This window comes from Lolium perenne, chromosome 4 (assembly GCF_019359855.2).
Source record: "Lolium perenne isolate Kyuss_39 chromosome 4, Kyuss_2.0, whole genome shotgun sequence".
In the NCBI taxonomy this organism is placed as follows: Eukaryota; Viridiplantae; Streptophyta; class Magnoliopsida; order Poales; family Poaceae; genus Lolium; species Lolium perenne.
In genome coordinates this window covers 148,936,945-149,009,033 of record NC_067247.2, presented here as the reverse complement: position 1 = coordinate 149,009,033, position 72,089 = coordinate 148,936,945, and the positions used below count along the sequence as shown (strand labels likewise).

The following is a 72,089-nucleotide window of genomic DNA, read 5'->3' as shown; positions in this document are numbered from 1 at the left end:
GAAGAGCCGATTTTGCTGAAATCGGCTGGGTCCGCATCCTGACTTGGGAACCGATAGCGACACATTTGGTTAGTCCACTAATATGCTCGCCTTGATAGAGGCTCGGGGGGCAACTGATGACGCAAAACCTCCGTTCTTAAGAAGCCGATTGAAATTTCATCGGGCTGAAAACCCAGTGGTATCGACTTCAGGAGCAAGTCGTGTCGGCAGTGGTTCTGGGGCTCTCGTGAGAACGTCGTCTGCCTAGTTGTCCGCCAGAGCTCAAAGGGATGGGACATTGAGATACCGGTGCGTTGTCATCGGCTCGTTGGGCATTGGCTAAGTAACGATCGGCGGGGTCAGCAGAAGAGGGAATCGGCTCAATTAAACTCCGAAGAAATCGGCGAAATCAAATTGGGGAAAAGTTCTTCATTGATAAACCAGATTTCTTACATAGAAGAGCTGATTGCTCTCAAAAGGGAGTACTAAGGGGATACATTGCCCCGTCTACTGTTGCTGATCCTATTCTAGAGGTCCTATTCTACGGGCCGTCACTGCCCTCGTCGTCACCGTCGTCAGCGCTGTCGGCACTGCTCCCGGCGGGCTCGTCATCGCTGCTGTAGCGGCCGCCGGCAGGACCTTCGTTGTCCTCGTCCTCCACGTCGTCGTCGTCGTCGCTATCATAATCACTGAGATTCCCTGGCCAGGGGCAATGGCGCTTGGCCGGCGGCTCGTCGGAGGGGCTGTCGTCGTCATCCTCCTCCTCCTCTTCCTCCTCCTTTACCTCGGAGGAGGTAAAGTCATCCCAGGAGAAGCGATCGTCATCGCTCTCCTCTTCCGATTCCCCGTTGGCAAGGAGGCGGAGGTCGCTCTCCCCGTCCGTCGAGGACTGATCGTCCTCGGACCAGATGGAGAAGTCATGGTCTGACTCCTCCCCGGCCTCAATGGCGCGGCGGATGTTGGCCGCATGGACCTCTTGTGGGCTCGGTGCTGGCATCGGCTCGGGAGAAGAGGACTCGAAGGAAAGTCCCGACGAGGCAGAGGAAGAAGAAGACATGGTGCGCAGAAGGGTTTTTTGGGGGTGCCGATGGCTGGAACAGAGGAAGGGGATAAAGATAACTAACCAGTCGGCACGGTTGAATAATGAGAAACCTGGTGGGAATTACTGCCATTACAGTTTCCGAAGGGGTAATGTCAGAGCTGTCAAATTTTGCAGAGAAGCTGAGAGGACAGGGCATAATAATGACGGATGCCGCAAATGGCTCGATCTGCCACGACATGACCCTTCGAAAGGAAAGCACAATGATTTTGGAAATGTTATTTCCAAAACCAGGGGGGCATGTGTTATCACCAGAATTTGACCGAGTCAGAGGTGGGCCACGATTGAGATTGACTTGAAGATATACATGGAAGGAAGAACAAGAATTGGCCCTATACACGAAGTTGGGCTGAATTGCCCATGTATCTGTAATATAGTAGATCGCATCTTAGATTGAAAGTTAGAGTTTTACTCGTGCACGGTTAGGTGCACGTCCGAATTAGAAAGTCCCCTGGACTATAAATATGTATCTAGGGTTTATGGAATAAACAACAACTCACGTTCAACCCAAAACAAACCAATCTCGGCGCATCGCCAACTCCTTCATCTCGAGGGTTTCAATCAGGTAAGCGACATGCTGCCTAGATCGCATCTTGCGATCTAGGCAGCACAAGCTCCACGTTGTTCATGCGTTGCTCGTACTGAAGCGTCTTTGATGGCGAGCAACGTAGTTATCATAGATGTGTTAGGGTTAGCATAGCTCTTCGTATAACATGCGTACGTAGTGCAGCCCTTGCATGTCTAGCCGCCCTCACGCCTATCTCAGGTGTGGGGGCGGCACCCTGCTTGTTCATCATCTAGTAGATCTGATCCGTTACGATTGCTCCTTGTTCTGCAAGGATTAGTTTAATATCTGCAATAGTTAGGCCTTACAAAGGGGGGGAGGATCCAGCGGCACGTAGGGTGGCGTTCGCAAGTCCTAAACAGGATGTTCCGAGGATCAACGCCATGTTGGTTTTTAGGCCTTGTTTAGGATCGGCTTATGAGCACCGTGCGTGGCCGCGAGGCCCAACCTGGAGTAGGATGATCCGATTATGCGGTGAAAACCCTAAATCGTCGTAGATCTCATTAGCTATATCTTGATCAAGCAGGATCACCAAGTATTCGTGCACCCCGTACGAATCATGGGTGGATCGGCTCTTTGAGCCGATCCACAGGATAACCTGAGAGCCGATCGAGGCTCGTATTTAATGTTTACGTGTATGCCATGCAGGAACTAAGCGAGGCATCCCCATCACCTTCCTGACCAGGTATAGGTCAGGTGGCACGCCCTTGCACTTCGCATCGCCGCGTGTGACCAGAAGAGCATTCCGGGCCGTCGCTCGGAGGGGTCTCAGCCAGCCGCAGCTCTAGGCTCTTCCCGGCTCTACACTGTGTTGACAGGCCGCTGCCCGCCGGTGGGTTTTGGCGGGTTTTGGCAGTCAACAGTTATAAGATCAGAGGCGATGACCCTGGTGACGATGTTGAGGGCCAGAAACCCAGGAAGAGAGTTCCCGCCAAGGTGATGTGTTATGCTCCTATAATACCACGGTTGAAACGTCTGTTCAGGAACAAAGAGCATGCCAAGTTGTTGCGATGGCACAAAGAGGACCGTAAGTCGGACGGGGAGTTGAGACACCCCGCAGATGGAACGCAATGGAGAAAGATCGACAGAGAGTTCAAAGATTTTGCAGCTGACGCAAGGAACATAAGATTTGGTCTAAGTACGGATGGCATGAATCCTTTTGGCGAGCAGAGCTCCAGCCATAGCACCTGGCCCGTGACTCTATGCATCTACAACCTTCCTCCTTGGTTGTGCATGAAGCGGAAGTTCATTATGATACCAGTGCTCATCCAAGGTCCGAAGCAACCCGGCAACGACATCGATGTGTACCTAAGGCCATTAGTTGATGAACTTTTATAGCTGTGGGGCAGACCTGGTGTCCGTGTGTGGGATGAGCACAAAGAAAAGGAATTTGACCTACGAGCGTTGCTTTTCGTAACCATCAACGATTGGCCTGCTCTTAGTAACCTTTCGGGACTGTCAAATAAGGGATACAATGCATGCACGCACTGTTTACATGAGACTGAAAGTGTACATTTGCCAAATTGTAAGAAGAACGTGTACCTTGGGCATCGTCGATTTCTTCCGAAAGGTCATCCAGTAAGAAAGAAAGGCAAGCATTACAACGGCAAGGCAGATCACCGGCCGAAGCCTGCGGAACACACTGGTGCTGAGGTATTTGATATGGTCAAGGATTTGAAAGTCATCTTTGGAAAGGGTCCTGGCGGACAATCAGTTCCGAAGGGAGCTGACGGGCACGCAGCCATGTGGAAGAAGAAATCTATATTCTGGGAGCTAGAATATTGGAAAGTCCTAGAAGTCCGCTCTGCAATCGACGTGATGCACGTTACGAAGAATATTTGCGTGAACCTCCTAAGCTTCTTGGGCGTGTATGGGAAGTTAAATGATACAAAGGAAGCACGGCAGGACCAACAAAGTTTGAAAGACCCTGATGACCGGCATCCGGAACGGTTTCAAGGTCGTGCCAGCTACGCTCTGACCAAAGAAGAGAAGGTCATCTTTTTTGAATGCCTGAGCAGTATGAAGGTCCCGTCTGGATTCTCGTCCAATATAAAGGGAATAATAAACATGGCGGAGAAAAAGTTCCAAAACCTGAAGTCTCACGACTGCCACGTGATTATGACGCAATTGCTTCCGATTGCTTTGAGGGGGCTCCTGCCGGAAAATGTTCGAGTAGCCATTGTGAAGCTATGTGCATTCCTCAATGCAATCTCTCAGAAGGTAATCAATCCAGAAGTTCTACCACGGTTACAGAACGATGTGATCCAATGTCTTGTCAGTTTCGAGTTGGTGTTCCCACCATCCTTCTTCAATATTATGACGCACCTCCTTGTTCACCTAGTCGATGAGATTTCCATTCTCGGTCCTGTATTTCTACACAATATGTTCCCCTTCGAGAGGTTCATGGGAATATTAAAGAAATATGTTCGTAACCGTGCTAGGCCAGAAGGAAGCATCGCCAAGGGCTATGGAAATGAGGAGGTAATTGAGTTTTGTGTTGACTTTGTTCCCGACCTTAAGCCGATTGGTCTTCCTCGATCGCGGCACGAGGGGAGACTAAGTGGAAAAGGCACGATCGGAAGGAAATCAACGATATGTATGGACGGCCATTCTTTGATCGAAGCACACCACACGCTTCTGACCAATTCCAGCTTGGTGGCTCCGTACTTTGAGAAACACAAGAATATTTTACGCTCGGACAACCCCCGGGAAGCCCGAATCCTGGATTAGGAAGGCCCACATGGAGACTTTCGGCTGGTGGTTGAGAAATCATTTACTGAATGACGATCATGTTGTAGATCAGCTGTACATGTTGGCCAAGACACCATCTTCGACTATAACGACTTTCCAAGGGTACGAGATAAATGGGAATACATTTTACACGATCGCCCAAGATAAAAAGAGCACCAACCAAAACAGTGGTGTCCGCTTTGATGCAGCAACCGAGAATGGGCAAAAGGTCACATATTATGGTTACATAGAGGAGATATGGGAACTTGACTATGGACCCTCCTTTAGGGTCCCTTTGTTCCGGTGCAAATGGTTCAAGCTAACAGGAGGTGGGGTAAAGGTGGACCAGCAATACGGAATGACAATGGTGGATTTCAACAATCTTGGTTACCTTGACGAACCATTCGTCCTAGCGAAAGATGTCGCTCAGGTTTTCTATGTGAAGGACATGAGTAGCAAACCAAGGAAACGGAAAGATAAGAAAACGATCAGTACATCATGCGATGATCCAAAGCGCCACATTGTTCTTTCAGGGAAAAGAAACATCGTGGGAGTGGAGGACAAGACAGACATGTCAGAAGATTATAATATGTTTGGTGAAATTCCGCCCTTCAAAGTGAACACCGACCCAAGCATTAAGTTAAATGATGAGGATGCTCCATGGATACGGCACAATCGTAAGCAAGCAGGGACACAAGGAAAGAAATGATGTGTAATAATTTATTGTACCAAACTTTGTTGAATGGATCATGTGAATTATATTACCCGTGATGTGTTTGGTGTCCATTTTCGAATGATTCAATTGACTCGAGATAGCACTGATGATACATGAAATTTGGAATGATTCAGTCATACTCCTGCCTAGGCGTATAATATGCATACTCGTAGTCTTCATAGCCGCCGCCGTTGTACTGGTAGTCGTCGCCTTCTAAGTTGCCACCGTCGTCGTCGCTGTCGTCCGCTGCTGTCGGGCGGCGCTCGTGGCTCGAACTGAGGGTAGCGCAGGCGGGGGATATCGCCGGCCGTGATGTAGTCCATGACGCTCTGCAGAGTCCGGCCGTACCACCATAGCCGACGGCCGGCCTCGTGGAAGTTTCCAGGAGGCAGACCGTCCTCCTCATACCTGGCGAGCGCCCTCTCACGCCGATTGATGAAGAAGGCGTCCCAAGTATGCTGGTTATCGGGATGCCAGCGGGGATTCATCCGCTGCTCCGGCGTGAGGTCGAGGTAGTAGTGGTTCGTGATGGCCGCCCGGCGCGCAAGCACGAGGGACGGGAGGGACCGGCACGCCGCCGGCGCTTAGGCTCCAGCCGGCGGGGACGCGGTAGCCCGGTGGGCAAGGGTAGTTCGAGGCGCAAAGCTCCTCTACCTGCTGGTAGGTTAGAGTGGGTGCGGTGGAAGCCATGAGAGAGTGATGAGAGATTGTAGAGATGTGATAATGCTGGCCAAGCCGGGCTACATATATGTAGTGACAAATGGCGGGAAAAATGGGAGCGGGAATACAGGAGGCGGGAAGAAAGTGGCGGGAAGAAAGAGGCGGGAAGAAATTGGCGGGAAGAAATTGGCGGGAAGAAAGAGGCGGGAAGACAGGGAAGAAATGGCGGGAAGACGAGGCGGGAAGAGGGGGTCGGCGGAAAGACAGAGGCGGGAAGAGGGGGCCAACGAGAAGACACAGGCGGCCGGGAAGAACTGGTGGGAAGAACTGGTGGGAAGAGGGAGGCGGAAAGATTTCTATTTTTAAGATTTTTAATTGAATTTATGTATTTTTTGATGTATTATTTGTATTTTTAAAATTTTGAATTGAATTAGTTTTATTTTTCTGAATTTATTGATGTATTATTTGTATTTTCAACATTTTGAATTGAATTAGTTTTATTTTCTGAATTTTTTAATATATTATTTGTATTTTTAAAATTTTGAATTGAATTAGTTTTATTTTTCTGAATTTTTTAATATATTATTTGTATTTTTAAAATTTTGAACTGAATTATTTTTATTTTTCTGAATTTTTTGATATATTATTTGTATTTTTAAAATTTTGAATTGAATTAGTTTTATTTTTCTGAATTTTTTGATATATTATTTGTATTTTTAAAATTTTGAATTGAATTAGTTTTATTTTTCTGAATTTATTGATGTATTATTTGTATTTTCAACATTTTGAATTGAATTAGTTTTATTTTTCTGAATTTTTTGATATATTATTTGTATTTTTAACATATTGAAATGAATTAGTTTTATTTTGCTGAATTTTTTGATATATTATTTGTATTTTTCACATTTAGAAATGAATTAGTTTTATTTTCACATTTAGAAATGAATTAGTTTTATTTTCACATTTAGAAAATGAAATAATCTCCACTACTTATAAAGGCAAGAAGTCTGTGGGAAAATTAGATCTGGATCGTTCACATGGCTTGATCAAACGGACTAGGACGCCCTGTTCTCCCCCACCCCTCCGCCCTGTTTTCACGGATCGTGGCCGCTCTGCAGTTGGAAGCAAATTTTCGCAGCCCCTTGCATCCCCAAAATCATGCAAATTTTCGGATTGCACACCATATTTCCTCATACCTCAGCACGAACGCCCTCCCTGCCGCCTGGTGCTTCATCGCCACGCAACCCTGCGCTGCCCACCGCGTTGGACCGCTCAGCATCGGCACAACAGTGCTCCCTGCATGGCTGCACCAACGCATGATCCAATGCTGACCCCTGTCCTCGCTCGCCGCCGCCGCTACCGGAGGCGGAGGTGCGGCTTCCTCGACGTGATACGACGCTGAGGCGCCCGGAGGACCTCCGCAACAATCCTCACGCTTGCCGGTGGTCAAGTCGCACTCCCTCCTCGCCTACTGCTGCTGCCGGTACCGCTACTTGCGTACTTTCCTCTTGATCCGGCGCTTACCTCCTCACCGCCGCTAATGGGACACGCCGGATTCAGCACCGCCAAGCAGTCTGAGTTTTCTGCATCATCACTTCCATCAAGGTATTCATTTCCTCCGCTTTGACTCAATTTCGTATCATGAACAATGTTATACTCCTCTGTCTTCATCAATCTCTGGGCACTGCAGTCTAGGTGTTTGCGTTAATGCCTCAAAGAACTTATCTTTTTAAGACTGGACAATAATCTCAACAGATGGAGTGTGTATTCATGATTTGGAGACATTGGTCTTGTCTTCCAAAGGTATAGAATTCTATGGTATTCAAATAAATCATTCTTGCAAAAATACCACCATGATCCAACACTACGGCTAAATTTTATATTTCACGTAAAGTATGTGTCTCTATTCTGCTAGCGTTGTGAAAATGAGCAAGTACCTGGTTTTTAACAAATTTCAGAAAATGCTTATCTGTGGTTCAGGTATGTCACAACTCCAATAATCAATGACAGTACTGATAACTACATTTTAGCTTCTTTCAAATGCTTATCTGTTTTGTTTTTTTATTTGTCCATCCTAAGGCGCAGCACTTCTGCACCATCGGCTGTGCTACTGGTGGTGTTTTGTTGGCTATATATTCTTTGTCATGGTGTAAATCTTACTTTACATATAGTTTTTGTCCTCAAGATGTACTATCTCTTTTGGAAAGTGATACTGTCATATTACTCCTGTTACTTCTATTTTTGTTAGAATTCCTGTTGATTATACAGGCAACTGAACATCTACATGTTAATTTGATACAGGCAACGGAATCTCTACATGTTAATTTGCTAAAGCTAATTCTGCAGATCCAAAGACTTCGGGTATACCATATGTCCTCAGAGAAATCATCAAGCAGAAGCTAAATCCGTATACTGTGCTGGACCATAGTTCGTTTTTGACAATCCAAAATGTTGGTCAGACTCATCTCTATCCACTCATGAAGGTAGCAATCACATCTCACTTGTTCTCTTGAATCGTTTAGCATATTGATACCTCTCCTCCAACAGAAGTTCAGTTTATGTTGTAGCTAGCTAATATCGCCTAGGGCATAAAATTTGCATTTAGATGAAGATGAACAGTTCGCGAATACAATTTTTTTATCCGTTTCCCTCATCAATAGTTACTGTTATAATGAGTACTGCTGCACAAGCAAAAGAAGGGAATCATGTATGCAAACACTATTTTCCCCTTGACTTACACCCTTCATTGCCGTAAGTGAGATAAACAGAAGTAAAATGCCCTGCAAAGTTAGTGTTTGCATACAAGATTTTTTCATGCATCATATTCCAGTCAAATAGACACATGGTTCAGAATTACTCCAAGTAAAGCCCTGATGGAGGTAATTACACTACAGTTTGCTGAACAGTGGTAACATTTAACTCTGTTTTTGATGGATTAAATTGTTCACTCTCATTGTGACATGATATGATATCTGAAGTTGTATTGTGCTAACATGCTACTACCTTTATTCGAAGTTTTCAGATGTTTTGATAGGATAAAATAGCCTATCAAAACATCTTACAATTTGGAACAAAGGTAGTACCTAACATATTTGGGAGCATGTTATTGTTTTAGTTTCTTCAACTTGTGCTAAGCATCCTGCCGAATTTTCTGATGATAATTAAGAGATAACATGCCCCCAGATATGTTACTAGAGAATTAAACTCCGGTTTGAAGCAGCAATGCAAGAATTACTAGAGAACTGAAGAAGTATAGCAGGGTGGATGAGGTAGAAGATGACGGAGAGGCAAGCGTACCAGGTGCTGCTAGCAATTGAGTAAACCTCGGAGATTGATCGTAATTGTATGCTCAGTCGATTGCTGGACAAAAGTCGACTCTCTGTTTACTATAGAATTGAAGGAGTATAGCAGGGTGTTCTTATTATGTTTTCAGCTTTGCTATGTTAGACAAGCTGTTTTTATTGCACATGTATGTGCAGAAGAAGTTTTCCTGGCGGACATGAAAGAAGGTATCATACATATTGGCATGACATGCATAACTCTTATTTTTCTTTCTGTGTCGCGCCTGCTTCAAACTAGCGATGAATTATAGTATGTTGCAACCATATAGATGAAGAATAGGAATCGTGCGTTGCACGTGCAATTTTACTAGTAATTTTGAAAAAGGCCATTAGTCGCGGTTGGCCTGGCCAACCGCGACTAAAGGTCGTTTTCCGCGGGAAACCGCAAATGGGGCGAAAAATGCTTTAGTCGCGGTTGGGGTCACCAACCGCGACTAAAGGGTACCCTTTAGTCGCGGTTGGTGACCCCAACCGCGACTAAAGCGCCGACGGTATAAATACCGCGCGGGCGGCGCGCAGGATCGCACTTCTCCTTCCTCAGTCGAACCGCCAGGCTGCCTCTTCGTCAACCTCGCCTCCGCCGCGCGCCCTCGTCGCTGCCGTCGCCGCCCTCGTCGCCGCCGCCGCCTTCTTCTTCCTGCGCCCTCGTCGCCCGTACGTCGAACCCCTGCACGCGCGCCTTCTTCTAATTCCTGCGCCGTCGCCGCCGCCTCCTTGCCCGTTCGCCGGCCGGCGCCCCCCCGCCAGCGCGCCCCCTGAACCCCACAGTGCACGCCGCGGCCGCCGCCGCGCCGCCAGCCGGACCGCGCGCGCGCCGGCGCCCGCGTCACGCGTGCCGCGCCGCCGCCGTGGTGAGAGGTGGGAGGCGCCGCCGTGTGTGGGCGCGCGCGCGGGTACAGAGAGTGCGTGGGGAGAGGCGGCCGGGTGCGCCCGGCCGGCGGTTTTTTTTTCTTCTTTTTTTCCTAATTTTTTGATATGCAAATTATGAACTTTTACTTAAAAAGATTGTGTAAAAAAAATGAACTACAATTTGACTTAAAAAGATTGTGTAAAAAAAAATTCACTTAAAATTAAGTTTGTCTAAAAAATGAACTAATTAAAATTTCACTTAAAAAAGAACTCAAATTTGACTTACAAAATTTGACTTAACCACCGCGCGCGCGTATACGGAGGGGGGAGCGAGCCCCTCGTCGCCCCCTCCGTATACGCGCGGGGTTTTTTTTTGTTTTTTTACGAGAGAGAGGATCGGCACCGCCACCGCCACTGCCACCGCCTTTTCGCCACCGCCACCGGTCTCTCGGTCACGCGGTCACTGCGAGGCGAGGTCGATCGTCCGCATATACACATCTAATACGCGTCACCGCCACCGCCCTTTCGCCACCGCCACCGGTCTCTCGGTCACGCGGTCACTGCGTCCCCCCTCTCGCCTCCCTCGTCGCCCTCTCTCTTTATATGTAGAAGAGATGTGATAATGCATATACACAATTAATTTGTTTTTACTACATGTTTTCAGGACTGACATATGGCGGACGATAGAGCTGACCCGATTATGGACAACTATGATCCGGACGCTGAAGACCATATGTTCGGCATCATAAAAGGCGATATTCTATATGTGCCGACCGGACAAGAAGAAGATGATATCTCTTCTTATCTGAACCTTGACGGTGAAGATGAAGGGCGCCGTCAGCAAGATGATGCCGAAGAAACATCGATAAACGACGATCTTCAATTGGAAGTACCAACCACCTCCAGCGCCGAGGTATATATATACATTGAGCCTCTGGTGATACAAACTAACTGATTTGAATAAATATGTGTGTACTAACGCGCGCGACTCTCTTTCTTATTTTAGCCCTCGGCCGGATCATCGAAACAATCGAGTACGTCGTCAAAGCGTGGCGCAACCAAGACGCTGAAACAAGGAGAAATATATACCATCGAGGTTGTCGACAGTGCAACCGGCAAGCCGCTGGAGCCCGAGAAGAACGCCACCAAGTTTATCAACCAATGCGGAGCCGTTGTTAGAGACAACGTCGCGATCACCGTCCAGGAGTGGAATGAGCCAAAGAAGGCACGTCTTGGTTTCACTTTTGTCAAGAAGAGAACAAAAAAAGATTGCTTGCAAAAGCTTATGGAACATGTCGTCCTACCTCCGGAATACCACAAATTCGATGAGGAGGGTAACAAGATTGAGGAAACAAGAAGAGGAGGAAGCTACTCAAACAGTTCGCTCTTCAAAAGATGGCCAATGCATTCCGGAAATTCAAGCAAAATCTAGCCCGTGACTATGTCAACCAGAACAAGACTCCGGATTTCAAAGGACAATATGAGAAACTGAAACATGATTGGCCAGAATTTGTGAAGCAAAAGAAATCGGAGCAGTTCCTTGAACTATCGAAAAAAAATAAGAAAAATGCGGCTAAGAAGGAGTACAATCATATTATGGGGCCAGGAGGGTATCGCCTTTGGGAGCCTAGGTGGGAGAAGATGGAGAACGAGCTGAGGGCGCGAGGAATCCCTCCAGGTACGGAGGGATGGGACCCAAGGGCCAAAAGCTGGTGGTACGGGCATGGGGAATCGCTGAACCCGGAGACAGGGGAGTGTGTTTACCGGGGCAAAATAATTAAACCCACCGAAAAGCTTATTGAGGCAATGAGGGATGCTCAAGAGGGGAAGATCAAGTTCAACAGAGAGAACGACGCGCTGACAAAAGCCCTCGGGAATCCTGAACACGGAGGACGTGTACGAGGCATGGGGCCCATTTCGTGGAAAATAGGGTTCCCCCAGAACGATGACCCGTACGGCTACAGAAGCCGTAAGAGAAAGATGGATCGGGATGCAGATGTTGTGGCGCAGTTGGTATCGGAAATGGATGTGATGAAGAAAACCGTGAGTGTACTAGTAGCCGAAAGAGATGCAGCTCGGGCGCAGCATGAAGATCATCCAATGGATCTCGGAAGCCAGCAAAAGAGAAGAAGCAGCGTGGCTTCCACGGAGGCCCCACCGGCTGGTGCACCGATGATCGAAATTACTGCACCGGAGCCTCTGGTGGTCGAAATTACTGCACCAGTGCCTCCTCGCTACCCCGTGGATGATATAAAGGAGATGAAAGAATGTTATCTGTATTATCCTATTGGGAACATGTCCATGAAGGTAGCCATCGGCAGTGCTTTACCATGTTTACCTGGAGCACTCCACCACAACAACCCCATTCAAGATGGCTATGCTCGTGTCACAGTGGAGGACATAGTCCAAGGGTTTGAGGACCTGGACATTGACATTGCTACACCTGATGGGGCGAGAAGACTTGGAGATGTCAAGCGCCACTTCATTCTATGGCAAAAGAAGTTTATCAAGTTTCCAGGCGAGGCGCCAACAAGTCCACCCCCCTACGGTGGTGGTGGTGGCGGTGGCGGTGGCGGTGGTGGTGGTGGTGCTTCACCTACACCTCCTTCACGTCAGCCGATGCCGCCCCCCAATTCACCTCCGGCGGGTAAGCAGACGCCGCCCCCCAGTCCTCGTCCGGCGGGTGATCAGACGCCGCCCCCCAATCCACCTCCGGCGAAGAAGCAGAAGCAGTCCTGGGTTATTAACCCGGACCCTTATGTACCTAGAACCACAAAGATACCAGAGCCATCACTGAAGCCTCTCCCCACAAGGCCTTGGGAACGTAGTGCCGAGGAAGTCGACGCACACGCGGCTGCTGATTATGAGAAATGGAAGGTGGACTGCAAGAAGAAAAGAGAGCTCGAGCCCAAGCAAGTATTTTCTGACAAGGAAAAGAGCTGGACTAAGTCATTTTTGAACACACCGTCCCAAGCCGCGAAGAATCTGCCTGACGACTATGCACGTGAACTTCGTAGGCAAGCACTCGCGTTCAAGAGGAACCAAGAGTTGGCGGAGAAGCAGGAGAAGAAAGCCTTGGAGGAGGCCGAGAAAAAATTAGAAAGGGGGAAAGAAGTTGCCCAGCTCGGGGAACAAAGTAAACAATCGATCGCCCCGCTCATAGTGCAAGCCGCCGGTCCGGATGCCCCCGATATCATAGCAGCTGCGGCAGCACATGGATTGACTGTAACGAGTGCCAGAGAACAAGCGGCCGACTTAGGTATCACTCTTCGTGCACTGTTAGGCCTTGATGAGGCGCCAATGAAGGACGTAGTATTTACATATGTGAAGAATGGCCCTCTCGTCGAGCCTGCGCAGGAAGAGGATCTACCTCGACAAATGAAAGGTCTGCTAAATTGGTACAAGGGTTACATAAAACTTAAAAACGCCAAAGACTATATTTATGCGGAAGTTAGATATGAGCATCACTTCAAACATTACTATATAACAATTCATCGGAGTGAATTGTTCCAGCTGTTCAATCTGTGCGAGCTCGACAAATCTATCATCAGTTGCTACGTTCTGTAAGTGATTTATTAATTTCTACCCCATCTCGTTCATTGCCTGCACTATATATATATATATATATATATATATATATATATATTGTCCTAACTATCTTGTTGTGTACGCTATTATGCAGAATGAAGAAGCGGGAAATGCGAATAAGGAACATCCATGATGTTGGGTTCATTGACCCACAAATCGTTAATTCATATGTGTTAGAACACCACCCCGCCGACGTGGAGGATGACCTGTGGCGGTTTCTTAGAAAACAGGAACTCAAAAGTGATATTCTATTTCCTTACCATTTTTGGTGAGTGTTTCTGTCTTGAGCACATTCTCTTTTGTTTACTCCATGCATGGTATGTGGCTAATCGATGAGTTATGCATGACTGTGCATGTATCGTGCCCGCAGGTTCCACTGGATTCTGCTAGTAATTCAATTTCACACCTCCACAGTTCTCATCCACGACTCTCTGAATATGGATCCGGCGCTTTGGGCCGACATGAGAAAAATGATGCAAAAGTAATTATTTTCATTCATTTGCGCTCTATATCGATCGGCCTATTTCGTTCATCATTTCCTAATATCAAGTAACTAATTAATAACTCTCTTGTTCATTTAATTTTCTTTGCCTCGTAGGGTTTGGAGACGGTTCGTAGATCAAAAGGTCGGTGAATTCAAAAAAGAGCTACAATTTAAAAGGGCAGTGCGGACGACTGGGGATATTCAGCCACCGGGGACCAATCTATGTGGATACTATGTTTGTGAGAGGATCCAGAGATACACCAATGAGCGGGACCAGCAGTGTGAGAACAACATCAAGAGGAATAACCTCCGGAAGACGCTTAGTCCAGAAGCTCGCTTCCGACCACTTCAAGAGGAACTAGCTGGATGGTTCGCGAGGGAAGTCATCGATCCTAGAGGAGAACACTATGTAGAGGACGTAGAACTTCATATGCACCAAATTATGGATGGAAACTTGTTCAAAATTGTATATGGTCATCCGATATTGAATATATATTGTATATTCCTCTTGAATTCTTTTTGGTTCTAATTTCAAATTTGTTTGAAATTGTACATTCATATGCATGTATGTAGTACCGTAGAATATGTGAAACTCCTTCAAAATTAAAACCCAAAAGAAATAAAACAATACAAATTAAAAAGAAACCAGATTTAGGGGGAGGGGGGCTAAACCCTAAACCCTGCGGAGGCCTTTAGTCGCGGTTGGCCAGAAGAACCGCGACTAAAGGTCCTCCGCCCTGGCGCTCGCCTGCCGCCCATGTGGACGGGCCTTTAGTCGCGGTTCGTAAGGAACCGCGACTAAAGGGGGGGGCCTTTAGTCGCGCCCAATTGGTCGCGGTTGCGCAACCGCGACTAATGGCAGTTGCGAACCGCGACTAAAGGCCATTTTCTACCAGTGTAACATACACATATTACTACTCTATGTTACTACCTTCATAGTGGTTAGTAACATCAAAGTAGTATCACATATATTTTCATTAATTAGCTTATAAACTCATTGTATCTTGAGAAGTGTGATGTTACAGTAACTAGCTATGTTACTCCATCCCCCTCTCTCCTCATTAACTCACTGCCACATAAGCACATTTGATGAGTTGGACACTTAGTTACTAGTGAAGTTACTCCCACTATGAGTAGTCTTAGAGCATCTCCAGTCGCGTCCCCTAAATCGTCCCCCAAAACAATTTGGGGCGCGCCGGACCAAAAAACGGTTCCAGCCGCGTCCCTCAAAGTCCAATTTTGTCCGGCGCGTCCCGATACGGTGTCCGGCGCCCCGACCCCGTCCCAGCCCCACAGGGGACGCACCGGGGACGCCGGACACACCGAAAAGCGAGGCGGGGAGTGGCGGGGCTGGCCCGTCGGCGACACAATTAATTTTAACCTAACCGTCGCCCACCTCGCGACGGAAGTAATTGGCGCGCAGCGACGGTGCAGTTCCCGCAGAGGCGCAGCGACGCGTCTCATCGCGCCTAGCTCTGCGTGCCGGCGTTAATGAGCGCCACCGCTCCCCCGCCTCCCTCCGGCCTATAAAAAGGGTCGCCTCTCATCGTCCCTCTCACACACAAACCCTAGCGCCTCTCTCCCAAACCCTAGCCGCCACCATCTCAACAAGAGTCGACGCCATGTCTGGTAGAGGCGGAGGCAGAGCTCGCGGCCGTGGTCGTGGTCGTGGCCGCAGCAGAGCGGCACGCTCGCCGTCGCCTGCCACGCTGTCGTCTTCATCGTCGAAGATGGACGTGGAGCCGGGCGTGCTGTTCGAGTTCGTCCTCGTCCTCAAGGGTGACCCACGCGGCATCCAGAGGCTGCCGGACTCCTTCGCCGAGTACGTCGCCGGCGACGACCGCCCGCGCACGATGCATCTGCGGGAGGCTTCGTGCGGCTACTACCGGTGGATCGTCGACGTGATCTACGACGCGCGCGACAAGATGTACCTCAACATCGGCTGGGAGAAGTTCGCGCGCCACCACAGCCTCGAAGCTGGCTTCATCCTGCTGTTCTCCTACTTCGGCGACAGGGACATGAGCGTCAAGATCTTCGACGAGATGCGCTGCCGCCGGGACTACCACGACGACAGCACCGACGAGGAGGACGACTAGTGTTGTTTCATCGCAACGAATACGTGCACTGAGGTCTATGTCTGTTCTTCTTCCTCGGTAGAACCAACAAGGGCACCATCTCCCGCTGGATTTTCCAGTTTGGGTGACTGGGTGTGCCCTCGAGTGCTCTTTCTTGGCAGCGAACACACAAAACCTTCGATCCACGGCCTAGTTAGGTTTAGTTTTTTTTGCAATATTTTATATTTGTGTCCACCATGGTTCAAACTATGTATTAGTTTGTGGAAAACCATATTCCAAACTATGTCTTTGTGTAAACCACGGTTCCCAATTATGTATTAGTTTGTGGAAATTGAAATAAAAATGCCAAAAAAAAATTAATGTTTGGGGGCGGCCTTTGGGGGACGCGGCTGGGGAGCACGAACGAAACACGTCCCCCAAACGCTCAATCCGGCGCGGTTTGGGGGACGCTATAGGGGACGGCGACTGGAGATGCTCAAAAGGGTTCATTTGTGGGACGCCGATGGAGGTGCTCTTAGTTATGAGATTGTAAATGTTGTTGAGAAAACGTCGGAAATTTGCTTGTTGAGCATGTTGAAGAGTAGGATGCCGCTCTGGTCAACATGAATGATGGTCAGTAGTATAAAAAAATGATGCTCATGCTCCAACGTAGTAGTACGGAAACAAATCGCTGCTGCATAGGCCGTACGTATTTGGCGTCTCGTCAATCGTAGGATGGCATGCCAAGCAAATAGTTCACCAGCGCCCTGCTCAGCTCCTCAGAGACCGGCTCTACTCCGAATAGGTCGCGACACCGCTGCACCGTGTCCTCCGAGATCTTGCCCTCCCTGCGAAGCGCTGCGAGCCGCCGCATCAGACCCTTCAGATCCTCCTGCGGGTTACGCCAACCATTCGCCAGCCGCCGCTGCCGCTCCCGCTGCCGCCGAACCTCCCATGGATCCAACCATTTGTTGGACAGCCCCATAAATCCCAGCATAAACAGCATGACGCTGCCATAGACACGAAGGAAGACGCCGTTGTCGCCGTAGCTGAACACGTACCCGGTCACGGCGTCCACCAGCACCGCCAAACACACCCAGACGACGCACGCGTTCCACACAGCCCTGAACGCCCCCTGGACGCGGACGCATGTGCGGTTGCTGGCGTCGGTGGCGTCGGCGAGGCGGATGGCATCGGCGAGGTAGGTGTGGTTGCCGGCGGCGACGACGACGGCACCGGCCTCGCCCTCGGCGCACGAGGAGCCGGCGTACACGGCGTCGCCGGGTCCCTTGGCAGCGGGGAGGGCGTTGCCCGTGAGCACGGACTCGTCGACCTTGATGGTCACCGGCGGCGACTCCAGCAGCCTGACGTCCACCGGGACCACGTCGCCGGACCTGATGTGGATGATGTCCCCCAGCACGAGCGCCTCCGCGTCCTGCCCCGACCACATACCGTCCCTCAGTACCCAGAAGGCTCGCCGGGAGGGCGCCAGGCGGGCCACGAGTGCGGCCGTGGTGGATTCTTCGGCGCTCTTCCTCTCGGCGTAGCCGACGGCGAAGTCCACGGCGAGCAGCGCGAGGAGGGCATAGCCGAAGGCCACCTGCCCGCCTCCTCTAGCGAGGCCGACGACCATGGCCACCACCCCGGCCTCCACCGACAGCGGCAGGAACGCGAGGATCTTGCTCTGTTTCTTCGACTCCAGCTCGTTGCCGCCGCAGACTACGAGGAGGCCGGCGGAGGCCAGCCCCCGCGGCGAGGTCTGGAGCGCGGAGAAGAGTTCCTCCATCGGGTACTTCCTCCACTCCAAGCCGAACCCGTCGTCGTTGTCGTCGAAAGCGGCTGCTTCTCTCGCTTGCGACGCGGCGTGAGCGGAGGGATGGCTCGGCAGCGGCTGCGTCCTGAGGTTGGCCATGGCGGCGGCTGCGATCGACCGCGAGTTGGCGGCGGCCGATGACCTTGGTCGGTTCCCTTCTGGTGGATCGGATATATACTGCCGAAACAGAGATCGACGCGGCAAAACCCTTTCCAAAATTACAACGAAGTACTCTCGTGCGTGATCGATCGTGTTTGAAATTTTCGAGCGATTTTGGTCTCCTACCTTGTAAAATTCTAGAGATTTTGGAAAGTTCAGGATTTCTATTTGAGAATTTTGGAATGTATTTTCAGAGGTTCGATGGCGGTGACAAGCCTTTGCGGCGTGTGCGTGAGGTGCTCGCTAAGAATCTCTTAATTCAGATGTATGTTCATAAGGGTTTCTATAGCTGGTGCCGGTGGAGTGATTTCGTTGTTTTTTTTTTGGCACAAAGAGATCATGTTGAGGTGATTTTTGTATATTTCCACACCCTACAAAAAAAATCTATAATATCAGTTGCAACCCTATTTACACCTAAGAAAAATCTCAATTGCAATTATACTTTAACAATAAAAATATTGCTTGCAATCTCAATTAACTGGAAAAAAACTTTGGGAATGAATCTCAGTTGCGAAACCAGTTGTTGTTTCTCTATTTAACTTCCAACTTCTCTAGAAAAATTACAAACCATTTATTCTTCTATTTTATAGGAATAAGAAAATGTAAAAAATACATGTACTTCTAACTTGCCTGTAAAATAAAATAAAATAAATATTTGGCTTGATAACAAAACAGTCCACCTACATTTTTCTCCAAATGCGCTAGCCAAACCATCTAAGATCGTTTTTAATGTAAATTTGACTCGTAACTCGTGGAAAAATCCAAATGCATCTATAGCTCTCTCCGTTCCTAAAAAACCTTCTCAATTTTATCTACATACGAAGATATATAGACATGTTTTAATGGAGGGAGAACTAAGTTGCCTGCCAACACATACATGCTAAGATAGTAACTTGAAGAAAAAGAAGAATGCATCACAAGAAAATACTATCAAAGCCTCACAACAAAAGACCACCAATATACAAATCACATATACTCTCGTAGGTCAATAACATGACTTAAACTAGGGTCCACTTGGTCTAAACACAGCTAAAAGCTCAAGGATGCCGCCTAGAGGGAGGGCATGAATAGACGGTTTAAAAACTTCTTACGTTGAGGGCTTGAGCAAGTGCAAAATAAAACTAATGTTTAACTTGTAAAGCGAAAATTCTATAAACTAGGGTTTGCTTGTGTGCACCAACAATATATGCTAAGCAATATAGGTAAGAAGGTGATAGAAAGATATAGAACATCAAGCACATAGGCTATCACAAAGTAAAATGCATAAGCAAAAGAGCTCGGTTGATGAGTAACCGGTGAAAGTGCATGGAGCCCCCATGTGTGGTTTTGGTAATTAATGACAATCCCTATGGACTAATGGTTGCATTGAGTTATATTTGTAGGAGTTGTCCATAGGCAATTCTTGAACCATATGTTGGCTTCAAGGTTGCAATAAGAAGAATTTGACGAAGGATATCAAGTGTCAAGTATGTCTTGAAAATGAAGATGAAGTGAGCCCTCAAGTTACTTCAAGACATCAACATGATGAAGAATGAAGAATGAAGTGCAAGTTCAAGTGCAAGTTCAAGATGAGCCAACTCGAAGAGTTCATAAGCTTGAAGCTTGCCATGGAGAAATGAAGTGCAAGTTTAAGATGAGCCATCTCGAAGAGATCCTTTGCTTGAGTCTTGCCATCCATATGGTGATCATGGATATGTGAAGATGCGTCGAAGAAGAATATCTCCCATGGTGGATTATGGGGGAGCAATCCACATGGTGGTCATGGTTATGTGAAGATGCGCCGAAGAAGAAGCTCTCCCATGGTGGATTATGGGGGAGCAATCCACAAGACTTCGTCAAGCAAGCATAAGCAAGAAAGGCGTTCCATCTTGTTGAGGTCAAGATCATCGTCATCAAGCTCAAGTGAAATGCGCAAGTATAAGGTTTGCTCTTGATAGAGTTTCTTTCTCACCGGTCTCATAGTGTAGTTGGAGATCGGTTTATAGTTTAGTTGCCGTACTATCAAGAGGGCTCTCGAGTGAGTAACTCGATCGTATCGTTCGGAGAGAGCTCAAACCTTTGCATCCTTGCATCATCTTTCTTGGTTGTTATTTGGACCTTATCCATGTGATGTTTTAGAGCTTATGCTTATTCTCATGACAAGCTCTAGTTCATCGAAAACGGATTTCGCATAGATCACTTGTTGCATTTTCGAGTTTGATTCATCATCTTTCTTGGTTGTTATTTGGATCTTATCCATGTGATGATTTATAGCTTGTGCTTATTCTCATGACAAGCTCTAGTTCATCAAGAATGGTTTTTGCACGGGCAACTTGTTGCATTTTCGAGATTGGAGGTTTTACCGGTATGTCTTTTTTAGATAGGTCAAACCTTTCATCATTTGTTTCTATCCTCCCTTGTTGGACTATGATGGTTTCCTGCATGATCTTGTAGAGCTTGTTCCTAGCTTCAAAACAAGCCCAAGATCATCAAAATCGGAGTCCGGATGCTAAAGTTGTGCCCGTTTTAGTTTTGGTGTTTCTGCAGTTTTCTGGGGGGGGCGGATAATCCGGCCCGAATGACCAAAACTGGGCAAATATCCGGCCAAATATCCGGCCCAGTACAGGGGCGATTTTCGGGGGGCGGATAATCCGGCCCGGGGGCGGATTTTCCGGCCTGGGAGGTCCCAAACGGTCATATTTCGTTGGGAGGGGGTATATAAGACCCCCTTCTTCCTCCTTGGGCTGGTTGGTTCACTTTCTCTCTCTCCCCTCCATTGTTGTACTTCAAAACTTGCCCTAGTTCTTGCTTCCTCCCATGATTCTTATATATTCTTGAGGGAAAAGAGAGAGGAGATCTAGATCTACATTTCTACCAATCAAATCCATCTCTTTGTGAGTGGAACTCTCTAGATCTTGATCTTGGTGTTCTTTGTGAATTCATATGTTCTTCCTCTCTTATTCCCCCAATAGTTTTTGTAGCTTTTTTGGAATTTGAGAGAGAAGGACTTGAGCATCTTTGTGGTGTTCTTGCCATTGCATTTGGTGCATCGGTTTGAGTTCTCCATGGTGATTCGTGGAGGTGAAAGCAAGAAAGTTGTTACTCTTGGGTTCTTGGAACCCTAGACGGATTCTAGGCCTTTGTGGCATCTTTGTGGTGTTCTTGGGGACTCCAATTAAGTTGTGGAGAATCTTCAAGGGCAAGGCCTTTGTGGCATCTTAGTGGTGTTCTTGGGGACTCCAATTAAGTTGTGGAGATTCTTCAAGGGCAAGGCCTTTGTGGCAATTTGTTGGGAGCCTCCAATTAAGTTGTGGAGATAGCCCCAAGCTTTGTGCGGGTTCGGTAACCTCCCTAAGGTTACATAGTGGTTCGAGGACATCCCTCTTGGTGGGAATTCTCGAGGAGAATACGGTGGCCCTCGTGCTTTTGGAGTGACTTGTCCTCCACACCGCTCCAACGGAGAGTAGCACTCGCAAGAGTGTGAACTTCGGGCTACATCATCGTCTCCCGCGTGCCTCGGTTATCTCTATACCCGAGCTCCTTTCTTATGCACTCTACTTTGTGATAGCCATCGTGCTTGAAGTTATATATCTTGCTATCACATAAGTTGCTTGTATTGCTTAGCATAAGTTGTTGGTGCACATAGGTGAACCATAGTATATAGGCTTTGGGCTTGACAAAGTAAACACTAGTTTTATTCCGCATTTATTAAGCCCATCTCGTAAAAGTTTTAAACCGCCTATTCACCCCCCCCCCCCCCCCCTCTAGGCGACATCCGTGTCCTTTCAATTGGTATCAGAGCAAGGTCTCTCATTCTTAGGCTTCACCGCCTTGAGAGTAAAGATGTCGGTTAGGGGATTAGTGCACAATAACTTGTTTATATTTGATGGCACAAATTATGCTCTATGGAAAATTTATGTGCTTAAAATTTTACGGGGTATGTCCCCGGACATGGAGCGATTTCTTGACATGGGTTTTTCTTCTCCTAAGGATCCTCAAAATTTATCTCTTGAGGAGGAAAAAAACTCTTGCCTCGATGCTCTTGCTTCTCATGTGTTTTCCATTGTTGTGAGCAATGTAGTTACTTCTTCAATCATGCCCTTTGGGAGTGCTCATGAATTATGGACAAAGCTTAAAGACAAATATGATGTGTCCAATATTATTGAGGATGATTGTATTGCTTCCACTTCCGGCCGTGATGAGTTCTCATCTTCATCCACTTCACCAAAGTGTGGTAAGACACAAGGTAATGATATGGTGAGTGGTGATGAAAATTGCAATATTGATATTGAGCTTACTATTGATGATTCCTCATCTCTATCTCATTGCAATGCTTCATCTTCGGACTTAAACACATCTATCTCTAGAAATGATTTACATGCTTGTGTTGATAGTCCTTGCATATCATGTGTAAGTTGCTTGAATAAATCTCATGATGATATGCTTGATTTGTCTTGTGGCCATGATAAAAATGATTCTATTTCCTCTAGTTGTTGTGTGTCTAACAATGTAGAGGAAACCAAAGATTCTATTGGTCAAGACAAGATCTTGAAAGGAGCCTCAAGTAACTCCTCATCTTTATCTCACGGTCCTCATATATGCCTTATGGCCAAGGGTTCCACGGTACCTCCTACCATGGAACCTACTATGTCTCATGGTGATAAGGATGAGGATGAATATGAAGAAGAGGATTGGGTTGTCTCTCTACGCGATAAGGGTAAGAGCGTATTCAAGGTTATTTGCAAAGATAAAATTGCTAGCACTAACTTCTTTGAAATCTTGACTACCGCTATTGAGAGCCAAAAACTTATTTGGATGCATGAGAACACCATTGATAAAATGGGTGCTATTGAACGAGAGTATGCCAATGATGTGGCATCTCTAAAGGATGAACTTGAAGAAGAACAAACCACCAAGGAAGCTCTTGAGGAAACCTTTGCTCTAGAATTGTCTAGAGAAAAGGAAAACCATGATAGAGCTCTTGAGGTGGCAAATGAACTAAAGCTAAAAAATGATAAGCTTGTGTTTGTTAATGCTAAACTCCTTGAGGATTTTGAGCAACTCAAAAAGGGCTCAAGGGTTATTGAGAGTGCGCTCACCAAACTCACCGAGTCGCATGAGCAACTTAAAGCTTCTTATCTAAAAGAGCATGACAACTTGCCTTCTCCCATTTCTATTAATAATGATGCTTGTGCTACTAACTCTACTTCTTGTGAAGCATCTATCTTGAAGGAGAATGTTGAGCTAAGGGCTCAACTTAAATTGCTAACTAGCAATTATGGGAAATTGGAAGAAAATCATGGAAAGCTTTCTGAGGATCTTCTAGCCTCTCATGATAGGCTAAAGTTAGCTCGTGAGGCTATAATATCTAAGGCAACACCTTGTGAGCCTCATGTGGGTACTAGCACTACTACTCAAAATGTTATATTGCCATGTGCTAGTCCTAGTAATTCATCCACTCATAATATTGCTAAATCTTGTGATGAATTATCTTCCTTGCCTTGTTTCTCTAACAATGAAGGTTCTACTTCCTCTAGTACTTGTGTTGTTGCTAACCATGTAGAGGAAATCAAAGAGCTCAAGGCCCAAGTCTCTTCTTTGAAGAACGACTTGGTAAAGGGTCATGAAGGGAAATGCAAACTTGATAAGATGTTAAGTGTGCAACAATCCCCCAATAACAAGAGTGGACTTGGATTCAACTCCAACAACAAGAACAAGTCCAAGAACAACAAGATTAAGAAGGGCCAATTACAAGTCAAAGACCCGGCCAAGATTGTTTGCTTCAAGTGCAAAATTGAAGGGCATCATGTTAGATCTTGCCCTTTGAAGAAGAAGCAAAAAGGGAAGCGGCCTCAAGCTCAAACTCATATTCAACCTCAAGTTGAAGAAATGTCACTTCCCAAGAAGAATCAAGCCAATGCTCCCATTGTGGAGAAATCTAGTGAGAAGAAGGAGAAGAAAAGAACTTGCTACATATGCCGTGAGAAGGGCCACATCTCCTCTTTTTGCACTATTGGTACCTCATCCAACTCTATCTCCATTGATGATGTTTATTCTCTTCGTAAGGATGAGGGTGGCAATGTGTTGGCCAAATATGTTGGTGCTCAAAGTGGTGTCAAGAAAAGAACCATTTGGGTTGCCAAGCCTATTGTGACTAACCTCTTAGGACCCAACTTAGTTGGGGACCAACAATCCAAAACTTGATCAATAGGTGCTTGTTGGAGTGCATTGGAGACTTGGCTACATCATGAAGAATTAAGGGATCTTCATCATTTATATTATATCAAGCCAAGTCTTTTGATTATCTTACTACTATCATATATCCAATGTTCCTCCTTGCGGTAACATGTTCTCAACTCATTTATATTGAAAGTTACTCGCCCCTTTGCATGTGTTAGTTTTGTTCCTAACATGTGTTTGTATATGTTGTGCTTCCTAATAGTTTTGCTTGAGAAATCAAGTCTATGCATGTTGGGTTGCACACCATGTATTTGTGTTTGTGTTGGAGCCTCTTTGCATCTTGTTGTATCTTATATGGCTCTTATGAGCGATTAATGGACTATCCCATTTTGGGGGAGTGATATTACTTTGGGAATTTCATGATCCTAAACAATGTGTGTACATGAGGAGTATCACTTAGAATTGATATTGCAATATTATCTAGTCTCTATGTGGTATGTCATCCTCATGAGAAATTCAAATTCTAATGTCCATTAATATATCTAGTTGGATATTATTTGCCTCTTGTGAAAATAAATTCCTTATCACATTATGGGGGAGTAATAAGCTTTGTGCATAGTACAAGCCTAGAAAATGTGAACATTTGAGGTTGTGTCACATAGAATTGATACCGTAAATTATCTCTCTCCTATGTGGCATGTTTGCTCAAACAAGCTCCAATTTGCTTAAATGGCTTCATTGCTAATATCTTTGTGGATCTTATTTGTGAAAGTTTTTCTTGGCATGGTTTTTCACAACGTGTCCCTCAATACATTTTTTGGAAAACCATGTGCTTCAAGTCATACTATTAATTGTTTTGCATGTTGGTATGAATACTATTAATTGCTTTGCATGTTGGTATGAATACTATTAATTGCTTTGCATGTTGGTATGACTAAATGAAGCAATCAAGAAACTATCTTTGCATGATGGTTAACTCTTATCTTTTACCATATGCTTTATTCGTTGTAAATATGATCTTATGTATACTTACAAACTACCACCGGGAAATATTTCCTAATACCTCTTGTCCTAGGACAAGTGGTAATCAATGATGAGGTAGATATTTATTGATCATATCTACATTGGCTCTTGTGTTCAAATTGCCTTATTTATTGCCATTAATTTGTTTTTCTTTGACTCCCATGTGTCTTCCTTGCATCTTATGGATCTAATTTGACTATTCAAACTTTCTTAGCATTTTAGTAGATATAAGTAGCGTGATGATCCTAGTTTTGTGCATTTTGTATTCATATGAAAAATCCTAGATAATGCACTAATCTTGGGGGAGCTCTTATATATTTGTTAGAATGCTTAACTTATCTTGATCATTATCAAAAATTTGGTTTTGGGAGACATAAATTTTCTTTTTGGTACTTTGTTCCATCATAAAAAGTTTCGAGGGTTTGGTTTATTTGTTGGAACCTTGCTCTCTTGGGAGTTGGTTATCTCATTCCTTTGTGTTTAGGCTTAATTAGCTTCTTATAATGAGATAAGTCTTTGGAGTCAATCTTGTGTTGATTTGATTCTTTGATATAATTTGGGCAACCATTGTCTCTTGATTTATTTGGTGTTTTGTCCAAATTGTATCTTCCTTTGGTCCTTGAAAGATTTGTGCATCCCTTTAATATATGTATATCTTATGGCATGTGTCACTTTCATTGATCCAATATATAGGGTAAACTCCATCAAATTCTAATTTGGCTAAGATGTGCATGAAATTCAATTTTATATCTATATGCACATAGAATTGTGGAGTTTGTCCTATATGTTGTAGTGTGTCTAACTACTTCGGACCCAATTAGTTTGGGGACCATTTTGTACTTAACTTTGTGTTAGGTACAATGGATATGCATTGGATGCTTGTCTCACTCTTGGAAAGAAGTGGTGACTCAATGGTAACTTGAGGCAAGCTAGGATGGTCAACGAACACATATCTACTACATCCACACCAATGCTATCTTGGTAACAAATATCTTATCATGCATACTTTTCTTGTATCCAACCTTATGGTTGCATCTTGGCATGAATCTCTTGATTTGCAAATATTGTGCTTCTTGAAAAAGTTTTTATGAAACCTCTTTATTGTGAATGTGAGTAATTTGAGATGAGTGCATTTGTTGGGAAGTATTTTAAATCATGCTCATGATTCATCCATCCCAACTATGCCTATCTAGCAATTTTATTGCATATCAATTCCTCAAGGCTCTCACGTGTGCAATATAGATGAAAGTGCAAATTTAGTTATTTCTTTTGGTATCCTCGTTTGTGATACTTGTTGCCTTTCTCAAATGCATCCCAACTATCTTCTATCCCTTGTTGATATTTGTGATGTATTTTAGATGTTTGTGGTTGAAGTTCATGAATGTACATTAAGATAAAATTGAGCCTTTCGCCATGCTATTAAGCAAAAATTCTTATTGGTATATTGCATGACTTCATCTTGGATATCATGCTATATGTCTTGTGTGTCTATTTTGTGTGTGCATGTTTCTTTGTGGATAAATATCTTAGTGATTTTGTCCACTTAGAGAAACTTATACACATAAGAGATGATACATCTCCATTTGATATCTTTTTTTTATTGCGTGTTGATTGGTCATGCTAAGCAATATAATTCATTGAAGACTATGATGATGCTTTTTGCTCATCCTTGTAATAGTCTTATAATATGCTTTATCATGCCTTTCACATATCCTCTTGGTTGAGCCTTTTTATTATGGTGCCTCTTACTTGTTGCTGAACCATTTGTTTGTTGCAAGTGTTAAGCTTAATTTTCTATCTATGATCTATTACAAATGTTTGTGTTTTAAATGAGGGAGTGAGGATTCCATGTTATGCATATTGTATTCAAATGCAACATTTTATTTTATGCATGTACCTTGGGGAGCTTCCTCATTTGATTTAGAACACTATCTTGTGGCGATCATTAGAGTTTGATTCACTTGGTATCTTTTGTTATTGAATGATATTATGGGAGTGATGATTCCATGTTTGTGCACTTTATACTCCAATGCAAATTGTCTAGTTTTGTGCACAAACCTTGGGGAGCTTCCTCATATTATTTAGAGCAATCTTCTTGATCTTATCATAATATCTATCTTTCTTTTGGTATCTTCCTTGTGGTTCATTTGGTTGCTTGCTTCATTTGTTGAAGCTTCTTGACTTTGTTATCTTTTTGCAATCTTTGATCCTATCTATAGTGTGATTCCTTCCGAATATTCGTCATTGGATATGTGCATTTGATTCCACTCAAATTATGAGAAATGCACACGCTATGGAGGAACTCTCACTATATTGACCTTCTAAATTTTTCACCCATTTCGGCAATTGGTGCCAATGGGGAAGAAGTTTGGAGGGTTTAAGGGAATTTGGTTATGTATTTGCTTTGTGCTTAAGCATGTGCCTTTATTGCATTGCATCTTGTTGCTTTGCATAGTTGAATAGTTAGAGGAAACTCCACTAGGCTTTGAATGCCAATATATGCAACTAAAAATCAAGATCATTCACACACGCATATATTATGGGGGAGTTTGCTCTATATATTCAACTTGTTTGCTACTTATATAAACCCTCTCAAAGAGATTGTCATCAATTACCAAAATGGGGGAGATTGAAAGTGCATGGAGCCCCCATGTGTGGTTTTGGTAATTAATGACAATCCCTATGGACTAATGGTTGCATTGAGTTATATTTGTAGGAGTTGTCCATAGGCAATTCATGAACCATATGTTGGCTTCAAGGTTGCAATAAGAAGAATTTGACGAAGGATATCAAGTGTCAAGTATGTCTTGAAAATGAAGATGAAGTGAGCCCTCAAGTTACTTCAAGACATCAACAAGATGAAGAATGAAGAATGAAGTGCAAGTTCAAGTGTAAGTTCAAGATGAGCCAACTCGAAGAGTTCATAAGCTTGAAGCTTGCCATGGAGAAATGAAGTGCAAGTTTAAGATGAGCCATCTCGAAGAGATCCTTTGCTTGAGTCTTGCCATCCATATGGTGATCATGGATATGTGAAGATGCGCCGAAGAAGAATATCTCCCATGGTGGATTATGGGGGAGCAATCCACATGGTGGTCATGGTTATGTGAAGATGCGCCGAAGAAGAAGCTCTCCCATGGTGGATTATGGGGGAGCAATCCACAAGACTTCGTCAAGCAAGCATAAGCAAGAAAGGCGTTCCATCTTGTTGAGGTCAAGATCATCGTCATCAAGCTCAAGTGAAATGCGCAAGTATAAGGTTTGCTCTTGATAGAGTTTCTTTCTCACCGGTCTCATAGTGTAGTTGGAGATCGGTTTATAGTTTAGTTGCCGTACTATCAAGAGGGCTCTCGAGTGAGTAACTCGATCGTATCGTTCGGAGAGAGCTCAAACCTTTGCATCCTTGCATCATCTTTCTTGGTTGTTATTTGGACCTTATCCATGTGATGTTTTAGAGCTTGTGCTTATTCTCATGACAAGTTCTAGTTCATCGAAAACGGATTTCACATAGATCACTTGTTGCATTTTCGAGTTTGATTCATCATCTTTCTTGGTTGTTATTTGGATCTTATCCATGTGATGATTTAGAGCTTGTGCTTATTCTCATGACAAGCTCTAGTTCATCAAGAATGGTTTTTGCACGGGCAACTTGTTGCATTTTCGAGATTGGAGGTTTTACCGATATGTCTTTTTTAGATAGGTCAAACCTTTCATCATTTGTTTCTATCCTCCCTTGTTGGACTATTATGGTTTCCTGCATGATCTTGTAGAGCTTGTTCCTAGCTTCAAAACAAGCCCAAGATCATCAAAATCGGAGTCCGGATGCTAAAGTTATGCCCGTTTTAGTTTTGGTGTTTCTGCAGTTTTCTGGGGGGGCGGATAATCCGGCCCGAATGACCAAAACTGGGCAAATATCCGGCCCAGTCCAGGGGCGATTTTCGGGGGGCGGATAATCCGGCCCGGGGGCGGATTTTCCGGCCTGGGAGGTCCCAAACGGTCATATTTCGTTGGGAGGGGGTATATAAGACCCCCTTCTTCCTCCTTGGGCTGGTTGGTTCACTTTCTCTCTCTCCCCTCCATTGTTGTACTTCAAAGCTTGCCCTAGTTCTTGATTCCTCCCATGATTCTTATATATTCTTGAGGGAAAAGAGAGAGGAGATCTAGATCTACATTTCTACCAATCAAATCCATCTCTTTGTGAGTGGAACTCTCTAGATCTTGATCTTGGTGTTCTTTGTGAATTCATATGTTCTTCCTCTCTTATTCCCCCAATAGCTTTTGTAGCTTTGTTGGAATTTGAGAGAGAAGGACTTGAGCATCTTTGTGGTGTTCTTGCCATTGCATTTGGTGCATCGGTTTGAGTTCTCCACGGTGATTCGTGGAGGTGAAAGCAAGAAAGTTGTTACTCTTGGGTTCTTGGAACCCTAGACGGATTCTAGGCCTTTGTGGCATCTTTGTGGTGTTCTTGGGGACTCCAATTAAGTTGTGGAGAATCTTCAAGGGCAAGGCCTTTGTGGCATCTTAGTGGTGTTCTTGGGGACTCCAATTAAGTTGTGGAGATTCTTCAAGGGCAAGGCCTTTGTGGCAATTTGTTGGGAGCCTCCAATTAAGTTGTGGAGATAGCCCCAAGCTTTGTGCGGGTTCGGTAACCTCCCTAAGGTTACATAGTGGTTCGAGGACATCCCTCTTGGTGGGAATTCTCGAGGAGAATATGGTGGCCCTCGTGCTTTTGGAGTGACTTGTCCTCCACACCGCTCCAACGGAGAGTAGCACTCGCAAGAGTGTGAACTTCGGGCTACATCATCGTCTCCCGCGTGCCTCGGTTATCTCTATACCCGAGCTCCTTTCTTATGCACTCTACTTTGTGATAGCCATCGTGCTTGAAGTTATATATCTTGCTATCACATAAGTTGCTTGTATTGCTTAGCATAAGTTGTTGGTGCACATAGGTGAACCATAGTATATAGGCTTTGGGCTTGACAAAGTAAACACTAGTTTTATTCCGCATTTATTAAGCCCATCTCGTAAAAGTTTTAAACCGCCTATTCACCCCCCCCCCCCCTCTAGGCGACATCCGTGTCCTTTCAACCGGGACACGCGCAGATGAGGATTTATCCCGAAGTTTACACCGTTGCGGGTGCTACTATACAATAGAGCGGTGTGAAGGCACAAGGCACTCGTATTCTCCTTGGGCCTTCCCATCAAAAGGGAAATCCTCGATCCACTACGGAACATTTGAGGGTGGTCATCGAACCCGTACAGGCTTGAGATAAGCTAAACAACTTAATTGGAGGCTTCCGAGTAAACTCCACGAGGATCACAAGCTTGAGGCAAACCTCACAACAATTGGAGGCTCCGATGTAATTTTCCACTAAGACCACACCGCAACAAAAAAGCCACACCGCCAAAAAGGCTACAACACCACAAAGGCCCCAACAAGCCGTCTAGGGTTCCAAGAACCCAAGAGGTACAAGCACCCGACAGAAATCACCCATGAAATCTCGCTTTACCAAATCTTCGTAGAGAAATCAAACCGATGCACCTTATGCAATGGCAAGAACAGAAGTGCTCAAATCCTTCACTCCCAAATTTTAACAAAGCTACAACAACTTACGAAGGAATAAGGGAGGAAGAACAAGGAAGAAATCCACACAAAAAACTCCAAGATCTAGACCAAGTAAGTTCCCCTCACTAAGAGAAGATTTTGATAGTGTAGTAGTAGATCTAGATCTCCTCTCTCCTTTCCCTTAAAAAATTCAAGAATCATGGGAGGAATCAAGAGATATTGCAAGCTCTTCCGGGTCAACAATGGAGGTGGAAAAAAATAGGAAGAGCTACAGCCCATGGGAAAGAAGGGGGTCTTTTATAGGCCTTCCCAAAATCTGACTGTTGCTGAATAACTTACCCTAGAGATTCCGGACTGGAAGGCTGGAGATTCTGCAGAGCTGGAAGGGAGATTCTGGCCTTACCCGAGGGTTTCGGACGAGTCTCCGGCCAGCTTCCGGACTGGCATATGGACGCATCACATCACAAGGCGGAATAAGATGGGCCGAAGATTACGGACCCCTGGACCGAAGATTCCATCCAGGTTCCGGCCTTGCATCTACGTGGAGCACTGTCAGGAGCATCGTGAGGCTAGATTCTTCCGGTCTGGTGGATCGGAGATTCCGGCCTAGTCTGTAGACTCCAACCTAATCTTCGGCCTACCTCTAGCCTAACATCAGTGTAGAGCACATCCTGATGCATGCACGTCTGGAAGTGCTAGGGCCGGAGATTCCGGCCTGACACCTCGGACATTCGGTCTAGGCATAAAAACGGCACTTATCTTGAGATAGAAAACTCTAATTTAGGTGAAACCAAATTTGTTAAAAAGAGGAAGACAAGAGCTACCTCACAAAAAATGGAAATATTGAGAATAGGTGGGGAAGAGTTTTCATGAATTTAGAGGTAGAACCTCTTAACCCGAAGAACTGTGGAAAACTCCAAACTCGAAAATGCAACAAGTTTTTCATAAGAGATTCGTTTTCGATGAGCTAAATCTTGTCATGAGAATGAACGCAAGTTCTAAAACATCACATGGATAAGAACCAAGACCAACAGAGATGATGCAAATCATGCAACGGTTTGAGCTCTCTCTGAACTCGTTCGAGAACCCTCTTGATAGTACGTCCAAGTATCCTATAAACCGGTCTCACACCTATGCCACAAAACCGGTAAGAAAGAGACTATCAAGAACAAACTTTAACCTTGCGCTTTTCACTTGAGGTAGATTATAAAGATCTTGACCGCTTCAAGATGGAACACTTTTCTTGATTGTGTGTTGCTTGATGAAATCTTGCAAATTACTCCCACATAATCTTCACGTATCCATGATCACAATTTGTATGGCAAACTCCATCTTCTTCAACGCATGTTATTTCTTTTTCCTTACTCCCTCTATCTCAGTTTACTAGGCATATACATATACCTAGGTCGTCGATTTGATCTATATAATATAATTTATATAACACAAAAAATATACCATTAGCAAGTATAAAACCTAAAGTTTCTAATGGTATATTTTTATAATATATATATATATATTATGTTCAGTTGGTCAAATTGACGACCTAGGATAATGACATCTCACTCTGTCTTCTTCTTGACATACTTTATCACTGATCTTCTTCATTTGCTTCTACTTGCAACCTTCAAACTAACATATGTTTTAGGCGTTGGATATGAACAAATATATATAAATAAAACTCAATGCAAATATTAATTCATAGTTATATATATAAATAAAACTCAATGCAAACATTAATCCATAGTGATTGTCATAAATTACAAAACCACGCATGGAGACTCCTTGCTCTTTCAACAACGCAGCTGCTAATTGTAGTATATCATCCGCCAATAGTAGAGCAAAAGAAGCTGCCCGGCCCAGAGAGGAAAAAGGAAAGAGACTTGGCCCCGGTGAGCAGTTTGTAGGATCAGTACTCCAGACATTTTCCAAGTTCACAAAACAACTGGAAATGCAGCAAGGTTATTTGAAACATGTGAAGCTATTACAAAAGAAATGAAGTGTACAATGATCAGTTTTTTCATTTATTGCCAAACTAATTGGATCAAGACAACACAGAAAAACATACCCACAGATCTTTTACACATCAGTAGATCAGCCGAACTATTCAACTACGCAGCAATCAAACTATCAGGGTTGTTGATGCCAGGAGATACAAAGTTCTTACCAACTAGACATGCACAGAGATGAACCATACAACAAGCCTGCTTTTTCTGGTACAGCCAAGCGTCCAAGCCTACTTGAAAGCCCATTTCAACTCAGGGCAACCTGTGATCTCCGTAGCCCTGGCCCATCATGCATCATGATGCAATCACGTGATCTGGCAGCAGCATGCCACTCCAGTAACACCTTTCTGGTACATACGAATGAGTTGGCAAAGCAAAAACATGCAAGTTATCAGAGCATTGAGGACTCAGAAGTCCCAACGATCAAGCTGCACTCTAGCTTCAGCCATGTCCTTCTGCGCTTTCCTTCGCCGATAGAAAATGGGGCAGTCCCGACTGCAATGATAGGGCAGGAGTTTTAAGCTTGTCATTGAAGTACAAAAACTGGAATATGCTGATAAGCAACTGCGGAAGGAACATTTGCAAACCTGGTGCAGAGAACATCCTGGTGCAGGGAGCCTTGACACTCCTGGCACTGTGTCCATAGCTTCCCAAAGAGCATCTCCAGATCAGAAACTGTGGATGTTAAAGATAAACTAGTCAGTCATCCGACATTTGGGGACGATACCTTTTCAACACACCGAGAAACATTTCAGATGATTTAGATCATACCATTTGCTACGGTTTTGCAGTATAATTCTGCTTCTCTTCCCTTGCAATGTGAGCAAAGTGTTTGATTGGGACCACTGCAGGGTGAGAATAATTCAGTTAGGAAACTGTGTCTTAAAAAAGGTAGTAGAAAACCGGTTTTACTGCTGGAATGAGGATATTAGAAAGAAAGCTCCTGTTTTGCAGTACATCTGCACTGCAATATTAAATATTGGAAGCAAATGCACACTAGTCCAACAGAAGAATAGATTGCACGGTTTTTGCAACTTATTAGGAGAATCACCTTATAACTGCTTTGCATCCAAGGCAAGTCAATTGTTTCTTTGCAAATTTCATTATCCCGCTATTTGAAGGAGTTGAGATTGAAACAGCTCTGGTATGACTTCCATGAAGCAGCTCTCTGCTGGCGTTCTTCAGAATTGGTTCAAATATTCTCAACAGTGGCTGACAACAAACATTTTGTAATCCATTAGAAGTGCGGAAAGAGAAGCTTTGAATATAAAGGAAAGTGTTGTGGACAAACTTTGCTAATTTGATTCTCAAGGTAGTAATGGGGATCTATTGGTATGTTATTATCCAGAACATAAATTGGGTCTTCTGACTTCTCATATGCCTGTATGCAAAACACAAATGTATCAAAACGATACTACAGTATAAAGATAAACAACTCTGTGACGAGAAATACACATGAGTTAACCTTTGCCCCTTTCGCTGCTTTTATTATAACATAAGGAACTCGATCACCAACAGTTGGTGCAGTAGCAGCATCCCTCTGCTCAAAAGAAACAAAATTAATTTCAGCAATATCAGTCACGTGTCCCCAATCTGAACAAGGAATGGAGAAATATAAGCACCATTCAGCAAAGAATATCAGTTGGTACCTTCCGCATCCTCTCAGCAAGCTCCACATGGGCAGCTTTTACAGCATAGTCCTCTCCTGTTTTAGTCAAACCCTGCACATCAGAGACATGAGTAACCAGATGAGGATGCCAAGCTTTATATATTAATAGGCACACTAATTCACCTTCGTTATAACTAGAAGTGACAAGTCCACACGGTTCATTAATAGATCGGATATGGTGTTCTTGACATATTGAACTGCACCAGGAATGTCTCGGTCCACTAGTAATTTATGAAGGCACTCAGTTACCAGGTTCTTTACCAATAAACAGTTGTCCCTTCTTACTGTTTCAATACCTGTAAGCAAAGGTAGAAGAACGCATGTTAAAGCACAAAAGTAGGATCGCCCATCAGACAAGTACTACACAAAATACCTTTTGTATCCATTTTGTCAAATTTCTCAGGATTCGTCCAGTACAAACCAGCATATCTCTTCTTGCTGATCAGTAGATATGGGAAATATATCTTCTCAAACTCTAGCTTGATGGGCTGCAAGACAGATGTCAAAATCAACAAATATATTAAACTTCAAGCTATTAATTAATAAAATTGGATAATTCTGTCATAAACTAAGAGCAGGAAGATAAGGATTTGAATTCAGCTAGACTTTATTGCAGGAACAAACATGCTACACTGACAACGTATTTATGCACAGTAGTTCCTGAATCTGATCTGATATTGTGAGATACAGATCAAAGATTGCTCCTACCACGAATAAAATAGTTAAACCTCATACAGAGAATAATTTAGGTGACAAGACGAAACAATCATAACATACGTGAAAGACTTGGCGAGGCCAGACAGCCAATTTCTTTAGCAATTAGAACATTTGTTTTACTGGTATCCCTTTGCTAATGTCTGCTGGTTCTTCCTGTGTCCAAATCGGGGCACTGGACTATCTGTCCTTCATTCTGTCCAAGAACTTGGAGCTTAAGATTCAGACTGGGCAACCGCTTTATATGGAGATCATTATACTAACAGCAAGGAGCATCTGGACTACAAGACATGATCTTGTCATTGTCCATCATGTCAGGAAGTCATACCATTTATTTTAAAACAGACAGCCGGCAGTTTGTAAATTTCACTTTGTTGCATTTAATATTTGGACTAGCACCCACTGCTCACTCTTGGGGTGACTGATCCCTGCGGGCTCTAGCCCCTGCTCATCCCCGTCCTTGCTGGCCTGGCTGGCTGCACTAGTTTGTTCGGCAGCCGGTGGGAGAAGGGTGCTGGTACTCAATGTCGGAGGTGTGCCTGGCAAGGTGGCTAGCTTGGCTAGCTGTGCATGGGTGGCCCAGCCTCCGGTAGTAGGCAGGCATCGGTTGGTACATTGATGAGGTAGTCAGCAACGTGCCAGGGGTATTCCATGACACGTGCCTTGACCCCTTGCCTAGCAGCACCTGGCTTTGCGTGGCTAGCTTTCGCCTTCCCTGTGCGCTGGCATCATACCGCAGATCTGGGCATCCTTGAAGCAAATCTGGGTCGGCTGGTGCTGAGACATGGCCAGGCTCCTTTTAAAGGCGGCGACATGGCTGGTCTGAGCTGGTCCTGATGTGCAGCCTGTGGTGGCCTCTCTTGGTGGGGTGGCCGTCAGGTTATCATGATGACACGGTTGCAGGCGAAGCTAGGATAGGATCTCGTGTATTTTAGTGGGTTTGCCGTTAATGAGTTGTGGTCAAGGTACTCAGCGCTCAGCTCTCCAGGCAGAAGCCCTTCATGATCTTTGTTGGTGCCAAAGGTGGCGCCCTTGGGCATGATTTCCTCCTTGGTGGTGTACTGGTGTCGTCGAGGAGCGCGCAGATTCACCTTCATCCCTCGTGGTCTAGTTCCAGGTGAAAACCGAGATCCCAGATTGGACGACAGCAGACAACATCACTTCCTCACTGGAGGCCTTGTTCTTGGAGGACTAACCCTAAGTTGGCACATAGGCCAGTGGCATACACCTTCGCTCTCAGGTAGATCCTAGGTGCACCCATTTCTTCTCAATATAGCTGTAGTGGATGCACAGGAGCAGAGTATGGAGGATGCCATGCCATGGCATCTTGGTTGGATGAGGTCACTCAACGGGTATTGACTGAAGGTATCTAGTGCATGTTGCAACGGGCAAGGAATGTGGCTATGTGTAGTGGTGCAGTGAGCACAAGTGGTATCTAGAGGTGCCGAGGAATCGGCACCAGCAGTTGTGCAAGGCCAGCGGTTGAAGACGTCATCTATCTTTACCGAAGCAGGAGGCAGGAGCAGCCCTAGTCTGCTGTTCTTTTCGCAGTTGGGTTCTCTCCTGTGGTGGGGGTTCCATCCTGTGTGCTTCTATGGATGGCATCTAGGTCGGGGTTTGTTTGGTGGCGTCTATTGCAAGTTTATCTGACAGTTGCTGGTCATGGTCATTGCATGGAGGCGCAAGCTTGCATTTTCTCGAAATATAACAATACTAAATTACACGGCAGGATTATTTGATTCATTTCCCAACATTCTTGGACAAAAAAATGCTACGGTTATAAGTCAACAACAATATTCAGAAATAATTGTCTAGTCACCTTAATAAATGTTTCACTGATAAAGTCTGCAGCTTCTCTTCCCAATTTCATTGCGTCCTCAACAGTAGAAACACCAAACTGTACCATCACAGAATCAGTATCTCCATAAATCACCTGTAATGTCCAAATGAATTTGCGCAAACCATCAGAAATGAATGATGTATCAAAGTCTAACAAATAAACTCACCAAGCATATAGATCAAAGCAGAACAAAGGGTCCTGAGTGCGTATCGAGAAGTGGTTATTATGCTAATATATACATTGCGGTGATCGAATGTATTGGAGCAAGATATCACTTGAACAAGGTCCTCAGCATGCTGCATATAAATTTGGAAAAATCAGAACCATGTAACTGCAACCAGCTGTGAGAATGGCATGTGAGTCCAGATCCCACATGTCACTGACACGTGAAGTTTTACAAAACTGCCAGCTTTGCAGGGATGTCACCAAATAATTTTGGCACTATGTTCTGCTGACATCTAGCCGAAACTAATGTTGTGCAGCTTTGACACTCCATTTGTGGGAAGGATTTGCCACTCCATGTCTCACTGAGATGGCCCAGTCCACAAGTCAGTAAGACATCAAGTGGCAAAGACTTAAGTGCTAAGCAAGTGAGTGTGCAGACATAACTCATCAGTTCGAATCCAATATAGAAGCTCTAATGAATTAATATCTGAGGTATCACATGTTAAATAGGTAGCTAAAGGCTTAAACCTGGTAATGTTGAGTAGATTAGTTAACATGAAATATTTCAAGTTTATATAAGCAGAAGGTACAGGAACTGATAGTTCACCTCTGCATTATGCTCATAGCCATTAAGTGTTGTGAATTTATCTTCAACAAGCTTCTTTGTATGCTCAATCATCTGTCTACCTGTGGAACAAAACAGCTTCAGTGTTTCGTAATTCAAGATGTATCTGAATTTGTTAGTCTACTATACAATGAAAATGTGGATCATTTTAAATGCAAAATTCATTCTCACCGTAGCTTGTCACACTAGAAGAAATCTCTAAACAGGGTAATTGACCAACAGTAGCTCCAGTAAAACCATAAACTGAGTTTGCACTTATCTGAAATAGAACCATTAAACAATGTCAAGATTCAAGTACTGCACATCTAATGTAAGACTCTTTGAGGGCACTGAGAATGGTAGGAAAAGGATACGGGGGTACCTTTAGGGCAAGCTGACGACCGTCAAGAACTGCGCGTTCAAATGGGTCCTTTGCTTCCTGTAAGTTATTGGTAATTTCACATAGGATCAAAGACATGTATTGCACGAATCTCTAGCATTATAAAAAGGATCTTGACTACAATATTTTCAGGGTAATAACATGGGAGAACATACCTTCAAATCTGCTTTTGCTCTTTTTCGAGCAGCCAACAGTTCTTCAAGGATTTCAGGAAGTATACCCTGACATTGGACAGTACTGGTTAGGACACGCTACTTGTGTCACAAAAACCTTTAACCAAGCTAAGAACGAAAATGTATATATAGAAAATGAAGCTGGTAAGCCCGGCATCAATCGACGCACACAGACATCAATCTTTGACTAAGTTATTGCAAGAATTTAAAGTATGCCAGGAAACAATTACCTTTTGCAATTCTTGTTTCACAAATATTTCACCAGATGGGGTTTTGTAGAGGCTTTCTGGAGGCAAGTTGAGTTTACGGACATCTTCAGGGGGCACCTTAAAGACCATTTGGATAGTCGTTAATCCAATTTTCAGATAAAATTGTTTTTTCCAGATATTAGCATAAAAATTGGGGAAAAAATGTGTTTACCAAAGTGCAGTAGCATAGGTTATGGGCCATCATGATGGATGGATACAGAGAAGCAAAGTCCAAAGTTGCAATGGGTTTCTCATAATATCCAGCCCTTGCCTCCAAAACCTAAAATTGAAGGGAAACATAAATTACGGAAAACAATGACATTTGACAATAAAACCGTAATGGAACTATTGCCCTTTGCATGACCAATTTAGAACTGAATGTTCCCTTCGATAATTGGTGCACGAAAGTAACTTTTGCATTAGTGGTAATAACATAGTTGTCATCCTGGAAATTTTTAGCATACAAAACAAACATATCTACTGTCACTTCAAGGCAAGCTATGTAAAGGGTCTTAATGTGCAGTAAATAGCTGCTGCCGCAAGACAGAAAAGAAACAATGAGGTAGGAAAATGCACATCATGTAGGTAAACTTACAGTTGCACCTTCAAAGGTATCTTGTCCAGAACCTTGGCCTTTCATGTTTGGTATAACAAGGTTTCTCTGTTGTGCTTTCCTGAGCAACTGCGAGAGGACCTAAAGACCAATTCAAATTCTTGTTAGATGCTAGGGGGTGAAATATTTTGATTGGCAGGATTTGCTGTTGTTTTCACCTTAATGCTTTGTCCCCTTGACAGCAGAAATGAAATAGGGACTCCTGTGACCCTCGCCATCTCTACATAGTTGTAGATGTACATCAATTTATCTAACAGTCGCTGCGGAAGATAAGCATCCTGTGTGTACGTTAATGGGAAAGGTTAAAGTATGTGAGGATCAGGTCCCGAGAAAAGGATAGTAATCAACTCAAATATAAACATTTTACAGAACACTAAGCAAAAGTACCATCCTAGCTTATACAACTAACCTTCCGGCAGACCTACTAACCAGAGTTAGAAAGCAAATATTTTCCCGTACCACAATCGTTCTTCAAACCATTAAATGTTGCTCATTATTGTGGAATAACATAATTTTCTTGGGAAAATTTAAGTATACCTCATAATGTGATCAGGCAAAGAATAAAAGGTAACTTCCTAGGTGAAATAGATTATTATAAATAGAATGCATTCATGTATTTTATTGTCCAAAATCATAAATTATCTTGTTTTAGTCTAGACTAGGAACTCTAAGACGGGTAATATTGCCTTCCAAACTGCTACATACATTAAGAAACATGCTTTCGGTGAATCAGAATTACAATCCCAGACTCATGATGATGCCAAAAGCCTGAACAGACCACAACGTACATATGTTATGATGTTAAGTGCGAGAACAATATATAATTATTCCTTTGGGCAAACTGGTACTAACCCATCTGGGGAGCTACAAGGACATCTAGAGAGAGAAAAAAGAAAATGCCCAGAACTAATCTACAACTTTGCAATGAATAAGGCTCTGTGCATCGCTTTGATGCAGAGGCCGGGGCTATGTTTCCCTTCTCAAAAAAAAACTAAACCAGCATACTTCAGTTAACAGTTCAGCAGTTCAATATTCCATCCTTTCCATGAACTAAAACCACGACAAGAATTATGGAACAGAGGGAGTAGCAGATAATTGAGGACAATTAAGCTGACCTTCAAGCAATAAACTGCCAGACGCCTTCGTGTCTCTGAGTTCCCATTTTGAAGATCAGATATAATTGAATGGTGAACGTCCTCTTTCTGCTCATAATGTTTTTATCAGAACAATAAATAAAAGTATAAAATGCAAATATTACTAGCAATACAGTAGTAAAATGACTCGTTCATCAAAAAGATTTAAAAGAAAGCCATGCATCAGATAAGCACTTTGCACTAAAGAGTCAATTTTCCAAAAGACCAGTACCACACAATCACAACTACAGAGCAAGTGCACTTTCAGTTTTTTTAGTATTTCCAATTCAAAAGGTGTTCCAAACCTTGATCCATTGCAGCATAATTTGGTAGCGTAAGGGTTCAAAGATCGAAGATAGGGCACTGATCCTCAGCAACTAGCAGGGCTCGTTGCCGACAACGAAGAGAAGCTCTGAGGCTGTATAGTACTTTTGATTATTTTTCTTGCTTTAGAGAATTACCCGATACACCTTTATATGGGTGAGTTGGCTTGTCCCATAAGACTAGGATCGTCGCTTTTTAATAAACTGTATCTCCATTTCCCCAATTAAATAAATCTCCATTCCTAAGAACATAACTCTTCCCATAACAAGATAATATTTACATTCTAATCCGAATGCTTTCTGACTAATAATGGGCAGATGGTGCTAGTGTCGTAACCCCTTGCATGGCATTGGCCAAAACAACAGCACGCATTTAAATGATAATGGTATGGCTATGAGTAAATATTTTGGACTGTGCTGACAAAAACTACAGCCACTTAAAATGATTAGACTTACTTGTTCTCCAAGAAAATGTGCAGATACAGAGTTCAATGAATAAGAACTCAGCTTGTAGTCCCTTTGCATAGCCTGTGCACATGCAGAAAGTACAGATAAAGAGAATAATTAGGTACTGTTATGTGGTTGAAAATTGAAAATAATAATAACTACTACCGCCGTTCCATAAAACAAGGTGTATATTTTTGGTCAAAAGTCAACATCATGTAAGTTCGACCAATTATTTAGACAAAAGTAAAAAAAATCTTTCAAATATTTACTAAGTAGACTATGAAAGTACATTCGATGGTCGATCTGTTGATATCGATTTGGTGTCGTAGATTTTTTTTTTTTTTTTCAGGCACGATTCTAGACGCAGCGCGCGCCCCCTCCCCTCCAGCCTGTAGCCCCGCCGCCAACGAGCCCTTCCGGTAGGGTCCCCCCCCCCCCCCCCCAGCCCTCTGCTCCCTCCTCCCCCGCGGCATGGCCTCCGACGGCAGCAACGACGGCCGCCGCCGCAGCGACCGGTGGCTGGCCTCCGACGACGACGGCTCCTCCAGTCGCGGCTCGCGAAGCTACAGCAGCGCCGCGCGCACGCCGCCACGCGCACCCTCGCCGGCCTCGCCGCCGGGCAGCTCGCTGCCGCGCCGGCGGCGGCGCCCCGGCGCGCGCCCGCCTCCTCTCGCCTCGGCCCCCGCTCGGAGATCCACCGCCTGCCGATGCGGTACCTCGCGGCGCGGACGCGGAGGGGTGGCTCCGGCCTCGGCGCAAGCACCACCGCCGACGCCGTCCGCAGCTCGACGCCGGCGCCACGCAGCGGCAGCCGCGGCGCAGCCCTCGCCGGAGGCGCAGGCGGGGCTCTGTTTCCGCTGCTCGGAACCAGGGCACGCCGTTCGTGATCGCATCAACGAGCTGCGCTGCCGCCGTTGCTCGCTCTCTAGCCATGGCTCCCGAAATCGCACGCCGGAGCGGCGCGAGTACGACCGTGCCCGCCTCCGCCTCCCACCGCTGCAGCGCGCCCGCCTCTCCAGCCCGTGCGGCACCGCCACCACCACCCCCTCCCCCGCCCTCGCCCCCGCTGCGCCAGGAGCGCGCCATGGTGGTTGCTCCGACGCCTGCGCCGGCCGCGGGCGCCCAGGAGCCGGACCGCGTCATCGTGCCCTGCACCTCCGAGATGGAGGAGGCCGAGGCTGTCCTGCGCCGTGCCATGGTCGCCACCATCACTGGCACGCGGCCGACGGTCACCGCTGACGCCGTCTCGCACCTGCTCTGCGCGACGTTTGACCTCCACCCCGACGATTTCTCCGTCCACCTGCACCATCCGGAGGACTTCCTCATCATCTTCGCCTCCCAGCACAACCGCAACCGGGTCTCCGGCGATCACTTCCTCAGCACCACCAGCTTCTCGCTCAACCTGCGGCCATGGTGCAAACTCGCCCACGCCGGCTGTGACAGGCTAGATCAACGCGTCGAGGTACGCCTCCGCGGCATCCCTGCACAGGCTTGGCAGCTGTCCACGGCAGAGTCCTTGCTGCATGGTAGCTGCTGGGTTGAGAGCCTGCACGCCGAGACTCGCACCCGCACCGACATGGCCACCTTCCGGCTAACCGCGCGTGCACGTGACCCTGATGCCATCCGGCGCCACGCTGTGCTCGAGGTCGTGGAGATCATCCCCGCGCGCTCCATGTCCCAGGCGCCCACGCTTCGGACGCTCACGTACCCCATCTCCATTGACGTTGGCCCTGCTGCGGCTGTCGCTCCGGCCATGCAGCGCGCAGGCAGCCCTGGTCGTGGTACTGGAGGTGCTGGCGACGGCCGTGATGATCACGACGATGGGCGGCCCCAAGCTCGGCGGCGCGGCCGTGGACGCAAACGCCGGCGCCCGTACAACGACTCGCCACCACCTCCTGGGCGGGCTGACGGTATGGCCATGGATTCGCTGCCCTGGGCTGTCTTGCAGCGGGGTAGACGCGCTGATGGCGTGGCTTGCGACGCACTCCGGCCGCCGCCGCGTGCTCCGGCCGCTGCTTCCGGCGTACGGACCATGCAGCCTTGGCCTGGCCAAGGTGGGCCACGGCGACAAAGCGGGCGCAGCTTTTGGCGCAGGAAGGATGCTGCTACTGACCCCACCACGGCGCACGGTCCACCGCCACGAGCTGACCAGGTCCAGATCGCGACGAGAGTTGGGACAGATGGCGCCCCCTCTGTGGCCACTCCCCCGACCAACACTGCAACGGACCCCACCACGGCTTCCACCCCGTCGTCGTCTACCGACTCTGGCGCTAATCCAGCTGCGCCCACACCTAGCCAGGAGGCCCACCCAGTTTGTCGGAACCAGGAGACGGCGCCAACAGCTCCTTTCGAAGGGAGCGAGGTCCCCACTCCCTCGCCAGGGACCGAGGAGGATCGCTTGTCGGGCAACTCCTGTGCAACGCCACCGTCAGCATCTGCCGCGGGCGTGGACGCTAGTGTGGACCGGTCCACGGATCTTGGGCGGGAAGAAACGGCCACGCGACCTAGGGCTGAGCTGGCCTCGCCTGTCGCCACCCAGGCCGACCTGGTTTCGCAAGTGGAAGAGACGCAGCCGCAGGCCCATACTGCGCAGGCCCAGGAACCGCCAGCCCAGCACCATGCCGCTGATCCAGTCTCGCAAGTGGAGAAGACGCAGGCCCAAGCTATGCAGGCCCAGGACCCGCCGGCCCAGCACCACGCTGATGGCCCACGGGAAGCTAACGACGCAGCCACCACGCCAAGCAAGTTCAAGTCTCCACCGGTGGTCATGCGCCGTCTCCGGCAACGTGCGCGCACGCAGCAGGCGCAGCCTCAACCATCGTCTTTTACGTTGGGAGAGTTCCTGACCGCTGCCACCACCAGCCTGGGTGCTGCGCTGCCCACTCCTGGGAAACGCCCACGTAGACCTCTGATGTTCTCTCCGAGACGCGGCCGATCGGCCGCCAGGTCTGCCTCGGCAGCGGGAGCCACTGCGCCGCCAACGGCGGAGCGACGCGCCCATGTCCAGGTCCTGCGCACGCTGGGGCTGCTTGACCTCCATGAGAAGATAACTCCCGAGACGATGAAGGCCTACGACAAAGTGTTTGCGATGCCGATTCCCATTGACATCTTGCGCGCCATCGCCGCCCTGGTCGACAGAGAGCTCCCCCAGGCCCCTGACGTGGTGCCTTGCACGGTGCTGCCAGGCCAAACGCTGGAGATCTAGCGGTGTGCTAGTCCACTACGTCGATTCCGTCCATCATGTTAGAAAACCTTAAGATTTTAGTTTGGAACGTGCGTGGGCTCAATTCCAAGGCACGTAGGATCGCCATCCGTGCACTTGTTGCGACCACGAATGCCTCTATTGTGTGCTTCCAGGAAACAAAGATCAACTTGTTCTACTCTGGCCTCATACTGGAGACGCTTGGTGCCGATTTTGATGATTTTGTATACCTACCTGCGGACGGCACGCGCGGTGGTATCCTTTTGGCGTGGCAGAGTAGGACGGTGGCCATCACCGATCCCATATTCACCACCAATATTCTCACGGCCAAGGTGCACATTGCTGCCACTACACCCTGGTGGCTATCTGTGGTATATGGGCCACAAGAGGAAGCTGATAAGGTGGAATTCCTCCGCGAGATACGCGAGCTGCGACCAAACTGCCCGGGGCCTTGGATGATCTGCGGCGACTTCAACCTAATCTACCGGGATGAAGACAAAAATAACAACCACCTGGATAGACGCATGATGGGTCGCTTTAGGCGCTGCATCAACGACCTCGCTTTGAAGGAAGTTTACCTTAGCGGCCGGCGATACACTTGGACCAATGGGCAGGACCCGGCGACACTCGTCCTCCTCGACCGGGTGTTGTGCAGCTCTGACTGGGAAGAGCTTGCTGGAGAATGCAGCCTTCGCTGCCTCGCATCTGTTGTCTCCGACCACAGCCCCCTGCTGCTTGACTGCTCACCCACGCCACCGGTGCATCGCCGCTTCCATTTCGAGGAGTTTTGGATTCGGCTTCAGGGCTTCCAGGAGGTGGTTGCTGAGGCCTGGGCCTCGGTGGGCAGCGCTGACCCCTATGAGCGGCTCATGCTGCGCCTCCAAGCGACAGCCAGCAAGCTCACAAGTTGGGCCGCCAAGCTGGTGGGGAACGTGCGCCACAAGCTGGCCATTTGCAGAGAGCTTATCTTGCGATTCGACAAAGCCCGCGAGGACCGGACACTCACGCCGCATGAGATATGGCTGCACAAGGTGCTGAAGCTATCCCACCTTGGGTATGCTTCCCTGGAGCGCACGATTGCTAGGCAAAGGGCTAGGATTGCCAATCTTAGGGATGGCGACGCGAATACGGCGTTTTTCCACCAACAATGCTCCTACCGTCGCCAAAAGAATCGCATTCACAGCTTCATGGTGGGAGACCGGGTGATTGACCAGCCGGCAGAGATGGCGGAGGCGGCTTTTGCCCATTTCGACGCCCTCATTGGCACGACGGCTGACCGCGACTGTACCCTAAACCTGGAGCACCTGATCGACCCCGCCGTGGACCTTGCTGAGCTCGACGAGCCGTTCACGGACGATGAGATATGGGCTGCTGTCAAGCGCCTTCCTACACGCAAGGCGCCAGGTCCTGATGGATTCACCGCTGAATTCCTTCAGGCTTGCTGGCCCCTAGTCAAACACGACGTTCTGGCTGTCTTCCAGCAGCTGAACGAGCTCCGGGGCAGAGGCTTCCATAAGCTCAACCAGGCCCTGCTCACCTTGCTGCCGAAGCGCCCGGATGCTGAGACTCTAGGCGACTACCGCCCCATCAGCCTCGTGCACCTCATCGGCAAGGTTGCGGCCAAAGTGTTGTCGCTGCGCTTGGCCCCAAAGCTTGATCGCCTTGTCAGCAAGAACCAGAATGCATTCATTGGAGGACGTAGTCTCCATGACAACTTCGTTCTCGTCCGGCAGTCTATGCGACAACTGCACCAGTTGCGGGCGCCGAGAGTGCTGCTTAAGCTCGATCTTGCCAAAGCATTCGACACCATCTCTTGGGCCTTCCTGTTCGACGTCCTCCGGAGGCACGGGTTCGGCGCTAAGTTCTTGGACTGGCTAGCGGTGCTCCTTTCCTCTGCGAGCACGCGAGTGTTGGTCAATGGATGCCCTGGGCCACCAATCTGGCATCGCCGGGGGCTGCGGCAAGGCGACCCTCTGTCGCCGCAACTGTTTGTCCTGGCCGTTGACACCCTTGGGCGGCTGATCATGCGAGCTGTCGACGCCAGAATTCTGCAAGCGCTGCACCCGACCAAGTCGATCCCGGTGATTTCCCTCTATGCCGACGATGTGGTGATGTTTTGTCATCCAACTAGGGAGGATACCGGCGCCGTGAGGGCGATCCTGCACCTGTTTGGCCGAGCCTCCGGGCTCCTGGTAAACTATGGTAAGAGCTCCGCCACTATGCTCAACTGTGAGCCTGAAGACAGCGCGGTGACCACGGCAACCCTGGGATGCCAGCTTGCGGAGCTGCCACTGACCTATCTTGGCATTCCGCTCACGCTCCGCCGCCCTACCCGCGCACAGATGCTACCACTGGTCAACAAAACCGCGGCAAAGCTGCCCACCTGGAAGTCTAGGCTCATGGACCGTTCTGGGAGACTCGTCCTTGTCAAGTCTGTACTCGCAGCGATCCCCCTTCACCAGATCCTAGTGCTGCAGCCGCCTAAGTGCGTCCTAAAGCTCCTCGAGAAGATTCAGAGAGGCTTCCTTTGGGACGGCCGCGCCGAGGCCAACGGCGGGCACTGCCACGTCAACTGGCACGCGGTGTGCAGGCCGCTATCCCTTGGAGGCCTTGGGGTTCCAGACCTGGAGAGGGCTGGGCTAGCGCTGCGGATGCGGTGGCTTTGGTACAGCAGAACGGAGCAGGACAGAGCTTGGACAGGGCTAGAGTTGCAGTTTTCGCGCCAGGAACAGAGCCTGTTCTTTGCCTCGACGCACATGTTCGCTGGCGATGGACGCCTTGGCAGATTCTGGGAGGACAGATGGATTGACGGTCGCTCTGTCAGCCAGATTGCCCCTGAGCTCTACGCTTGTATCCCTAAAAGGCGTCGGAAGGCAACCTCCATCAGAGATGGGCTGATCGACCACAGATGGGCGCGCGACATCCACGGCGTGCTTGGTCTCCAGGAGCTGGGCCAGTACCTTATGCTCTGGACACAGGTGGAGGCGACTGTCCTCACAGACCAACCTGATCAGCTCGTCTGGCAATGGAGCGCTAACGGTGTCTACACGGCGAAGTCCTGCTACCGGAGCACTTGGGCCTGCCCAGCCTGGAAGCTGTTGTGGAAAACATGGGCGCCTCCGCGCGTCAAATTCTTCCACTGGCTGGCTAACAAGGACCGGTGTTGGACTGCGGAGCGACTACGTCGGCGAGGACTGCAGCACCATCCTCGGTGCCTGTTATGCGACCAAGAGGCCGAGTCCATGCATCACCTCACCTTGGCTTGCCCCTTCTCTAGGCAGGTTTGGTACGACACTCTGTCCTGGCTACGGATCCCTTGTCGGCCACCTGACAGCGAGCCTACCCTCCACGATTGGTGGACCACTGCGAGACAGCACACGCCGAAGCCTATGCGAAAAGGCCTTGCAACCGCCACGTTGCTCGTGCCATGGTTGATTTGGAAGCACCGAAACTCCTGTGTCTTCGATGGTGAGCAACCGTCCATCCAGAGCGTGAATGACAAGATCAAGGCGGAGGCGGCGCTTTGGGCCAGAGCCGGAGCCCTTGGCCTTCGCGCCGTCCTACCTGTAGACTGGGATGTACACTAGTTTTTTGTTATTAGCTGGGTGTCCTTCACCCTCCATGGAGGGTGACCTTGTAACAAACTGTTCTCCTTCTTTGCAATGAAAAAAAACGCAATGTCATTGCGTTTTCTCGAAAAAAAAAAATTTTTCATATAATTAGTCAAACTTGTAAGACGTTAACTTTTGACTAAAAATATACGCCTTATTTTATAGAACAGAGGGAGTATGGGTCTAGTTAATATGTACAACAGTAGATGACAACCTGCAGGAGGTCGAATTGTACCCTTCCCTCCAAAGTTACATCTTTACTTTCACGTGTACCATATTGCCTGTACAAGAATGCATCATCAGCTTTGTTTTTAATGAAAATACTGTACAGGTATTCAATCATCATTTGCTAATTGCTATGTTTTGCATAGCAAAATCGTGTCACTGCACCTTGCAGGGCCATGAAATCTTGTAGCATTAGCATGCGATGATTAAGGCAGGGTAAACAATTGAAAGCGTTGTAAAGTCTACACTAAAATGGCATTTCCCTAATTATCCTTCATTGCAGAGAGGCATTAACCAACAAATCGAGTTTCTACTCCTCATCTCAGAAGCCGCGTTCTGCTATGCATGAACCATGAAACTATGTCGTCAGAAAAAATGTGGATCTGGAAATGACACTGCTAAAACTAGTTATAGGGCACTAAACTTCTGAACTATGAACAATATGTCCTTGTTTGCATTGAATGGGCATGGTTAGCGTACTTTCAGCTAAATCAGATCATAAAATACTAAATCTGCAACAGAAATTCTCCATCACCATTCACCAGAATCAAATAAGCATACGCTGCATATGTAAGCACACAAGGAAAACACATAAAAGAAGCAGCAACATGTTGGATCACTGGAAAGAACCAAACAAAACTCGGATTATTGCTAGCTATTTGACCATTAAATGGACTACCGCTGTAGATTTTGAACACTTAGTTGGCTATAACCCACTATGGGCGAACTAGATGGACCAGAAAGAACAAATATAAAATGCACAACGACTAACACTAAAAAGTAACCTTGAGTTGAAGGTAGTATCACGGACACGGACACGACTATTTCTGATTCGACCAAGCAGCGGAAACTCCACTATCTTAAGAACTTCAGCTCTCTGCAAATGTGTGAAACCATATTATACTAAGATACATAAATCGCCAGGTTCGCCAAAGATTAAGAATGTATAAGCTTTACAGAAGTTCTTATACCTCAATAAGATAAGGAAGATCAAATTTGCAGATATTGTACCCAATTATAATATCAGGATCCGCCTCACGTATTAAATCCTGCAAAAGAACAAAGAAGAACAAGGTTGTTCTTAATCGAGTTGCATGTCTACCATGAGACAAAGTACTTGAGTTTAGAAGAGCATAATTCAAAGAAGTAAATGCAAACTGTAGATACAAAAAAAACACATCAAACTAGGACACGTTGTATTACCATGGATACAGCTTATATCTATATACAGTAATTGACCAAATAAGAACTGAGGTTGTGAACTCCAAATGAGGCATCAGTGCATCACTCACCCTCCAAGCAAGTAGAATATCTCTCTCTGTGTCAAATGACATTACATCAACTCCAACAATGGGAGAGCATGATTTAAGGGTCATGACATTCCGTACAAAAGGCTGGGCTTCTCCTTGAAGCGTGAGCAAATTAGCTATCTATTTAATCAAAAAAAAAGCAAGTCAAGACATTAAGCACGTAGAACAATTTGCATTTGAAACTACGTGGAAGCAATTATCAGAATATAAAGATAATGAAATAAACCTGAATAACAGGATCATGAGTTGGTTCTGGGAAGTGCCCTTTGCGACCAGCACATTCAATGTCAAAGCTTAATATGCGAAAGGGGGCCATCTTAGAGTATTCCCCTTCAGCAGCATGGCTTACCAAATCTGAGTATCTGTTGGTGGACTTAAGGAAAAAAATATGATATCACGATTTAGAAATAGGGATGAAGGAGCTCAATTCAGTATGGAGGATACAGGCAATCCAACTCCAGTTGACAATAGGACATGATGCGAGCTGCTTTCCTGTACTTCCCAGCAGGAACTTCAAGCCAATTGCCACCAACAATGTTGCAATCAATCATAAAACGAAGGGCGAAAAGAATGTTGCTTTCATATGTCAGGAAACTCTTTGAACCAAGGCCTTCCATCGTTATACCCCTTTCAAGGATGCCTAAAATGCAAAAACATATGTAAGTTGCGGTAAGCCAGAAAATTGCAATGATGCTGCTAGTCATAGCATCTAAGATAATCAGAAATGATGGGAACAAAGAAAAGATCATAAATCAAACACTAATTCACTGCCAAGTAACTGAAAATGTTCTTTAGGCTATAAAGGTTGTTCATTACAAAATAAAGGTAGTGAAGACAATAATGAAAGAAATGTGTACTGTTCTTAAACTAGCACTGACCACGACAGCTAGCTACCATTGTAGGCAGGGTAACTACTATCTTCAGGAAAGACTGAGATTTTTGTGGTTGGTAATGCATAATTGTCTGCTTCTGCACTAGCTCAACGCTCTTCACGAACTTTGGCACATTGCTACTCCTATTTGATTCCTTCATCCTCACCTGTAGTACATTGTGAAGAATGTATAAGGAAAGAATGCAATGCTGAAGTACCTTGTTTGAGCATAAGGGTCAACTTAAAACAGGATAGAAGAAACCTCTAGTATTTGTTTGAAGCGTGAAATATCATCAGGACCCATGCCTGATGGGCAGCTAATGTAGAAATATGGTTCAAACCCATGAACCTGACAGCACACACTGTGACCTGAGAACATAGTATTGGTAAGCTCACACATCAACAGAAGCCACATTGTAAAGAAAACTTATTTGAAAATAGAAATATAATACCTTCTCTGGTGACACCAAAAATCCTGATTATAGCTGCCGGGCCGGAAGATTTGGGAAGCAATTCTTTGTGGCTCTCACCAATAACATAATCTATATCCAGCTGCTGAAAAGCTAGATAACAAGGCAAGAGAAGAATAAGATGAGCAATAAGAAAACATAAAGCTTTCTCCATTTTAGTTAAACCAAACAGCTAGGCAGCTAATTGTGCTATGACAAGCAATCCTTACAAAAATCATTGCACGTGGTATTTCCTCTTTCTTGAACCCCATGTAAGAAATACATAATATAGAAACCACAAAAAGTGTGCAAAACATATGGAGGCTCGCGGCCTTGTTAAGGGAAACGGACAACTTCGGAACCCATTTCATAAGCTTTAAGCTTTATATAGTTTGTAGAAACTAAATCAATCATACACATATGCAGTTCCGTGTATCTATCCAAATTCCAATATGATAATAATTCCGCATCCATCTCATTTTACCAGCGACACAACCAGGACACCAAGGGCTGTGAGAAGTACAGCCACACCAGGGATAGTTTGCTGCCTCTTGGAATGCAAAAGTTCTACTGATTCCAAAACCAGAAAGAACTGCCTTTGAATATAGCCACACACAGATGCGGAACTACAGCTCGGCAACCCTGGGCTGCTGCCTGAGCTCAGCATCGAGCTGCCATGAAGTGCTCCACCGTCACATGCATAAAGGCTGATCTGCGCAGACGTTTTTTCAGGCAGACAGAGTTACAGAGGCCATGTGCACTCGAACAAACAATCCAGAGATAGGGCAGTAGAGCCATGGGCCTAGCTTCCCTGTTGCCCCACAATCCAGAGATAGTCCTGCAGCATGCAGCATGCAGCACGACATCATCTTGCTCTCGTTGGCCAACTTGAGTCACTAATTTCTCAATCATGCCAAGTGTGTTGGTTAGTAGCCATGAGCAAGAAACATGAATTTGGTATGGTCCTAATCTCAAACGTTTAGGTCTCCTTTATTACAGGCTCTAACAAGTGGAGTACTGATTTAGTTTGCATGTTTTTATTGATTACATTCTTAATACTGTAATGTTAGTGGGCATAAATGAAAAGCCAGTTTGTTGCATTGTTGGGCAATAACATAAAATCCAGAAGGGTAAATTCTCCCATAGTCGTAGATCTAGAACTTATGTGCTGTATTATTTTTCATTACGGTGAGTGTGCAAGCAGAAAAACATGTGCTGGTTGCTACACACGCTCAATTTAACATCGGACACTTGTGCACCCAAAAATGATTGTTAGGCTTGTGACTCGCCCAGGCTCCCCAATTTTGGTGGCTCCGCTACTGCCCTCATGATGCACAATTCATCAGTTACAGGTTTACATTCAATCAACTCCCATGAGTGCAGAACCAATTATTCGTAAGCACGCCTTCACAGTCCGCCAGGCCCACTACAAAGGTCTGCCTTCCTCAAAAACAAGTTGCTAGGGTTCACTCATCTGATCGGCGCATCTACAAATAAAAGATGAACACTTATTTTGCCCAAAATGCACTAAATCGCCAAGCTCTATAGTTCGGACCGCTACATTTCGGATATAAAAAAATCTGCGCCAAATCGCCTGGGGTACCAGAATACCAGAGCTCCCGAGCCCAGGCATCATCAAATCGGGTTAATTAAAGCAGCACTCTGAACCCAAAAAAAAAATCACCAAAACTCTATCCAGTCAACTGACAGTTGCTGAAAAGCACGGCACTCAATCCGGCCCAAGATACGGCTTCCACGCAGAAGTGAGCTACCCCAGCTTGAGATCGAAGGAGAGCGTGTGGAGTGAAGGGGGGGCTGTACCAACGGAGCGGGAGCAGCCGGAGACGAGGTCCGCGGGGAGGGCGGGGCGCTTCCAGCGGGAGAGGCGGGAGGCGAGGGCCTCATCCCGGTCGAGCAGCAGCAGCGCCGCCTCGTCCTCCTCGAGGATAGTCTCGTCGAGGAACACGTCCTCGTCCATCATATCCTCCTCCTCCGCCGCCGCAGCGGCCGGCGGAGGCGGCTGCGGGGCGCCGGGCGGCGTGGGGTGAGGCCGCTTCGCCGCCGCCGCCGCGGAGGGCGCTGCGGCGGGCGCCGCCCGTCGCTTGCCACCTGAGCTCATCGCCGGGGATGGGGTGGGGAGTGGGGAATGGGAGAGGCGGGAAGGCGGGGAACTGGAATTGGGGTTCCCGCCGTTGTAGGAGATGTAGGGTTTATACGCGAGGTGATGGCGTAATACGCCTACCCGCGACGTTGACGTAAACGAAGCTTGACGTGAACGAACGTTTGGGCGCGGCGAAGGATGTGTACAAATGTGCTACAGTGAACGCGCCTAGTTTCCGTAGAATGATCCCTCAAAAAAAAAAAGTTGTTTGGTTTGTGGAACTCGCGGAAAATCGTTGGAGCTTACTGTACATGGTGTTTGATCTTTGTTGAAAGTAATGATATGTTAGATCTATGATAACCCCGGGTGACTCCAGACAGGGCCGGCTCTAGAATTTGGAGGGACCTAGGGCAAATTCTATAAATGGGCCCAATTTAAGCTGCGTGCATGCTAAATAGACTTAAATTTTTTTCTTCTACCTTCTCCTATATGCACTGTGCCAGAAATAATGGGCCCCCGTTTTGGTTGGGCCCCGGGCCGTCACACTTCTTGCCCTGGGCCAGAGCCGGCCCTGACTCCAGAGTGGGAAGAATTGCATTCAATGGAGAATTACATCGGAGGACTTGTTGTCGAGGGTACTCCTCGGCAATGCCCTCCGTTTGGGGCTTAGGGTTAGCGGAATCCTGCAAGCTGACACAAGACATCGGTTCACAGATAAGCGGGGAGAGCGATTTACCCAAGTTCGGGGCCCTCGATGAGGTAAAACCCTTACGTCCTGCATGTCTGTTCTTGATTATGATGATAATGGGTTACAATGGGGTGCCGAATAGTTCGGCTGAGATCTCGTCGAGAGGCTAAGTGTTGCGGCGACCTAGCTCTAGGTTTTCTGGTGGCTAAGGTTGCTACGATTGATTCTGTCCCTCGGCAGCCCCTCTCCTGGCCTTTATATAGGAGGACAGGTCTCAAGAGGTCTAACCGAGCACTACTAGGTTTACAGTAGTTTCAGATCTAATCTTTCCTTGTTCGGTCGCTTCCTTGTCTTGCCCGTCAAGGATTCCTCTGGTGCGCCGTCCAGGTGGCCCATCTTGCCTCCAGGTGTCTTCATGGGCCTCCAATTAATCAATACAGGATAGGGCAATGTCGGTTACCCGAAGGGTAATGCCCACGTCAGTAGCCCCCGAGTGTCTAGCCGAACATTGTTCGGGTAGAGACTGAAGCATGTCTTCTATTGATGTTCTTCTCCTTGATTATCCTTGTTCACCTTGAATCAGCATCGTCCTTTTTATCGGGTGCGCGTCAACGCTCCCGATGGGAGTAGCCCCCGAGTCTATGTACGGATGCTTGAAATCCGTGCGTAGAGTCAAGTTGTACCACTCAAGCATTTTTCTCTGCCAAAGTTTTTCGCAGGTCTTCATAAGTCATCTGATATATTCTCTACTTGCAAGGGATAATGAGTAACGTGCCCAACTTTTGTTGGTTAACTACCGATGGCAAAACAACGTTACTCTATGCAGAATCAAGTCCCCGGGCATGATCCTGGAGCGCAAAAAAATTTGTCGGGTGCGCGTCCAGCGCTCCCGATGGGAGTAGCCCCCGAGTCAGGGCACGGGTGCTTGCAACTGGGCGCATACTCGAGCTAAGCAACCATCTTTTTCTTCATCCTTTTTCTTCGGGTCCTTAACATATCGGGTGCGCGTCAGCGCTCTCGATGGGAGTAGCCCCCGAGTCTAAGCACAGATGCTTCGCAATCTGTGCATAGACTCAAGTTCACCGTCCGATAGCTTTTTATTCCTTCGAGTACTTCAAGCTTTTTTATGACGTCACTGTTGACGTGCGACTGCTGTGGTTTGATTGACAGGACTTGACCTGACGGGCCCACCCTAGCTCTGCGCGGGCAGTTTTTAGGGCTTGACCAGTGCACGCGCGGCGACCGAGGCGTCTCCTCGATTTTTGCACAACGTGGGAATAATGGGCCGCCGGTTCCACTCCTTCTTCAAGCGCCACGTGTACAGTCAGATCCGCTCCAGCTCCCACGACGCCTGTGAAGTTATGGCCACGATTTCGCACAAATTCTTACGGCATAAATAGGGGGCCTCCTCTTTTTTTACCCTTCACCCCGTTTACTGCTCATCTTCTCGCTCAAGCCATCCTGCCTCCTCTGCCTCTTAATCAGAAGTTCCGCTCGCCATGGGCAAGAAGAAGAGCGGCAGCACCTCGGAGGCGGCCAAAGTTAGCCGCGATTGGAGTGCCTCTGCCATTTCCAACCGCGACATCAACAAGCTGCGCGCCCTCGGCTTCATCTCCGCATCTGAGGAGGACATTCGCCTTCCAGGTGCGGTCTCTCGCCCAAAGCCCCCGAAGGGCTTCACTGTCATGTTTGCTGCCTTCTTGTTCCGTGGCCTCTCTCTTCCGGCCCACGAGTTTCTTCGCTCCCTCCTTTTCTTCTATGGGATCCAGCTCTGGCAGCTGACCCCAAACTCTATTCTCCATCTCTCCATCTTCATTACCGTTTGCGAGGCCTTCCTTGGCATCGAACCTCTCTGGGGTCTTTGGAGGAAGATCTTCTACGTGAAGCGCCACAACGACAGCAATGCCCCCCCCCCCCCGTTGTTGGTGGCATTGGCTTCGTCGTCAGGAAGGAGGTCGACTACTTCGACTACCCAATGAAGGAATCCGTCCAGGGTTGGCGCAACAAGTGGTTCTACCTGCGGGATCCCATCGTACCTGGGCGGCGTTCGAATCTCCCTTCCTTTGATGACGTCTTGGTGGCTCACAAGAAGAAGTCTTGGCGAAACGCCCTTTCTCCCGAAGAGAGGGCGACAGCCGACAAACTGTTTGAGCATATTGTTGTTTTGAAGAATACGGGAGGCTTGACGATGTGCGGCACTGAAGTAGTTTCAGTGTTCTTGCAACGTCGAGTGCAGCCGCTCATGTCTCGACCCCACCAGTTATGGCTTTATACTGGCAAAGGCGACAAGTCAAGGATCAATTCTGCCGACCTGTCGGCTGATGAGCTTCGGGACGAGGTTCGTCGCCTGACATGCCTCAGTATGAAGGACAACATCATCTTGACATCGGCTCGCCCTCCTTATGATTTTGACCACCTCCCGTCTGAGGTAATTCCTGCTACTCCTTGTTTTCTTTCACTTCCTTTTTGCTTTTGTTGCGTTTTACAAACTTCTTTATTCTTCTTGATAGGCCCCCTCCGTCGTTCGATGCTATCCTCCTACACCGGAAAGCGGCGTGGAGCCAGAGGATGATGACGACGATTCCGAAGGGACTGAAGACGCCCAGCAGGTCTTCAAAAACAGCGATGTCCAAGAGGACGACACTATCGAGGAGGTCGCTTTCACCAGGAGCAAGCGCCGCTTGCAGATAGACGAGGATTTCATTACAACGGCTGAATCTAGTCCCAGTGACCAAGATAATGATGTCGTTGGAACTCCTCCGCCTTCTCCTGTTGACAAGGGGCCATCAGGCTTCTTCGCTGCTGAGGATGACTTGGAACTGTGAGCATCTTCACTCCTCTATAATTTGGCCTTTGTTATCTTGTATGCTAATCATTTTATTTTCTGAAGTAGCTCTGACGATGACCTCGTCCCTCTCGCAAAGAGGGCCAAGTTATCGGCTGAGAGAGCATCATCGGCTAAAGAGCCAAACCCTCCTTCTGCCAAGTCGACGCCTCCTACGAGGACGGTCGTGGAGAAAATTCCAGTATCGAAGGTTATTCCTCCTGGCGATGCTCCTACTTCGTCGGCTTCTCGCGATCACGTAAGTAGTTACTTTGCCTTGTTTTGCTGAATCTTCTTCTTATCGACTGAGTCTCCCTGACTTCCTTGCTGCAGCCGATTTATGCCACAGTCGATGCTGTGGTGGATTTCGCCGAGCAGTTTACCCGACTGGAGGCTGAAAACGCCCAGCTTCGGAAGACCGTCAAGTCTTCGGCTGATCAGGTGCTGGAAGCCAACAGGCTTGCCACCGATGCCAAGAAGGAAAACGTCTCGCTGAAGGGGGAGCTGTCGAAGCTGAAGCAGCAGATGAAGGATGAGCAAGAGGCCCGGCGTGCGGCAGCGGTTGCAGTCGATAAGAAGGAAGGCATCCTCCGAGAGTCCATCAAAGACTTATTGGGTAAAATTCTCGACACATAATTTCTTTTTCTGGTATTTCTTTACTGGCTGCTAATCTGTCTTTCTTTCAGAGGCCGCCAATATAACTGTTACTGGACGCGATCAGCTCCGGGAGGACTCCACATCCGATGCCTTGTCGCTTGCCGTTGAGTCAAATGTCCAAGTCCTTGGACTTCTGCAAAAGACCAAAGGAGCACTGTCGAGGTTGTACTCGATGATCTTCCCGGAGGTGAAGCAGGACAAGACCCTTGGCGAGATGGCGGATGCCTTTCTTGTCGACTCTTCCGAGCCCGTGGAGGTATTGAAACGCCGCTCTCAATTGTTTGGGGCGGTTCTTACTTTTCAGCTGCTAATGGGTCATGGGCTGGGGTCCGACTTGGAAAAGTTATCTAAGGCACTGCCTGTGGATGATGACAACCACTTAGTCGACCTTGAACCCTTCAAAAGGTCGGTAGTAACTGATACGTCTCCGACGTATCGATAATTTCTTATGTTCCATGCCACATTATTGATGATATCTACATGTTTTATGCATACTTTATGTCATATTTATGCGTTTTCCAGAACTAACCTATTGACGAGATGCCGAAGGGCCAGTTGCTGTTTTCTGATGTTTTTGGTTTCAGAAATCCTAGTAAGGAAATATGCTCGGAATCGGACGAAATCAACGCCCAGCATCTTAGGATTGCATGAAGCTTCCAGAACACCCGAGAGCCGCCAGAGAGGGGCCACAGGGGGCCCACACATGGTGGCGGCGCGGCCGAGGGGGGCGCGCCGCCCTAGTGTCTGGTGGCCCTAGACCCCTTCTGACGCCGCCTCTTCGCCTATAAGAAGCCCCTGACCTAAAACATCGATACGGAAAAGCCACGGTACGAGAAACCTTCCAGAGCCGCCGCCATCGCGAAGCCAAGATCTGGGGGACAGGAGTCTCTGTTCCGGCACGCCGCCGGGACGGGGAAGTGCCCCGGAAGGCTTCTCCATCGACACCGCTGCCATCTTCACCGCCATCTTCATCACCGCTGCTGTCTCCCATGAGGAGAGAGTAGTTCTCCATCGAGGCTAAGGGGCTGTACCGGTAGCTATGTGGTTAATCTCTCTCCCTATGTACTTCAATACAATAATCTCATGAGCTGCCTTACATGATTGAGATTCATATGATGATGCTTGTAATCTAGATGTCATTATGCTAGTCAAGTGAAGTTTACTTATGTGATCTCCGGAGACTCCTTGTCCCACGTGTGTAAAGGTGACAGTGTGTGCACCGTGTGGGTCTCTTAGGCTATATTTCACAGAATACTTATTCACTGAGTTATGATTTGAGTTGGATGTCTCTATGAAATTGTGGTGTGTTAGTACCTCCTGTGGATGCTCAAAGTGACAGCGTGGGGTGTTCATTAGTACTTAGGAATACATCTTTAAGGTTTTCCTACATGATGAATTAGAGTTCGTTATCTTGCCAGAGAGTAATTCGGAATAGCATAGTGAGGTGCTTATTTATATTCCTTTATGATTGCAATGTTGAGAGTTTCCACTAGTGAAAGTATGATCCCTAGGCCTTGTTCCTAAATACTGCTATTGCTGCTTGTTTACTGTTTTACTGCATCTGTACTGCTTGCAATATCACCACCATCAACCACACGCCAGTCCTGGACAGCAAAGCACTTTTCTGGCGCCGTTATTACTGCTCATACTTATTCATACCACCTGTATTTCACTATCTCTTCGCCGAACTAGTGCACCTATTTGGTGTGTGATACGTCTCCGACGTATCGATAATTTCTTATGTTCCATGCCACATTATTGATGATATCTACATGTTTTATGCACACTTTATGTCATATTCGTGCATTTTCTGGAACTAACCTATTAACAAGATGCCGAAGGGCCAGTTCCTGTTTTCTGCTGTTTTTGGTTTCAGAAATCCTAGTAAAGAAATATTCTCGGAATCGGACGAAATCAACGCCCAGGTTCCTATTTTGCCCGGAAGCATCCAGAACACCCGAGAACCGCCAGAGAGGGGGCACAGGCCCACCAAACCCTAGGCCGGCGCGGCCAAGGGGGGGCCCGCGCCCCCCTATAGTGTGGTCGCCCCTTCGACCTCCTGACGCCGCATCTTCGCCTATATAAAGCCCCTGGACCTAAAACCTCGAGACGGAAAAGCCACGGTACGAGAAACCTTCCAGAGCCGCCGCCATCGCGAAGCCAAGATCTGGGGGACAGGAGTCTCTGTTCCGGCACGCCGCCGGGACGGGGAAGTGCCCCCGGAAGGCTCCTCCATCGACACCACCGCCATCTCCATCACCGCTGCTGTCTCCCATGAGGAGGGAGTAGTTCTCCATCGAGGCTCGGGGCTGTACCGGTAGCTATGTGGTTCATCTCTCTCCTATGTACTTCAATACAATAATCTCATGAGCTGCCTTACATGATTGAGATTCATATGATGATGCTTGTAATCTAGATGTCGTTATGCTAGTCAAGTGAATTTTACTTATGTGATCTCCGGAGACTCCTTGTCCCACGTGTGTAAAGGTGACAGTGTGTGCACCTGTTATCACCAGAATTTGACCGAGTTAGAGGTGGGCCGCGATCAAGATGGGCTTGAAGAATATACATGGAAGAATATACGTGAATTGGCCTTATATGCAAAGTTTGGGCTAGTTTGCCCTTGTATCTGTAATATAGTAGGATATGTGTCGGTTAGTTAGAGTTTGTCTCGTGCACGGTGGGGATTATTCCCACGTTAGAAAGTCTACGGACTATAAATATGTATCTAGGGTTTATGAAATAAACAACAATCACGTTCACCACAAACCAATCTAGGCGCATCGCCAACTCCCTTGTCTCGAGGGTTTCTTCCGGGTAAGCATCATGCTGCCTAGATCGCATCTTGCGATCTAGGCAGTACAAGTTTATTCACTGTTCATGCGTTGCTCGTACTGAAGCCTTTTTTATGGCGAGCAACGTAGTTATCTTAGATGTGTTAGGGTTAGCATTGTTCATCGTATCATATGCTATCGTCGTGCAACCCTTAGACATCTAGCCGCCCTTACGCCTATATTAGGTGTAAGGGCGGCCCCCGCTTGATCGTTATTTAGTAGATCCGATTCGTTATGGTTGCTCCTTGTTCTTCGAGGATTAGTTTAATATCTGCATAGTTAGGCCTTACAAACGGATTGAAGGATCCAGTGGCGCGTAGGGTGTAGTCTGCCAGCCCTAGACAAGATGTTCCGGGGATCAACCTCGTGTTGGTTTTTAGGCCTTGTCTAGGGACGGTTTACGAACACCGTGCGTGGCCGCGAGGCTCAATCACGAGTAGGATGTTCCGATTATGTGGTGAAAACCCTAAATCGTAGTAGATCATTTTAGCTTTATTTTGATCAAGCAGGACCACCATATATTCGTACACCTCGTGCGAATCATGGGTGGATCGGCTCTTTGAGCCGATTCACAGGACAACCTGAGAGCCGATCGAGGCTCGTATTTAATGTTTACGTGTATGCCATGCAGAAAACTAAGCGAGGCATCTCCATCACCTTCCTGACCAGGTATAGGTCAGGTGGCACGCCCTTGCACCAGCATCGGACGTGCGTGCCGAGTCTTTGCGGGCCGTCGCTCGGAGGGACCAGGGCCAGCCGCAGTCCTGGGAGCCTCCCGGCTCTACTGTGTTGCTCGTCGCTGCTCGCCGGTGGGTTTCTGACCGCAACAGCACCGTGTGGGTCTCTTAGGCTATATTTCACAGAATACTTATTCACTGTTATGAATGGCATAGTGAAGTGCTTATTTATATCTCTTTATGATTGCAATGTGTTTTGTATCACAATTTATCTATGTGCTACTCTAGTGATGTTATTAAAGTAGTTTATTCCTCCTGCACGGTGTAATGGTGACAGTGTGTGCATCCATGTTAGTACTTGGCGTAGGCTATGATTGTGATCTCTTGTAGATTACGAAGTTAACTGTTGCTATGATGGTATTGATGTGATCTATTCCTCCTACATAGTGTGAAGGTGACAGTGTGCATGCTATGTTAGTACTTGGTTTAGTTGTGTTGATCTGTCATGCACTCTAAGGTTATTTAAATACGAACATTGAATTGTGGAGCTTGTTAACTCCGGCATTGAGGGTTCGTGTAATCCTACGCAATGGTGTTCATCATCCAACAAGAGAGTGTAGAGTATGCATTTATCTATTCTGTTATGTGATCAAAGTTGAGAGTGTCCACTAGTGAAAGTATGATCCCTAGGCCTTGTTCCTAAATACTGCTATCGCTGCTTGTTTCTTGTTTCTTGCGTTACTACTGCTGCGTTACTACTGCTTGTTTACTGTCCTGGGCAAAGCACTTTTCTAGTGCCGTTGCTGCTACTTATTTATACCACCTGTATTTCACTATCTCTTCGCCGAACTAGTGCACCTATTAGGTGTGTTGGGGACACAAGAGTCTTCTTGCTTTGTGGTTGCAGGGTTGCATGAGAGGGATATCTTTGACCTCTTCCTCCCTGAGTTCGATAAACCTTGGGTGATCCACTTAAGGGAAAACTTGCTGCTGTTCTACAAACCTCTGCTCTTGGAGGCCCAACACTGTCTACAGGAAAAGGAGGGGGCGTAGACATCAAGCTATTTTCTGGCGCCGTTGCCGGGGAGGAAAGGTAAAAGGCACTCATACTCCGGTTCCAGGTAACAGTACTTTTCTAGCGCCATTGTGTTTGTGCTCGAAGCTATTTCCTTTAGATCCTGCAATTGCAACTTTTTGTTTCTTGTTTACACTAGTTAGGCATAATGGAAAACAACAAAAATATGAGAGATCTTTATGAACTTTATCTTGAATTAGGACATGATGTGTTTGAAGAGAGAATTAAAAAACCCATGGAACTGTATATGCATGCTAATGGGGATGTTATTAATATGAATGCTTTGAACACTATTGTTGCTAATGCTATAGAAAATTCTAAGCTTGGGGAAGCTGGTTTTGATGAGCATGATCTTTTTAGTCCCCCAAGCATTGAGGAGAAAATTTACTTTGATGATACTTTACCTCCTATTTATGATGATTATAATGATAGTAGCCTTTTGGTACCACCTGTTATGGAGGATAAATTTGATTATGATTACAATATGCCTCCTATATTTGATGATGAGAATAATAATGATAGCTACTTTGTTGAATTTGCTCCCACTACAACTAATAAAATTGATTATGCTTATGTGGAGAGTAATAATTTTATGCATGAGACTCATGATAAGAATGCTTTATGTGATAGTTATATTGTTGAGTTTCCTCATGATGCTACTGAAATTTATTATGAGAGAGGAAAATATGGTTGTAGAAATTTTCATGTTACTAAAATACCTCTCTATATGCTTAAAATCTTGAAGCTGCACTTGTTTTATCTTTCTATGCTTGTTGCATTATGCTTCTTGAACTTGTTTATTTACAAGATTCCTTTTCATAGGAAGCATGTTAGACTTAAATGTGTTTTGAATTTGCCTCTTGATGCTCTCCTTTTCTTCAAATACTATTTCTTGCGAGTGCATCATTAAAACTGCTGAGCCCATCTTAATGGCTATTAAGAAAGAACTTCTTGGGAGATAACCCATGTGTTTATTTTGCTACAGTATTTTGTTTTATATTTGTGTCTTGGAAGTTGTTTACTACTGTAGCAACCTCTCCTTATCTTAGTTTTGTGTTTTGTTGTGCCAAGTAAAGTCGTTGATAGTAAGGTTCGTACTAGATTTGGATTACTGCGCAGAAACAGATTTCTTTGCTGTCACGAATCTGGGCAAAATTCTCTGTAGGTAACTCAGAAAATTATGCCAATTTACGTGAGTGATCCTCAGATATTTACGCAACTTTCATTCAATTTGAGCATTTTTATTTGAGCAAGTCTGGTGCCTCAATAAAATTCGTCTTTACGGACTGTTCTGTTTTGACAGATTCTGCCTTTTATTTCGCATTGCTTCTTTTGCTATGTGGGATGGATTTCTTTGTTCCATTCACTTCCAGTAGCTTTGGGCAATGTCCAGAAGTGTTAAGAATGATTGTGTCACCTCTGAACATGTGAGTTTTTGATTATGCACTAACCCTCTAATGAGTTTGTTTCGAGTTTGGTGTGGAGGAAGTTTTCAAGGGTCAAGAGAGGAGGATGATACAATATGATCAAGAAGAGTGAAAGCTCTAAGCTTGGGGATGCCCCGGTGGTTCATCCCTGCATATTTCAAGAGGACTCAAGCATCTAAGCTTGGGGATGCCCAAGGCATCCCCTTCTTCATCGACAAATTATCAGGTTCCTTCTCTTGAAACTATATTTTTATTCGGTCACATCTTATGTGCTTTGCTTGAAGCGTCTGTATGTTTCTTGTTTTTGTTTTTGTTTGAATAAATGCTTGTGTGGGAGAGAGACACGCTCCGCTGGTTCGTATGAACACATGTGTTCTTAGCTTTTAATGTTCATGGCGAAGGTTGAAACTGCTTCGTTAATTGTTATATGGTTGGAAACGGAAAATGCTACATGTAGTAATTGGTGTGATGTCTTGAATAACTTGATACTTGGCAATTGTTGTGCTCTTGTTTAAGCTCTTGCATCATATACTTTGCACCTATTAGTGAAGAAATACATAGAGCTTGTTAAAATTTGGATTGCATGAGTGGTTTCTCTAGAGTCTAGATATTTTCTAGTGAGGTGTTTGAACAACAAGGAAGACGATGTATAGTCTTATCATGCTTGTAATATGTCTTTTATGTAAGTTTTGATGTAATAGTTCATGCTTGTGTTTGCTTTAAACAACCTTGCTACCCTAAGCCTTGTATCGAGAGGGAATACTTCTCATGCATCCAAAATACTTGAACCAACCACTATGCCATTTGTGTCCACCATACCTACCTACTACATGGTATTTCTCCGCCATTCCAAAGTAAATTGCTTGAGTGCTACCTTTAAACAATTCAAAATTTATCACCTCTGATTTGTGTCAATGTTTTATAGCTCATGAGGAAGTATGTGGTGTTTATCTTTCAATCTTGTTGGGCAACTTTCACCAATGGACTAGTGGCTTCATCCGCTTATCCAATAATTTTGCAAAAAGAGCTGGCAATGGGATTCCCAGTCCCAAATTAATTAACAAAAATAGACACTCCTCCATGGTATGTGATTGTTGGACGGCACCCGAAGGATTCGGTTAGCCATGGCTTGTGTAAGCAAAGGTTGGGAGGAGTGTCATCATAATAAAACTAAAATAAAAAGGCACTCCTTCATGGTATGAGATTGTTGGCAGGCACCCGAGGATTCGGTTAGCCATGGTTTGTGAAAGAAAGGTTGGAAGGAGTGCCACCCAAATATAAAATAAAATGGGAGCCGCTCTTTGAAGGTTTGCCTGGCAAGGGGGTTAGAGTACCCGCTACCATTCGTTGACAACAACATACACCTCTCAAAACTTTATTTTTATGCTCTCTTTATGTTTTCAAAATAGAAGCTCTAGCACAAATATAGCAATCGATGCTTTCCTCTTTGAAGGACCATTCTTTTACTTTTATTGTTGAGTCAGTTCACCTATTTCTCTCCATCTCAAGAAGCAAACACCTGTGTGAACTGTGCATTGATTCCTACATATTTGCATATTGCATTTGTTATATTGCTTTGCATTGACAGCTATCCATGAGATATACATGTTACAAGTTGAAAGCAACCGCTGAAACTTAATCTTTCATTGTGTTGCTTCAATACCTTTACTAAGAATTTATTGCTTTATGAGTAACTCTTATGCAAGACTTATTGAAGCTTGTCTTGAAGTACTATTCATGAAAAGTCTTTGCTATATGATTCATTTGTTTACTCATGTCATTTACATTGTTTTGATCGCTGCATTCATTACATATGCTTACAATAGTATGATCAAGTTTATGATGGCATGTCACTCCAGAAATTATCTTTGTTATCGTTTACCTGCTCGGGACGAGCAGAAACTAAGCTTGGGGATGCTGATACGTCTCTGACGTATCGATAATTTCTTATGTTCCATGCCACATTATTGATGATATCTACATGTTTTATGCACACTTTATGTCATATTCGTGCATTTTCTGGAACTAACCTATTGACAGGATGCCGAAGGGCCAGTTGTTGTTTTCTGCTGTTTTTGGTTTCAGAAATCCTAGTAAGGAAATATTCTCGGAATCGGACGAAATCAACGCCCAGCATCCTATTTTGCCCGGAAGCATCCAGAACACCCGAGAACCGCCAGAGAGGGGGCACAGGCCCACCAAACCCTAGGCCGGCGCGGCCAAGGGGGGGCCCGCGCCCCCCTATAGTGTGGTCGCCCCTTCGACCTCCTGACGCCGCCTCTTCGCCTATATAAAGCCCCTGGACCTAAAACCTCGAGACGGAAAAGCCACGGTACGAGAAACCTTCCAGAGCCACCGCCATCGCGAAGCCAAGATCTGGGGGACAGGAGTCTCTGTTCCGGCACGCCGCCGGGACGGGGAAGTGCCCCCGGAAGGCTCCTCCATCGACACCACCGCCATCTCCATCACCGCTGCTGTCTCCCATGAGGAGGGAGTAGTTCTCCATCGAGGCTCGGGGCTGTACCGGTAGCTATGTGGTTCATCTCTCTCCTATGTACTTCAATACAATAATCTCATGAGCTGCCTTACATGATTGAGATTCATATGATGATGCTTGTAATCTAGATGTCGTTATGCTAGTCAAGTGAATTTTACTTATGTGATCTCCGGAGACTCCTTGTCCCACGTGTGTAAAGGTGACAGTGTGTGCACCGTGTGGGTCTCTTAGGCTATATTTCACAGAATACTTATTCACTGTTATGAATGGCATAGTGAAGTGCTTATTTATATCTCTTTATGATTGCAATGTGTTTTGTATCACAATTTATCTATGTGCTACTCTAGTGATGTTATTAAAGTAGTTTATTCCTCCTGCATGGTGTAATGGTGACAGTGTGTGCATCCGTGTTAGTACTTGGCGTAGGCTATGATTGTGATCTCTTGTAGATTACGAAGTTAACTATTGCTATGATGGTATTGATGTGATCTATTCCTCCTACATAGTGTGAAGGTGACAGTGCGCATGCTATGTTAGTACTTGGTTTAGTTGTGTTGATCTGTCATGCACTCTAAGGTTATTTAAATACGAACATTGAATTGTGGAGCTTGTTAACTCCGGCATTGAGGGTTCGTGTAATCCTACGCAATGGTGTTCATCATCCAACAAGAGAGTGTAGAGTATGCATTTATCTATTCTGTTATGTGATCAAAGTTGAGAGTGTCCACTAGTGAAAGTATGATCCCTAGGCCTTGTTCCTAAATACTGCTATCGCTGCTTGTTTCTTTGTTTCTTTGCGTTACTACTGCTGCGTTACTACGCTTGTTTATCGTCCTGGGCAAAGCACTTTTACGGTGCCGTTGCTACTACTTATTTATACCACCTGTATTTCACTATCTCTTCGCCGAACTAGTGCACCTATTAGGTGTGTTGGGGACACAAGAGACTTCTTGCTTTGTGGTTGCAGGGTTGCATGAGAGGGATATCTTTGACCTCTTCCTCCCAGGGTTCGATAAACCTTGGGTGATCCACTTAAGGGAAAACTTGCTGCTGTTCTACAAACCTCTGCTCTTGGAGGCCCAACACTGTCTACAGGAAAAGGAGGGGGCGTAGACATCAGTGTGTTGGGGACACAAGAGACTTCTTGCTTTGTGGTTGCAGGGTTGCATGAGAGGGATATCTTTGACCTCTTCCTCCCTGAGTTCGATAAACCTTGGGTGATCCACTTAAGGGAAACTTGCTGCTGTTCTACAAACCTCTGCTCTTGGAGGCCCAACACTCTCTACAAGAATAGAAGCACCCGTAGACATCAAGCACTTTTCTGGCGCCGTTGCCGGGGAGGAAAGGTAAAAGGTACTCACACTCCGGATCTCGGCTACTAAGCTATTTTCCGGCGCCGTTGTAAGTACTCGAAGCTATTTCCTTTAGATCCTGTAATTGCATCTTTTTGTTTCTTGTTTACACTAGTTAGGCATAATGGAAAACAACAAAAATATGAGAGATCTTTATGAACTTTATCTTGAATTAGGACATGATGTGTTTGAAGAGAGAATTAAAAAACCCATGGAACTTTATATGCATGCTAATGGGAATGTTATTAATATGAATGCTTTGAACACTATTGTTGCTAATGCTATGGAAAATTCTAAGCTTGGGGAAGTTGGTTTTGATGAGCATGATCTTTTTAGTCCCCCAAGCATTGAGGAGGAAATTTACTTTGATGATACTTTACCTCCTATTTATGATGATTATAACGATAGTAGTCTTTTGGTGCCGCCTGTTATGGAGGATAAATTTGATTATGATTACAATATGCCTCCTATATTTGATGATGAGAATAATAATAATAGCTACTTTGTTGAATTCGCTCCCACTATTGCTAATAAAATTGATTATGCTTATGTGGAGAGTAATAATTTTATGCATGAGACTCATGATAAGAATGCTTTATGTGATAGTTATATTGTTGAGTTTGCTCATGATGCTACTGAAAGTTATTATGAGAGAGGAAAATATGGTTGTAGAAATTTTCATGTTACTAAAACACCTCTCTATGTGCTGAAATTTTTGAAGCTATACTTGTTTTATCTTCCTATGCTTGTCACTTTGCTCTTCATGAACTTGTTTATTTACAAGATTCCTATGCATAGGAAGCATGTTAGACTTAAATGTGTTTTGAATTTACTTCTTGATGCTCTCTTTTGCTTCAACTATTATTTCTTGCGAGTGCATCATTAAAATTACTGAGCCCATCTTAATGGCCATAAAGAAAGCACTTCTTGGGAGATAACCCATGTGTTTATTTTACTACAGCAATTTTGTTTTATATTTGTATCTTGGAAGTTGTTACTACTGTAGCAACCTCTCCTTATCTTAATTTTGTTGCATTGTTGTGCCAAGTAAAGTCTTTGATAGTAAGGTTCATGCTAGATTTGGATTACTGCGCAGAAACAGATTTCTTGCTGTCACGAATCTGGGCCTAATTCTCTGTAGGTAACTCAGAAAATTATGCCAATTTACGTGAGTGATCCTCAGATATGTACGCAACTTTCATTCAATTTGAGCATTTTTATTTGAGCAAGTCTGGTGCCTCTATAAAATTCGTCTTTACGAACTTTTCTGTTTTGACAGATTCTGCCTTTTATTTCGTACTGCCTCTTTTGCTATGTTGGATGGATTTCTTTGTTCCATTAACTTCCAGTAGCTTTGAGCAATGTCTAGAAGTGTTAAGAATGATTGTGTCACTTCTGAACATGTGAATTTTGATTATGCACTAACCCTCTAATGAGTTTGATTTGAGTTTGGTGTGAAGGAAGTTTTCAAGGGTCAAGAGAGGAGGATGATACAATATGATCAAGAAGAGTGAAAGCTCTAAGCTTGGGATGCCCCGGTGGTTCATCCCTGTGTATTTCAAGAAGACTCAAGCATCTAAGCTTGGGGATGCCTGATGCGTGTGGTTGACACGTCCGTTGGGAACCCCAAGAGGAAGGTGTGATGCGCACAGCGGCAAGTTTCGCTCAGTAAGAAACCAAGGTTTAATCGAACCAGTAGGAGTCAAGAAGCACGTTGAAGGTTGATGGCGGCGGGATGTAGTGCGGCGCAACACCAGAGATTCCGGCGCCAACGTGGAACCTGCACAACACAACCAAAGTACTTTGCCCCAATGAAACAGTGAGGTTGTCAATCTCACCGGCTTGCCGTAACAAAGGATTAACCGTATTGTGTGGAAGATGATTGTTTGCAGAAAACAGTAGAACAAGTATTGCAGTAGATTGTATTTCAGTATAGAGAATTGGACCGGGGTCCACAGTTCACTAGAGGTGTCTCTCCCATAAGATAAACAGCATGTTGGGTGAACAAATTACAGTTGGGCAATTGACAAATAAAGAGGGCATGACCATGCACATACATATTATGATGAGTATAGTGAGATTTAATTGGGCATTACGACAAAGTACATAGACCGCCATCCAGCATGCATCTATGCCTAAAAAGTCCACCTTCAGGTTATCATCCGAACCCCTCCGGTATTAAGTTGCTAACAATGCAGACAATTGCATTAAGTATTGCGCGTAATGTAACTAGTAACTACATCCTTGAACATAGCACTAATGTTTTATCCCTAGTGGCAACAGCACATCCACAACCTTAGAACTTTCACATCGTCCCGAGATATCAATGGAGGCATGAACCCACTATCGAGCATAAATACTCCCTCTTGGAGTTACAAGCATCTACTTGGCCAGAGCATCTACTAGTAACGGAGAGCATGCAAGATCATAAACAACACATAGACATAACTTTGATAATCAACATAACAAGTATTCTCTATTCATTGGATCCCAACAAACGCAACATATAGAATTACAGATAGATGATCTTGATCATGTTAGGCAGCTCACAAGATCCGACAATGAAGCACAATGGGGAGAAGACAACCATCTAGCTACTGCTATGGACCCATAGTCCAGGGGTAGACTACTCACACATCACTCCGGAGGCGACCATGGCGGCGTAGAGTCCTCCGGGAGATGATTCCCCTCTCCCGTGGTGCGGAGGCGATCTCCTGGATCCCCCGAGATGGGATCGGCGGCGGCGGCGTCTCTGGAAGGTTTTCCGTATTGTGGCTCTCGGTACTGGGGGTTTCGTGACGGAGGCTTTAAGTAGGCGGAAGGGCAGGTCAAGAGGCGGCACGAGGGCCCCACACCACAGGGCCGCGCGGCCAAGGGGGGGGCCGCGCCGCCCTAGGGTGTGGCCACCTCGTGGCCCCACTTCGTCTCCTCTTCGGACTTCTGGAAGCTTCGTGGCAAAATAGGACCACAGGCGTTGATTTCGTCCAATTCCGAGAATATTTCGTTACTAGGATTTCGAAACCAAAAACAGCAGAACAAAGAATCGGCGCTTCGGCATCTTGTTAATAGGTTAGTTCCAGAAAATGCACGAATATGACATAAAGTGTGCATAAAACATGTAGATAACATCAATAATGTGGCATGGAACATAAGAAATTATCGATACGTCGGAGACGTATCAGCATCCCCAAGCTTAGTTCTGCTCGTCCCGAGCAGGTAAAACGATAACACAGATAATTTCTGGAGTGACATGCCATCATAACCTTGATCATACTATTTGTAAAGCATATGTAGTGAATGCAGCGATCAAAACAATGTATATGACATGAGTAAACAAGTGAATCATAAAGCAAAGACTTTTCATGAATAGCACTTCAAGACAAGCATCAATAAGTCTTGCATAAGAGTTAACTCATAAAGCAATAATTCATAGTAAAAGCATTGAAGCAACACAAAGGAAGATTAAGTTTCAGCGGTTGCTTTCAACTTATAACATGTATATCTCATGGATATTGTCAACATAGAGTAATATAATAAGTGCAATAAGCAAGTATGTAGGAATCAATGCACAGTTCACACAAGTGTTTGCTTCTTGAGGTGGAGAGAAATAGGTGAACTGACTCAACATTGAAAGTAAAAGAATTGTCCTCCATAGAGGAAAAGCATCGATTGCTATATTTGTGCTAGAGCTTTGATTTTGAAAACATGAAACAGTTTTGTCAACGGTAGTAATAAAGCATATGTATCATGTAAATTATATCTTATAAGTTGCAAGCCTCATGCATAGTATACTAATAGTGCCCGCACCTTGTCCTAATTAGCTTGGACTACCGGATCATCGCAATGCACATGTTTTAACCAAGTGTCACAAAGGGGTACCTCTATGCCGCCTGTACAAAGGTCTAAGGAGAAAGCTCGCATTGGATTTCTCGCTATTGATTATTCTCAACTTAGACATCCATACCGGGACAACATAGACAACAGATAATGGACTCCTCTTTTATGCATAAGCATGTAACAACAATTAATAATTTTCTCATATGAGATTGAGGATATATGTCCAAAACTGAAACTTCCACCATGGATCATGGCTTTAGTTAGCGGCCCAATGTTCTTCTCTAACAATATGCATGCTTAATCATAAGGTGGTAGATCTCTCTTACTTCAGACAAGACGAACATGCATAGCAACTCACATGAAATTCAACAAGAGTAGTTGATGGCGTCCCCAGTGAACATGGTTATCGCACAACAAGCAACTTAATAAGAGATAAAGTGCATAATTACATATTCAATACCACAATAGTTTTTAAGCTATTTGTCCCATGAGCTATATATTGCAAAGGTGAATGATGGAATTTTAAAGGTAGCACTCAAGCAATTTACTTTGGAATGGCGGAAAATACCATGTAGTAGGTAGGTATGGTGGACACAAATGGCATAGTGGTTGGCTCAAGTATTTTGGATGCATGAGAAGTATTCCCTCTCGATACAAGGTTTAGGCTAGCAAGGCTTATTTGAAACAAACACAAGGATGAACCGGTGCAGCAAAACTCACATAAAAGACATATTGTAAACATTATAAGACTCTACACCGTCTTCCTTGTTGTTCAAACTCAATACTAGAAATTATCTAGACCTTAGAGAAATCAAATATGCAAACCAAATTTTAGCATGCTCTATGTATTTCTTCATTAATGGGTGCAAAGCATATGATGCAAGAGCTTAAACATGAGCACAACAATTGCCAAGTATCACATTACCCAAGACATTTATAGCAATTACTACATGTATCATTTTCCAATTCCAACCATATAACAATTTAACGAAGGAGAAACTTCGCCATGAATACTATGAGTAGAAACTAAGGACATACTTGTCCATATGCTACAGCGGAGCGTGTCTCTCTCCCATAAAGTGAATGCTAGGATCCATTTTATTCAAACCAAACAAAAACAAAAAACAAACCGACGCTCCAAGCAAAGCACATAAGATGTGATGGAATAAAAATATAGTTTCAGGGGAGGAACCTGATAATGTTGTCGATGAAGAAGGGGATGCCTTGGGCATCCCCAAGCTTAGACGCTTGAGTCTTCTTAATATATGCAGGGGTGAACCACCGGGGCATCCCCAAGCTTAGAGCTTTCACTCTCCTTGATCATGTTGCATCATACTCC

At 45.9% G+C, this 72,089-nt stretch overlaps 1 protein-coding gene across 1 annotated transcript; it reads right to left on the bottom strand.

Annotated features, from left to right (window-relative positions):
• Nucleotides 1-32,740: 32,740 nt before the first annotated feature.
• LOC127294805 (DNA polymerase delta catalytic subunit) lies at nt 32,741-52,935 on the bottom strand. The gene is made up of 30 exons (XM_051324700.2): nt 52,603-52,935; nt 50,785-50,895; nt 50,595-50,701; nt 50,340-50,499; nt 49,906-50,101; nt 49,688-49,823; nt 49,444-49,581; nt 49,123-49,200; nt 48,937-49,028; nt 48,141-48,207; nt 41,123-41,194; nt 40,326-40,412; nt 39,369-39,488; nt 39,193-39,291; nt 38,770-38,877; nt 38,580-38,675; nt 38,332-38,397; nt 38,159-38,215; nt 37,969-38,056; nt 37,780-37,859; nt 36,987-37,100; nt 34,827-34,941; nt 34,577-34,749; nt 34,434-34,505; nt 34,250-34,324; nt 34,076-34,165; nt 33,836-33,996; nt 33,556-33,629; nt 33,372-33,459; nt 32,741-33,279 (listed from the first exon to the last, which is right to left on the bottom strand). The coding sequence occupies exons 1-30, from the start codon at nt 52,898-52,900 to the stop codon at nt 33,192-33,194; spliced, it is 3,306 nt and encodes a 1,101-aa protein (XP_051180660.1). The 5' UTR covers nt 52,901-52,935; the 3' UTR covers nt 32,741-33,191.
• Nucleotides 52,936-72,089: the final 19,154 nt, after the last annotated feature.

Excerpts from the sequence above, each read along its gene's own strand:
- LOC127294805 (XM_051324700.2), bottom strand. The coding sequence starts at position 52,900 with ATGAGCTCAGGTGGCAAGCGACGGGCGGCGCCCGCCGCAGCGCCCTCC. Across the intron at positions 34,506-34,576 it reads CACTTCTAGTTATAACGAAG|GGTTTGACTAAAACAGGAGA; the intron begins GTGAATTAGTGT and ends TCTGATGTGCAG. Across the intron at positions 33,280-33,371 it reads CAGGATGTTCTCTGCACCAG|TCGGGACTGCCCCATTTTCT; the intron begins GTTTGCAAATGT and ends CTATCATTGCAG.